Source organism: Pristis pectinata, chromosome 9 (genome assembly GCF_009764475.1).
Source record: "Pristis pectinata isolate sPriPec2 chromosome 9, sPriPec2.1.pri, whole genome shotgun sequence".
NCBI lineage: Eukaryota > Metazoa > Chordata > Chondrichthyes > Rhinopristiformes > Pristidae > Pristis > Pristis pectinata.
Window position 1 is genome coordinate 28,947,749 of NC_067413.1, and position 72,089 is coordinate 29,019,837.

The 72,089-nt window shown below is 41.3% G+C and overlaps 2 protein-coding genes across 5 annotated transcripts; one reads left to right on the top strand and one right to left on the bottom strand.

The window, feature by feature from the left end:
• Window positions 1-324: 324 nt before the first annotated feature.
• On the bottom strand, window positions 325-31,578 carry LOC127574205 (secreted frizzled-related protein 4-like). 2 transcript variants are annotated; one of them, XM_052023002.1, is made up of 7 exons: window positions 31,495-31,578; window positions 22,955-23,596; window positions 22,556-22,627; window positions 21,716-21,781; window positions 16,916-17,114; window positions 7,455-7,518; window positions 325-1,633 (listed from the first exon to the last, which is right to left on the bottom strand). In XM_052023002.1, exons 2-7 carry the CDS (start codon window positions 23,394-23,396, stop codon window positions 1,454-1,456), a joined length of 1,023 nt encoding a protein of 340 aa, XP_051878962.1. In that variant the 5' UTR covers window positions 23,397-23,596; window positions 31,495-31,578; the 3' UTR covers window positions 325-1,453. The 2 variants fall into 2 exon arrangements, with proteins under 2 accessions (XP_051878962.1, XP_051878961.1); XM_052023001.1 differs by having other exon boundaries at window positions 22,955-23,694.
• A 136-nt stretch (window positions 31,579-31,714) lies between these two features.
• LOC127574206 (mammalian ependymin-related protein 1-like) lies at window positions 31,715-46,934 on the top strand. Of its 3 annotated transcripts, none has more exons than XM_052023004.1 (4): window positions 31,715-32,043; window positions 36,220-36,428; window positions 36,563-36,638; window positions 44,978-45,112. In XM_052023004.1, the coding sequence occupies exons 1-3, from the start codon at window positions 31,772-31,774 to the stop codon at window positions 36,589-36,591; spliced, it is 510 nt and encodes a 169-aa protein (XP_051878964.1). In that variant the 5' UTR covers window positions 31,715-31,771; the 3' UTR covers window positions 36,592-36,638; window positions 44,978-45,112. The 3 variants fall into 3 exon arrangements, with proteins under 3 accessions (XP_051878964.1, XP_051878965.1, XP_051878963.1); XM_052023005.1 differs by having other exon boundaries at window positions 36,566-36,638; XM_052023003.1 differs by lacking the exon at window positions 36,563-36,638 and having other exon boundaries at window positions 31,718-32,043; window positions 44,978-46,934.
• The last annotated feature ends 25,155 nt before the right edge of the window (window positions 46,935-72,089 follow it).

Sequence of the window (72,089 nt, forward strand, 5' to 3'; positions counted from 1 at the left end):
CATTTCCATGCTTCATTTATTGATGGACCTTTTTATACATTTATTTTTTACTGTCACTGTGTCTCAAACAGAAATGCTGCTTCAGTCCTCCAAATATTAATGATTTTTTTCAACTTTATTTGGAAATACTAATTATAAGGAAATATTATATAAACTTGGTTGATAAATATTTTGTATAATCCATGTTAGTAGCTAAATATATATACATAAATGAAGAGCCTTCCTTAATTTCTTCTTAATTATTTGTTATGGAGCTCTTTTCTTGCATTTCCAAGGAAAAGTCTGTACTTAATAGAGAAAAAAATTAAAAGGAATAGATCTGCTATTAAGGTTTATTTCATATTTTTTATACAGAGGAATGTTGAGTTCTAGGAATTTAAAAGATGAAGGAATGCTGCCCTTATGTGGGGCAGAAAAACTCAATCTTCTAATACAAAAACGTCAGCCATCTATATATGAACATCATTACGATTCATGGTTCCATCACTGATTGCAAGAGGGAACCTGTTCCAGCATCTGTTTCAGCATTTCCACTGAGGAAATCATCACATTGACAGAAAAACTATCACAACCAATGCTTCTGCTTCTTTGGTACTTATAATTTTCACCTTAGACTTTTGAATTCAAAAAAAGTTTCATTTTAACTTGTATCTCATTAACTTTGCTTGAGATACCAATATAATTATTTTATACAATTTCCATGAATCTTGTGTAATTAGTGTTCATTAAAGTGCTATCTTGCAAAAATAAAAAATGGTCTAAATTTTCTAAAACTTTGAAAATCTAATTCCAATTTTAAAAAAAGATGGAATCTAAATTAATAATCTATCAAATCAGTTTGATGAATAGTCTCCAACCTGAAAGGTTAACTGTTTCTCTTTTCACAAATGCTGCCTGACCTGCTGAGTTTTTCCAGAATTTTCTGTTTTTATTTCAGATTTCCAGCATCTGCAGTTTTTTTTAATAATTTTCATTTACTGATAATCTACCAGTTCTTTATATTAAACTAACACATTGGAAGAATAATATTTTAAATAAGTAATGCAATATTTGTATGCTATAGGAAGAAATAATTCAGATACAGGGATAAACTTGCAAAGGGCACATTGTCAACAAACGGTACAGCAAACAGTCAGTCAGTAGCAGGGTGGCCAAGCTCATAAGAGCATGAGATGGATGGAAATGTTTCAAAGACATATTTCCCTGCTTTGGAACATGACAAATTAGAAATACGAGGGCTTTCATTGTTGAGCAAACCAATGACTATGGTTAGCAATGCCTGCATTATTAAGGACCAACTTTTGATGATGCTATATAGACATTCGGAAATGCAGCTTTGCAATTACTGCTGGGCTTATTTGGATTGAAGTGATCTGTAGCTTACTGCATGCTTCTGAAGCCAAAATATGATATTCAGAATGCAAGTTAGTTGTACTTGCATAAACTTTCCAATTCATAGTTTCTTGGCTTCCTTCTTGCTTTTATTTTTGTTTGTTTTTCCAGGGTTGCCAGGAACTTGGTTTAGGTTCTTTGAGAGCTTTGGACCACCACTCTGCTCACTGCGTCCCACATTTTGGTTCCTTTCTTGAATAACACGCATCCGCTTTTGTTGATTTAATCTTTGTTCCCAGTGCTAATGAACACAAAACAACACAACACAAATTTTAGAGAGATACCAACTGTTATTAAAATTTATAGCAACTTTTTTCAGTTTTTAATCATTATTGATAGCTGTCAGCCAACAACATGTGTCAGGTCATGCTATGCATTTTAAGAGTGCTATGATATAATCATAATGTAAACAACCACATTTGAGTATTCTAGCTCTGACATTTTTAACCAGGTAGGCTAAGCTCATGTTCCTTTACAGCATCAAAGGAAGTCATTCCTCCATGCCAGCTCACAGAACAATCCCATCAATTCCATTCCCCCACTTAATTCTCTGTAACTCTCGCTCTCTTGTCCCCATCAACTTGTCCCATCCACATTCTCCTACCACTGACCTGCACCAGGGACAATTTACAGTAACCAACTAACCTTGCAACCAGAACATCTTTGGAATCAGTTGGGGGGGGGGGGGGAAGCGGGGAGAAGTAGGGGGTGGAATCTGGAGCACCCAGGGAAAACACATGCAGTCACAGGAAGAATGTGCAAACTGGGTCAGGATCAAACCAAGAACTGTGAAGCTGCTGCACCATCTTCTGTGCCTCATTTAAAAATGCCTTACAAAACTTTGGCAATAAATCAGTGTTAATGTTTTGTCTTTCCTAACTACAATACTTTAAAGACCCTTCCTGTGTTAATATTGATGGCGTCCTCGTGGTTGTCTGAATCTCCTTTATTGAGTAATGAACGCTGACACTGGGAAATGGCAGATTCTTTGTTGGTGAAGAATCAGAGTCAAGAATGGTTCTGCACAGACTGGGAATGGAACTGGGAATTTTGTAATGAATGTGACTTTACTAAATAAACTAATTTAGTATCTTTAATTACTTGAAACCTTTAGATTTTAAAGGTGGTAAGAAAGGTAGCAAGGCAGAAGGGCTTAGGGAGGAAATTCTGGAGTTCAGGACTTTACCTATTTGGTAATGGCCACCAGTTGTGCAGTGATTAATTTCAGGGATGAGCAAGAGCTGGTAATGAGGGAACTAGATATACTGAAAGGTTATAAAACTACAGAAAAAGGGAGGGGCATGGCCATGAAGAGATTTGAAAACAAGGATGAAAACTTTAAATGAGGCATTGCTCATTTGGGAGTCAATAGGTGCTGGGTGAAGATGGCAATCTGATCTAGAACATGGGCAGCAAGTTTTAAGTGGTCCCAACTTGATGGAAAAAAGAATGAGGAAGGCCAGCCAATTAAGTGTTGAAATAGCCAAATGTAGAGGTAACAAAAGTGTGATTGAGCATTTCAGCAGCAGTTAAGCAGAGGCAGGGCACCATGGAGGGAGGTTCTGGAGAAAGAAATTGTGAAATATAAATTGGCATGGATATGACATTTAAAACCTAACTCAGGATCAAATATGACATCAAAGTTGTCACTGTTGTTTAATTTCAGGGAGTAGCAAGAAAATGGATTGGTGGTCAGACAAAAGAACAATGATTGGGTCAAAAGAATATGGCAAAGTAACAATTTTAGTTTATTTAATTACGCTCTTAATTTTCAATCCCACAGTAAAAGTGTGGAGATTCTGGCACTACAATGATTCTAAGAGCTAGGCTCCAATAAGCCATGGTGGTCATAGGCTGTTAGATCCTGAAATTATTTTATCTCCTTCTAAAGAACATATGAAACATTGCGAGGTATGGATTCACAATTTCCCAATGGTACTTCCTTGTCTGGAGAAACTGACTAGGAAATGAATCACAGAGATGTATACCACCAGTCTTCGTATACTTTAGCACGTCACTGTTTTAATGTACTCATTTGAACAGTGAATACTGCTTTGAATTTAATTCTGGCGACTCTGCCAGTAAAAGAACATATTATTAGTAATTCCCTCTCAAATATCTGCAGTTAATGATTTACTTGTTTTTAGATTTTCTTTCATCAAACAAGACACCATCAATGTGGTAAAATCATTACATCAGCATGATCAAAATGTTTCAGGAACAAGATCACCTGGCTGATTATTGTTGGAAAACCATAGCATCCAGAGAGGGCTTGGATATCCAACTATGTGCTTGCTCCCTAAGACAGATCCAAATGGTCATTGTACTGGTTGGCAAGCTGGGGAAAGGGTGCAAAAATTTGCCAATTTTTGATGAACACAAGAAATAGGGGTGTGAGTGTGCTCCCAATTATTGGCATTTGTATGTAAACTTATTCCAACACTATTGTGTTTCTGACCTGTTCAATCTTTCATTTCTGTTCTCCTGTTTTATACTGCAGCAGTATAGATTCTGGTATTTGGAAGTTGTTTTTTTTTTAAATTATGATTGGATTTTACAATTGGCTGCAGGATCAAATGTTTCTGGACTTTTCAGACATCAGTCCTGCATTAATTGCAGTGCAAATAAAGATTGCTGCTGTTGTTCATATGTTGAAAACCTTTTAGTGATCATTCTTTCCACATCAAAGTGGCCAAACAACTTTACACTGGTCCTTCAAATATTAGTCATCAAGCCAGTGTCAAGGAGTTAAGATAGGAAAAGGGGAAGCCCATTATATGTTGGGGGGGGGGGGAAGCAGTGATTCCCTCCTATATATTGGGCTTCCCCTTTTCCTATCTTCAATCCTAAAAAAAGGTCCCAACTCGAAAGATTGACTGCCTGCTTTTCTCCATGGATGCTGCCTGGCCTGCTAAGTTCCTCCAGCATCTTGTTGTTTTTTTCCATCTAGATTCCAGCATCTGCAGTCTTTTGTTTGTCTGGAGTGGTATGTTGCCTCCCAGTGCCAGGATAAGGGATGTCTCAGAGTGGCTGCAGGGCATTCTGAAGGGGGAAGTTAAAAAGTCAATGGTGGTGGTACATGACGGTACCAACGACATGGGTCGAAAAAGGGATGAGGTGCTGCAACATGGATTTAGCAAGTTAAGTAGCAGATTAAAAAGCAGGACTCTAAGATTCTACTCTCTGGATTACTTCCAATGCCATGTGTAGCTGAATATAGGATTAGAAAAGAATGGTCAGATGAATGTATTGCTAAAGGGATGGGGTAAGAGGAAGGCCATTTGGCTAGAGCTTAGAAATAAGAAAGGGGTGATCACTTTGCTGGGATCATACTATTGGCCTCTCAACAGTCAGCAGGAAATAGAGGAAAAGACAAATCATTAAGCTTAAGAGGGATAGACTTGCAGTAGTGGTGGATTTCAACTTCCCCAATATTAACTGGGATCTCCTTAGAATGAAAGGATTAGACAGGGTGGAATTTTTAAAGTGCCTCCAGGAGAACTTTCAGTGCCAATATGTAGATAGTCCTACTGGGGATGGGGCAGTGCCAAACCTAATCCTAGGGAATGGAGCCAGCCAAATGGATGAAGTGCCAGTGGGTGAGCACTTTGGGTATCGTGACCATAACTCAGTAAGTTTCAAAGTGATTATGGAAAAGCAAAAGGAGAGTCAGGAAATTAAGTGCCTGAAGTGGGGGAAGGCCAATTTCAAAATCATTAGACAGAACCTGGCCAGCATAACCATGGAACAGCAGGTAAATCTACATTCAGGAAGTGGAGTTTTTTAAAAGTAGAATAGTGAGAGTTCAGGCTCTAGGAAGCATTGAGGAACAAAGTGACCTAAGTTGAGGTTGAAGAATAAGGACAACAATCCTGATAGTGTGAAGTGATGCATTTTGAGGAGCCTAATAAAGGTAGGACATTTACCATGAATGGTTGAGCTCTAGGGAGTATTGAGGAACAAGGGGATGAACAAAGGGGTATGGACAGCATCCAGGGAACCCTGGATGTCAGATATTGAGGGTTTGATAAAGAAAAAGCAAGCATATGGTAGATATAAATCATTGAAAATAGGGGAGGCCCTTCAGAAGTATGCAGTGTGGTGGGGGAAGAGGGGAGTGCTTAAAAAAAATTAGGAGAGCCAAAGAGGACCACGAAATAGCACTGAAATGTAAGATTAAGGAAAAATCACAAGGCATATTTTAAATATATATTAAAAGCAAGATGGTAACCAGGGAAAGAGTGGAGCCCATTAGGAGGCAAAGGGGAAAACTGTATGGAGCCAGAGGACTGGGGAGAAGTCTTAAATGGATATTTTTAAATCTGTATTCATTAAAGAGAAAGACATTGTAATTGGAGATTTCAGTTGGGACAGTGAAATTCAAGAGAATGTTAAAATTAGAGAGGAGGAGGTATTAGCCGTCTTAGGAAACATAAAGGAGGGTAAATCCCAAGGGGTTGATAGGATATATGCCAGGCTGCTATGACAGTCTAGGGAGAGAACACTGGAGCCCTGATGGGTATATTTAAATCTTTGCTGGCAATAGGTAAGGTGACAGATGATTGGAAGACTGCAAATCTGGCACTTTTATTCAAGAGGGGCAGCAGGGATAACCCAGGTAATGAGTGGCTAGTGGTAGAGAAACACTACGAAAGTTCTGATGAAGAAGATTAATCAACACTTGGAAAAGCAGGCATTTATCAGGGATGGTCAGCATAGATTTGTTGGTGTGAGATTATGTAGGGCTAACTTAATTGAATTTTCAAAGAGGTAACTAAATATATTGATGGGGGCAGTGCAGTTTATGTAGTTTACATTGGTTTCAATAAAGTCTTTGACAAGGTCCCACAAGGAAGGTTATTCCAAAATGGCCCATTGGATACAAGCAAGTTGGCAAAATGAATTCAATAGTGGCTTGGTTACAGGAGAAAGAGGGTTATGGTGGAGAGTTGTTATCGTGTTTGGAAACCTGTGACCATTGGTGTACCAGAGGGATCAGTGCTGTTTGTTTTATACATTAATCACTTAGATGTGAATACAGGTATAGTTGCACAGGACATGAAAATTGGTGGTACCATTGATAGTGAGGAGGATAAACTTAGGCTACAGAATGATACTGATCAGCTGGTAAATTAGGCAGAGTGAAGATCAAAGGAGTTAATCCAGATAAGTGTGAGAAGCATTTTTGGGTTTGGTGAGGGGTCTAATAAGAGTAGGACATATACCATGAATGGTAGGACCCTAGGGAACATTGAGGAACAAAGGGACTTTGGTGTGCAACTCCAAAGATACCTGAAGTTGGCAAAACAAGTAGATAGAGTGGTGAAGAAGGCATACAGGGTGCTTGCCTGGGATGGAATGTTTCAGTTACGAGGGGGAAACTGGGTAAGCTGGGTTTGTTTTCCTTGGAGCAGAGGAGGCTGAGGAGGGATTTGGGTGGGGGGAGGTGGGAGGTATAAAGAACTATGAGGGGCATGGATGGGATAGATAGTAAGAAACTTTTCCCCATGTTACTTATTATCTGTTTTAGCCTTAAGGTGAGGAATAAGGGGTTTAGCAAGGATCTGAGGAAGACTTTATCCCACTCAAAGAGTGGTTGCAATCTGGAATGCACTGCCTGAGAAGGTGATGGAGATAGGTAATCTCACAACATTTAAAAAGCATCTGGATCACCAAAACATAGTAGGCTACAGACCACATGCTGTTAAATGGTACTTCATGGTTGGCATATACACAGAGGGCTGAAGGACTTTCTCTGTAAGCTATGACTCTATGACTGCAGAGATAACGTAGTCTGTATAGTTCATGTGGATGTTGAAATTCAGCATGGATATGATGGACCAAATGGATTGTTTCTGTGCTGTAAACACAATATATAATCAGATATGTAATGACAACTGAAAAAAAGTACATAGACATTATTCAGAGAAGTGATCTGTAACTTGTGTAGATTTTATACTATGCAGTGCTTTAAAACAGAGGATGTCACACACACGATTGTAACTAATATTGAAAAGCACTGAATTTCTACCTCTGGAGCTGTTGTGCTGCAAGTACCTTACCTTGAACCGTTTAACCCATTGATTTCTCCATTTTTCAACCAAACAGCCATTAAAGAGCATCAGTCTATGAAAAAAAATCAGATAGAAACCAGCAACTAGACTTTGCACAATATTCTGTGGAAAATAAATATTCCAGAATCTCTCAGAGATCTGATTTGTTTTATTCACAAAAGAAATAAATATGTAATGTGCAATAATCAATTTACCTTTCACCAAATGTTTGGATAGAATTGGCCTTTCACATAAAATTGACCATTTTTCAGTGCCCAAAGAAAGAAGAAAGAAGATTTGCAGAGTGGCTAAAACTTTTTCGGTAATGATTTCCTCTGTTCTTCAGATTTATTTATTGTGCCTCCTATCGGTTTCATTTACAAATCTCAGTGCCACTTCCTTTGGCCTTAATATGAAAATCATTGATGTTTTCAGTGAACAGGAATAACTACATAACAGAATCTTGAAGGATATCTTTACTAAGTTCCAGCACTTATGAGATATTGACATCAACTCTTAGTCCTTTTATTCCTCCTCTGTTTCTTCTCTTGCAACTAGTTTTGATCCAGTTTACTACCCTTCCCAATCCAATTCTATATCCACAAATCTTCTCCAGTGGTTGCCTGTGTGGAATCTTTTTGAACGCTCTATGAAAGTCCTTGTATGCCACATCTGGTTCCTTCCCATTCCACCACATTGCCATCTCTCCAAAGTGATTTTTACGCGTGGCCCTTTTTCGCCTCAACTTCCATCAATGTATAGGTACTGCGGAGTATCCTTCTCAAATTTGGCTGCTTGCACAAATTCAACTCCATCCTGTGTCTGCATGACAGCCTGCAAGCCATGATCTTAACCATTGAGATGATATCCCTCACTCCATCAAGGTTCCCACTGGAGTGGAGCTAGTCTACAGGACAAAGGGATAATGTTCAATCAAAGTCACTCCAACTTTGTTTATGAAGCTTCAGCACACAGACAAAACTTCCATGTGTTCCGGTTCAAAAACAAAATGACCCCTGAAGATAAAGGTTCACGATGTGGGCCTGGAAAACATGCATTAAGTTCTGTGTCTTGGAAGCTACTTCCCAGTTCTGATGAAATTCACCATCACCTTTGCTGAATCAGCCCAGCTTTAGGCCGATTGAAGAAAACAATGGATGAAGATCAAGACTCAAACTCAAGGCACAAAGCTCATGGTCCACCAGCAGCAGTGATCCCTGCCCTCTAGTGAGCTTCTGAGACTATCTCTACAAAATCCTCAAAATCCACTGGCAAGATAAGCAAACCAATGTCAGTATCCTCTCCCAGATCAACATCCCAGCATTGAGAACCTAATTACACTCTGGACATTGATGGTAGACCATGTTGTTTACATACTCAACACCAGACTCCTGAAACAGACACTATTCTGAGCTTAGTCATGGGAAGCTTAGTCATAGTCATGGGAAGGCTTTGAGCCTTTTCCTCTGTCCACCTAGTAATCCCTTCCCATGAAGACATGTTTTCATTCCCATTGTCTCATGGGTGTTCCTGGCCTAAATTAGAGAAAGGACATTGAAGATGGGATACTTAGGACAGTCCTCATTTCAGTCCTACTCTGGTCTCCACCCTACCTGGTATACTGATAACCGTATCAGCGTTGCCTCCTGCACTCATACAAAAATTTCATCACTTTTGTTGCCAGCTTCCAGTTTGCTATCACATTCAGCTGGTCCATCTCTGATTTTTCCCTTCCTTTTCACAACTTCTCCACTTCCATTTCAGGAGACAGGCAAGTGACCAGTACCCACTACACCCAAAGACTCCTGTGGACTACCTTGTGTAGTTCCACTTACCCTGCTTCTTACAAGGACTTCACTCCATTCTTTCAGTTTTGCCATCTTCAACACATCTGGTCCAAGGAAGCCACTCTTCACAACAGGTTTCAATATATCTCCACTTTTCCTTAACCGTGGCTTGCCCTACACCATATGTTTTGGGTGTGTCTCTAGATGGGAACAGGAACTGAAGTGTGGGCAGTTGTGATGCCAAGTGGGGACACCATGCGGACAGGTGTACACAAGGAACAGGGCTAAGATTGGCCATTCGGCACAACACGTCCATGCCAATCAGTAGGCATCCACCTGCACTAATCCTTCTCCCAGCACTTGGCCCATAATCTTTGATGCCCAAGTGATTAAGTGCTAATCTTGAGAATTCTTAAACGCTGTCAGTGACCCCGCTTCCACCACTCTTTCAGGCAATGCATTCCAGACACTCATAACACTCTGGATGAAAAAGGTCCTCCTCAGATCCCATCTGAATCTCTTCCCCTTACCTTAAATCTAGGTTCTTTTGTTTGTCTACCTCTGATATGGGGAAAAATTTCCTGCAGTCTATCTTTTCTATAACATTCATAATTTTATACATCTCAATCATGTCCCCTTTTAACCTCCTCCACCCTAGGGAGAACAGATCCAGCCTCTCCAACCTCTCCTTATAACTGAAGCACTCCATCCCAGGCAACATCCTGGTGAATCTCCTCTGCAACTTCTCCAGCAGTATCACATCCTTCTTCTAGTGTGTTGCCCAGAACTGCATTCAGTTCTCCAGCTGAGGCCAAACCAAAGTGTTATAAAGTTGGACCAAAACCTCCCTGCTTTTGTATTCATATCCTGACTAATGAAGGCCTGATGCAGGGTTTTGACCCAAAAAGTCAACAATTCCTTAACTACCCCCCTCCCGCCCACAGATACTGTTCAACCCACTGAGTTCCTCCAACAGATTGTTTGTTGCTAATGAAGGCCTCTGTACATATTCCTTCCTAACCACGTTACCAACTTGTGCCTCCACCTTCAAGGATCCCTGGATTTGTACTCCAAGATCCCTCTGTTCATCAATACTCCCAAGACGCCACCATTTGTGGTATATGTCCCAGCCTCATTAGTGCTCACATTTAATCTGGACAAAGCTTCATCTGCCATTTATCAGCCCATTTCACCAGCACACCAATATCGCTCAATAGCGCAAGAATACCTTCCACCCTATTCATGACTCCGTCAATCTTAGTGTCATTTGGAAAACTTACTGACCATGCCTACATCCACGTCCAAGTCATTCACATATATTACAAACAGCAAAGGTCCCAGCAACAACCTCTGTGGGACACCACTAGTAATAGGCATGTGATCGCTAAGACATCTCTTTGCCATCACCCTCTGTTTCCTTTTGCCAAGCCAACTTTGGATCCAGTTTGCCAAATTACCTTGGATTGAATGGCCCTAACCTTTTAGACCATTTTCCCATTGAGACCTTGTCGAAGGCCTTACTGAAGTCCATGTAAACCACATCTACTGCTTTGCCCTCATCGATACACTTTGTTACCTCTTCAAAAAATTCAATCAGATTGGTCAGATGGGTTTGCTCCTGACAAAGCCGTGCTGGCTGTTTCTGATTTGACCCTGTCATTCCAAGTGATCATTAATCCTTTCCTTCACATTTCTCAAATAACTTCCCCACTACTTATGTTAGGCTCACAGATCTATAACTGCCACACTTCTCCTTGCTGCCCTTCTTGTCCTCCAGTCAATAACTTCACTTGTGGTCAGTGAGGATTTAAAAGTCTTAGAGCCCCAGAAACCTCTTCCCTTGCCTCCCACTGTAGCCTAGGATAGATTCCATCCGACTCTGGGTATTCATCCACCTTTAAGCCCACTGAGGTATTGAGTACCTCCTCTTTATTTATTGAGACTTGTACTAGACTTTCAACTTCCCCTTCGCTAAATTCTCCAACTACAAAGTCCTGTTGTCAATTAAATACAACACATGATAAAACACACCAGAGAATGTCTTTGCCTAACAACTACATAATTAATCCCAATTGATTCAAACAACTCAAAAATTCATGACGTAGTTTCAAGCAAGACTCATTAGCTCTTTAGTTTCACAACTCCTAGTTATGCAACTCTTTTAATTGACTTCCACAATTTCCAAAAATCACTACCTGTATTAAGATATTACCCACTCTTGATGAACCTGGCCGGGGTTCGATCCTGGCGAGTTCTTCTCGGAGTCCCTGACTCATAGTCATAGAGTTGTACAGCACAGAAAAAGGCCCTTCAGCCCATATGTGCCCCTGCCGACCAAGATGTATATTCAAGCTAATCCCATTTCCCAGCACTTGGCCCATATCCCCCTAAACACTTGTCATCCATATTCTGTCCACATACTTCTTAAATGCATCTAATGTACCTGGCTCAACCACTTCCCCTGGCAGTTGGTTCCATATATCTACCACCCACTATGTAAAAAAGTTGCCCCTCAGGTTCTTATTAAACCTTTCACCTCCAACCATAAAACTATGTCCTCTCGTTTTCAATTCCCCAACCCTGGAAAAAAAGACTCAGGATCGTCTTCTTCAGCCATTGGTCTCCAGAGTCACTGCTGCTGGTCATCCTGTAAGGCAATTTTTTATACCTTTCTTCGCATACCTCCCATATTTTGCTTAGTTCCTTATTGCCTTTACACAGCCTTAATTCCAATTCTTATCGATACGAGCATGTGTTTTGTTAACTTCTTCAAATTGCAGCTGGTGCCATCCTACGATTATTTTAACCATTTGGTTCCCATATTACCAGAGTGTTTATTTGAGATTTGTAATCCATCAAGTATCTTTTTCTACAAGATGTCAGGTCCCAAACACCCCCAGATTGTAACCCCCAATCTTCCAGATTGCCCACAGTGAGATGTTTACAATGGGAAAGTCCACAGGGTTGTAAACCTGTCTCAGCTATGTTCTCTAATGATAGACCAGGTATTGATTACATGACCTTCCTTCTCTGTGCCCCCTTGTTCTGTGGTTCCTGCAATCTCTTCCTAGGCATCAGAGTATCCTCCCAAAACCTGATCGGATTTAGTTCTCATTGAAGGGTCAGCAGTGTAAAGGGTGAGCAGCTTCAAGTTCCATGGTATCAACATATTGAAGGATCTATCCTGGACCCAACACGTTGATGTAATCACAAAGAAGGCACGTTAGTGGCTTTACTTCATTAGGGGTTTGAGGAGGTTTGGTACCTCACCAAAGACACTTACAAATTTCTATAGATGTATGGTGGAGAGCATTCTGACTGGTTACATCACAGCCTAGTATGTAGGCTCCAACGCACAGGATCGCAAGAGGCTGCAGAGGGTTGTAGACTCAGCCAGCTCCATCACCGGCACCACCCTCCCCACCATCAAGGACGTCCTCAAGAGGCGATGCCTCAAGAAGGCCGTATCCATCACTAAGGACTCTCACCATCTGGGACATGCCCTCTTCTCGTTACTACCATTGGGAGGAGGTACAGGAGCCTGAAGATCCACATTCAATGATTCAGAAACAGCTTCTTCCCCTCTGCCATCAGATTACTGAGTGGTCCACGAACACTACCTCATTATTCCTTTTTTTTGCACTATTTATTTATTTTTGTCTTTGCTCTGTACTGCCGCCACAAAATGACAAATTTCACGTCATATAAGTCAGTGATAATAAATCTGATTCTGATACTTGACAGCCCTCTGGTTGTTACAGTCCATTTCCTTAATGAATACTGATGTAAAGTAATTATTTAAGACCATGTCTATGCCTTCTGGCTCCATACACAAATTGTCCCTAACGGGACCTACTCTTTCCCTGTTTATTCTTTTGCCCTTAATATACTTAATCTTGTCTGCCAATGATATTTCATTGCCTTCCTAATTTATTTTGTTTTAAAAACACCACCCTAAACTTTTTATACTCTTGATGAGCCTCACCCATCATTAGTCCCCAATACCTGCCGTGTTTCCTTTGTTCTCGTTATCCAACCCTCAATAACTTTCAACATGCAGGGTTCCTGCACATTGAAGGTTACTGCAAGGTATTTATTTCCCTTGGATTTTCCCCTTATGGGAATATGTTGGCTCTAACTCTTGCTATTTTTCCTTTGAAAGCTTCCCACTGTGCAGATGTATTCCCAAATGCTCCCCCACTGATACTCCCTCTACTTCACCAGATTCATTCCCAAAGGTCCAGTCGTGCTCCTTCCCTCTTTGTTCTATCCACACACAGTGTCAAAAAGCTCTCTTGAACACATCTTAAAAATTCCGCTCACTCTAAGCCCTTAACACTAAGACAATCCCAGTTAATATTTTGGAGATTAAGATCCTCTACTAATAGAACCCTATTTTTGTTGCATCTCTCTGATATTTGCCTAGGTATTTATCCTCTACCTCTTGTTGACCAATAGGAGGTCTGTAATATACTCCCTTTTTGTCCTCAGTCTTTATCTGTATGGCCTTGTCAGAGGAGCCTTCTAGGATATCTTCTTTCAATAATGAAGTAATGCAATCATTGACTAACAGTGCAATGCCATCTTCTCTTTCATGTCTCCCTTTATCTTACCTGAATATTTCATACCCCAGGATATTGACTAGCCAGTTCTACCCCTCCTTCAACTAAGTCTTAATGATGGCAACAATATTGTATTTCCCCACATATATTACAGCTTTGAGCTCATCTACCTTACTAGTTAGACCTCAGTCACATTTTAATATGTGCAACTTAAATTTGAATTCCCCTGATGTGCACATACCTGCTTGTTCTGCCTGTTGAGATTGGTAACTATTTCTCCTCTAGGTGACTGTCCCTCTCCTTCCAAACATTTACTGCGTCCCCTTCCCCTGCCAATTCAGTTTAAACTTCTCACTACAGAGATGGCAAATCTTCCCACAAAGATGGGGAGACATCAACTGTTAATTTCCCTCCATAGATGCTGCCTGATCCGCTGAGTTCCTCCAGCTCCTTTGTGTATTGCTCCAGATTTCCAGCATCTGCAGTCTCTTGTGTCCCCAAAAGTGTTGGTCCTGTTCTGGTTAAGGTACAACCCATCATCTGGTGGTCCAAGTCCATAGTTCCCTGAAAGTGGCAATGCAAGCAGATAGTGTGGTAAAGAAGGTGTATGGCATACTTGGCTTCATCAGTTGAAGCATTGAGTACAAGAGTCAGGAAGTCATATTCACCAGGCAGACTCTACATGCACTGCATAATTTGGCCAACAAATGGCCTCAGACATTGCCCGAGGTCCTGGAGCAATGGGAGGACAGGCAGTCAAGACACCAGGAGCACCAGGGTGTACAAAAACACCAGAGCACGAGGAGCAGTTGGAGAAACAGGAAGAATCAAGTACAAACATCCAATCAGTCCAGGCCCTCAGCAATAGGAGTCCCATGTCAGTCCTCTCTGAAGAGAATACTTTCTCTGGCACAACATTTGATCCTGCAAAGGTTCTCATAAGCCTCACAATACATACCCCTTTCTGACACTTACTCTCAAATCACTTACATAGTTTAAGAGTCAGTTGAGCTACTACAGAATCCCAAGTTGCCTTCAGTCCGTGTTATAGATCACTCCTTGCACTGCAGCCATAGCAACTATAAATAAATTCCAGAAAGTTACTTAGCTCAACATCCATGCAGACTGGTTATTCCCAAACAGCAACATAAGTTCTGTCTTAGTCATACATTGCAACAATGATTTTCTCAGGAAAAAAAGGATTTAGTAGCAATCCCATTGTCATAATTGCAAGAATACGAGTTTAATTCCCCATGGTATTACTTGCCTTCCGGAGGGTGAGGGCAAAGAGAAATGATGACTGTCACATTGCCTCCACAGACGCTGCCTGGCCCACTGAGTTCCTCCAGCAGCTTGTTTTTTCGCTCCTGAGGTTGTAAGGGGATCTGATAGAAGTGTTTAAGATTATGAAGGGTTTAGGCAGAGTAAATAGAGAAACAGTTCTAATTGGCAGAAAGGTCAAGAACCAGGGACACAGAGTGAAGATGTAAAAGAACCAAGAGTGACATGAGAAAGTATATTTGTTTTTATCCAGGAAATGACTGGCATCTGGATCTGGAATCCACTCCCAGTAGTAGTACTGGAGGCAAGTTCAATTGTAATGTTCAAATAGGCACAGAAATGGTACTTGAAAGGAAAAGATGCGCAGGGCTATGAGGAGAGGCTGGGTATTGGGACTGAATGGATTGCTCTTGCAATGAGCAGATACAAGCTCAATGGGCTCAATTGTCTTTTTCAGCACTGTAACCATTCTGATCTTATTCCAATTCTTTTTTTGTCCTTTAACTAACCCTCCAAAACAAACACAAAGGAAATCACATGAAACTCACAAAATATGCAAAATGTTAGTGTGGATCTTAAAGATTGAAGTTAGTCTGAGAGAGTCACACAGTCATAACATTGTACAGCACAGAAACGGGCCCTTTGCCAACTCATCCATGCTGACTGTCAAGCCTATCTACACTAATTCCATTTGCCTGCATTAGACCCATATCCCTCCCATATCATTCCTTTCCTATCTAAAGTACCTGTCCAAATGACTGTTAAACATTGTAGTTGTATCTGCCTTGACCACCTCATTCCACACTAGCCATCACCCTCTGTGGGAAAAACCTGTCCCTCAGATCTCATTTAAAATTTTCCCATCTTCAACCTATGCCCTTTAGTCTTAGGCTCCCCCATTTGACTCTGCCTATCTGCTTTAACTATGCCCCTCATAATTCTATAATTCACCATAAGATTACCCCTCAGCTTCCAATGTTCCAGTGAGAATGAACCAATCTCTCATAACTACAGCCCTCCATTCCAAGCAACATCTTGGTGAATCTCTTCTATACTTTCTCCATTGCTACTATATTCTTCCTGTAGTGCGATGACCAGAACAGTGCACCATACTCCAAGTGCGGCCGAACCAATGTTTTGTACAGCTGCAATATGACATGCCAGTTCTTATACTTGATGCCTTGGCCTATGAAAGCAAGAATGCCGAATGTCGGATACCTTTTTCACTACCCTATCCAACTGTGTCACCATTTACAGGGAGCTATGAACTTGCATCCCAAGGTCTCCCTGTACATCAATGATCCTGACGTCCCTGCCATTTATGGGATACGTCCTGTTAGTATTTGACGTCCCAAAATGTATTATATCCATTTGTAAGATGCAAAGCTATTAAAATGTAAAGCATTTTAAATATGAAGAACTCTTAGAGTGATCAGATCAATTATTTAACAGTGTTACTCACAAACACTGTGGATCACTCTTACAGTCTGTAAAATTTATTACATGAGATGAAAGCCAATGCTGCCTAAAATTTGAAAGTTCTATAATGGTTAAGAATAATGTAAATAATACAAAACACTCCAGTTCCTTTTTCTATTCCTGTAGCATGGTCATTTAACTTGGCCTTCCCATTTATGTTACACACATTGAATTGTAGTCTAAAAACGTCAGAGGAATTTTCAAACATAAACTGAAAATCTGACTCTGGCTTGTCGTTGAATCATGAAGTAATCTTTTGCAAACTACCTTATGTCTGTTACAAAGGTGCTGTTTGTCTGGTCTGGCTAGCAAACCTTCATTCCATGTATGTGAAGTCCAATCAAAGAACATTGCCACTTACCTTGAGCGCAGAACGTAGCACATGATAAGTGAGTCCTGGTTGGGTGGTAGCTGAGGACATGAGCATGAAGAATTGGTGAGGAGGGTTACGTAAGGTTGCAGGATAGGTGTCAATGATTTGAAAGTCTCTATCACCTCCACTACTGTAGTGATTGCATTACAGCCACTTCTGCTCACTTCTTTTACTTTGGCCCGAATAACTTAAGTGAAAATAAAAAGACACAATGAAGACTCAGAAATTACTTTCCAGAAAAAGAGTTCATGTCTCCAAACCACCTACAGGTTGTGTTTAGGAAATCATGACTCAATGCTTGTCAATTAATATTCAAGCAATTGTTTAACTATTACCCAGAGTCAACTTCATTCAACCTCAGTTATAAATCTTATTCTAAATTCATGTTAACTTTAATCTTTACAAAAACTTCAATAAATCAGCAATTATTCTGAAAATATTTTGATAATAAAGCTATCAAAATATAAAGCTCTAAAATTAGCTTTTCTTTTTCTAATATCACAATAAACTGCTTATATTGATCCTTTTTTCCACAGTTTTAAATGCATAGGTATGATGGATTAATGCACTGTTAAAATAATATTTTTTAGGTTTGAATTCAGCCCAAACTAATACAATAATAGTAATTTCTTCCTCTCCTTTTGTACCATCTAAGAATACTTTTTGAAAAAGTCCTTTAACTGTTAAATACTCCAGTTCAAATTTTACATTGTAGAGAGGATGTTTCCATTAGTAGGAGAGTCTAGGATCCGAGGGCACAGCCTCAGAATAAAGGGACATCCCTTAAAACTGAGATGAGGTGGAATTTCTTCAGCCAGAGGATGATGAATCTGTGGACTCTGTTGCCACAGATGGCTGCAGAGGCCAAGTAATTGGGTGTATTTAAGGCAGAGATTGATAGGTTCTTGATTGGTAAAGGGGTTAAGAGTTACAGAGAGAAGGCAGGAGAATGGGGTTGAAAAAAAAACAGCCATGATCGAATGGTGGAATGGGCCATATGGCCTAATTCTGCTCCTATATATCTTATGGTTTTTTATTATTATAACTAAATGGAAAATTCACATTTATAATTACATTTTTTCAAAGGTGAGAAATGATGTTCCAACAATGTATAGTTTTTGAAGTTATGATTAGAATAAAACATTAAACAAAGTAGAGGAAACGCTGCTTTGCACCATACCTATTTCTCATACTTATTTTCATAAATAATGGAGGCCATTGGACCCATCAAGTCTATGCCAGATATCAGAGCAATCCCATAAATCCTATTTCCCCACTTACTTTCCTGCAACCAACTCTCTCATATGCCCATTAACTCCACTCTGATCCTCCTACCACCCACTAACACCACGGGTAATTGAAGGTAGTCAATTAACCTAGCAATCGGCATGCCTTTGGGATGTGGGAGGAAATCAGGGCACCTGGGGAAACCCATGTGTTCACAAGGAGAACATACAGACTCCACCAGATGTTAGGATCATACTTGGTCACTGGAGCTGTGAGGCAGCAGTTATCAGCTGCTGCACCACTGGGCCATCCAAATATAATTGCAACTGGAAGCATCATGTGGGTATTTGAATACCGAAAGAGAAAAAAATGTCATTTTTATCTTGTAAACAAAACTCCACCCCCATCCCACATGCACAACCAAAACTGAGGAAATTATTGCATAGCAATTTTCAGATGCATCTTTGAGTGGTCATACCAATCCCAAAACAGACTAGTTCATTTTCAGTGCTTTGATGAGACCACTTTGCAGATGAGGTCTCAATGTCTGGGGATAGTGCATCATAACTTACAAAATTGATTTCTGGGATAAGGGGAGTTGGCTTTGAAGAAGAATTGAGGAAGCTTGCCTGCACTCACCAGACTCTAGAAGAATGAGGGTGATCTTATTGAGACATACAATATTCTAAGAGTGGTTAATGGGGAAGAGTGGAATGATGCAGATCATTGATAGTAAAAATGAAACCTACACAGAATTATATACGATAAATATAGAGACAGGGTGTATTAAGGGATTTAGTATCTTTAATAATGGATAAACTTCCATTCTTAAGAGAACTATCAGAATAGAAGAGACTTCTATCATGATTTTCCAATTCTATTTGGTGAAAAGCATAATGCTAGCAAACTAAAAGATTGCTAGTATGGTACCATTATTCAAAAAAAGGGTTAGACCATGTAAACATTGTTCTTGATTTTATTTGCCAATAAAAATATATTTTCTTTGAAGTATTCAGTAACTACAATGTCATCAGCTTAACATTGGTGCTGGACAAATTATTGGAAAAATAATTCTGAGCGACAATAAAAATCAGCATTTATTAGGCACAGGATAATCAGCATTGAAATGCAAAGGAAGGCTGTGACTGACTAATGATTGAATTTTTTGAGGAAATAAAAAGGAGGATCAACCAGGGGCTAGCATTTGATATTATCTATATGGACTTCAGCAAGCTATTTGACGAAGTACCATATAATGGACTCATTCGGAGAGAATAGACCTATGGGATCCTGGGGAAAATGACAATTTGGATTAAAAATTGGCCGAGTGGGAAAAAGCAAAGGGTAGTAGTCAATGGTTTTTGTTAATGCAAGGCTGAATATAATGGGGTTCCTTGCTTTTTGAGATGTTCATGTACGATTTGGTCTTAAATGTAGGAGCCACGATTAAATAGTTTGCAAAATTAGCAGAATGGATGATCATGGGTAAGGCAGTTCTGGGCAGCATGAACACAGAAATGGATTAGTTGGGAGAGCACAGAAGTGCAAAGTGGAAATCAATCTGGAAAAATGTGATATGATGCAGTAGGGAAGAGCAAGCAGGTCGAGAGGATCCACAATGAATGACACAATCTTAAAAAGTGAAAAATAATAGTGGGTTGCTAGATTGCATGTCCATGGATCCCCAAAGGTGACAGGACAGGTCGATAAGGTGCTCAGGAAGGCACATAGAATGTTCATTGCCAAGGCACACAACACAAAATCAGCAAGATCATGCCAGAAATGAATAATACTCTACCACACACAGTTCAGGTCATTATAAAGTGGGTGCAAAGATTTAAGCTAGTATTAGCTTGACGGAAGAATTTCAGTTACTAGGAGGAGTCACCTAGGTGGAGTTTTAACTGAGGTGTAAAATTATGAGATAATGAGATATTGCAAGCAGAAAGATCCATTTCCCTTGGCATCGAGGTCAATAATGAGGGGACATAGATTTAAGGTAATTGAGAGAAAGACTGGAGGGCAGTTGAAGAAAGAGTGTTGGGGGGTCTGAAACTCACTGCACAAAAGATTATGGAGGCAGAAACACTCTTCACATTTAAAAAAAAATATGGATGAGTGCTTCTGGAGCCATAACCTAGAAAGCTAAGGATTAGGGAACAGGATTAATCTAAATAAATTCTTTCTTGGTCAGCATGAATAGTATGGATCAAATGGCATTCTTTCTGTGCTATAGAATTATATTATTCCATGATTTTTAAATTTTATTTTGCAGATATGGGCGGAGAAATGGCAGACAGAGTTTAATCCAGCCAAATGTGAGGTGCTGCACTTTGGGAGATCAAATGTAGGGGGACAACACACTATTAATGGCAAGATCCTTAACAGTGTTGATGTACAAAGGGATTCTTGGGGTCTAAGTGCATAGCTCCCTGAAAGTGTCTGCACAAGTTGACAGGGTGGTAAAGGCAGCGTATGGCATGCTTGCCTTTATTAGTCAAGGCAATGAGTTCAAGAGTTGGGAAGTTACGTTGCAGCTTTATAAAATTCTAGTTAAGACACATCTAGAGCATTGCATTCAGTTCAGATCACCCCATTATGGAAAGGATGTGGAGGCTCTGGAGAGGGTGCAGAAGAGGTTTACCAGAATGCTGCCTGGATTAGAGGGCATGTGCTACAAGGAGCAGTTGGACAAACTTGGGTTGTTTTCCCTGGAGTGACAGAGGCCAAGGGGAGACCTGATAGAGGTTTGTAAGATTATGAGAGGCACAGATAGAGTAGACAGCCAGTATCTTTTTCCCAGGGTCAAAATGTCTAATACTAGAGGGCATACATTTAAGGTGAGAGGGGTTAAGTACAAAGGAGATGTGCAGGGCAGGTTTTTTTTTACATAGAGAGTGGTGGGTGCCTGGAATGCGCTGCCAGGGGTGGTGGTGTTTAAGAGGCTCTCAGATAGACACATGAATGTGCAGGAAATGGAGGGATATGGACATTGTGTGGACAAAAGAAATTAGTTAGAAATTTAATTACTTGTTTAATTAGTTCGGCACAACATAGTGGGCTGAAGGACCTGTTCCTGTGCTGTATTGTTCTATTTTCTATGTTCTATATTTAAATCTCGGATTTGGAGTTTGAGAGGCACACAGTTTATAGTAAAGTTCTTCAGTTTCCTGGGGTAAATTTCACTGGATTAAGGAAATAGATACTTACTGCTGAAGTTACAAATTCCAAGCAATACTCACTTTAAATTGATGAATGTATTATATTAATTTCAAAGTGCAACAGAAGAGTTTGGTGGACATACTTATGTGCTAATTGGGATAAGTTTATGAAGGTGCTCTCAGTTTCTAGTTTCTGAAATCACAAAATGAAATGTGCACCACTACAATCAAACAGACACTAGAGCATGATCGAACCCTGAACTGCTGCCAATTTTGAAAACAGTCACAGATTTTAAGATCTAGGAGCTGTGTTTGTTTTAAAGAAACTTCATTGGTAGGAATTCTGCAATGGTGGATTTAACAACAAAATACCACCTGATAATGACTAGTCATTACTTACCATAGTTATAATTCTTGCCCAAGTATGTTTTTAGTGTTGGTTTAATTTTTCTACATTTACACCGATCTGTCAAAACAGAAGATATTATTGTAGCATTTTTAAGTAAAGGGAACATTTTAATGCTGAAGATATATAATAATAAGGTGCTCGACTGTCAGAACCAACAAAGAAAAAGGGACAGCAGATAATGTATCCGTGTAGTTTAAAGAGGACAGAGGCAATAAATGGTTCCGTTGTATTTTACAGTGGCATAGTGAAATAGAGGGGCATGATGGTAATATAATAAGCCACGTGTAAACCAAAATATGTTCTTTCCAAATCCGTGATTTTAAAAAAAATATTACAGTATAAATGATTGATTTTTTTTGGAATTCCCATTTAAAAGAACCGCGTAGAGTGAAATAGCAGATGGATTCGCTCGTCTCATTTCTGAATCGAGTCACATAAAGTCCGTCGTTCACGGGTGCACACAAAGAGCTTCACTGGGGACGTATGCGAGATCAGTCCAAGCGGCGAACGTCAGTATGAATCCGTTGAAGTTTGCACGCATGCGCTCTGTTCATTATTGGTGCTGCTCGATTCTGCTACTAGTCATTGTATTTGCCTCCTTTTGTTATAACGGACATCCATTATCGATCAGCGGCCCAATTGTTACAACCGAAATAGTTTGCCACGAATTTCCCCGAAGGATCAAACAGGTGAAGTGCCCCCACCTTAAAGAAAACTTAAGGTTTTCTCTGGAATAAAGACTACAAGAAGCGGTACCACTATCTGGGACCCTCCACTATCATCAGTTTACACAGGCGGGCCGGATGAATGCTCTGAGCTCCTGGCACTCACTTGAATTCCAGCTCTTACAATCAGAAGCTTTCCGGACAACCATGTCTCCGGTGAATTCCATCCACTTTGTATCTGGAGGGTGGAAACAAAAACGCAAGGTTGAATTTATTCCACGAACCGCCGTCTCCACATACTGTATAATTAAATACAAGGTGCGAATAAACCCATGGCGCACCGCCGATATTTTTCATTGACGAATGTTGGTAAAAAGTTATCACATGATTCTTTCTGATGGAAATTATAACATTCTGTTCCTTTTTTACTTGACTATTATTTGAAATAAAATGTCCACGTTTTGGAAGTGAACCAAATATTAATATTTATTGATAGACTGTAGATATTCTGTTTTAAGTTTTTACGAAACTCTACACTAAAAATCAGGAACATTTAATATCTCACCTTCGGGTAAATCGGTGACAATCGCTTCGGGAGCGATGCAGACCCCTCGGTCGTACACGGGCAAGTCATTGCATCCCAGGCTCTCAGGCCAGCTGTGGTTGTATCTTTTCAAAATAGGCTCGCAACCATTTCTTGCACTCTGGCAAACAGATTTACATGGCTTGATGGGATCGTGAAGGAATTCAAAAGTGCAGATGGGTGCATACATTGCACAGAGAAAGAAGCGCAGCACTGGACTGCAGCTGGTGTCCACTAATTCCTCGTATTGCTCTATAGCCAGAATAGCATTCTCCTGAGTGCTGTGATGGAGATGGTTGGGCATTCTCGTGATATTCCAGGGCATTGCCTTGCACATCGGGATCCTAATGGGTTCGCAGAGTGTTCCCTGCACGAACACTCGTGCACCGAACCAAAGGCAGATTGCAGCAACCACTGGCAACATCTTACAAAGCTCCGACCAACTCGCCAGCTCGGACACGGTATATATACAGTTTTATGTAAAAATAAAAAAAACATTGGTTCAAGTAGGTGGGGGTGATAATTCCATTGCTTGCATTTAAGTGGAACGACCAATTGAAGGCTGACGATGAACTTGATAATGAGTGAAAGGAGGTCCTGCCGTCAACTCCGGACCCTCGGGAGCTATCAGGTTAACGCAAAACATGCCCGTGGAAATGGTGCCAATAGATCCGGCGTCCAGTGAGTTACAGAATGGCGTGTTCTTGCTAACGCGTCCTTTTCTACTTATAGGGAGACAATTTCCATCCGCTTTTAGTGCCCTTAATTTTACTGTCCTACCATGCAGATGTAAATGTTATAGCGCGGAAAAATTAAATGTAGTGCAACCGTGTGTGATGCAGCAATCAGGCTTCCATCACTGGTGGACACCATGTTATTCAAAGCTGTTTAGGATTCAGACGTCGAGAAAGTTGGATTGGGTAAAATCATTCTGAAAGTCTTCCAACCGGAGGCCTCAGTGTTGGTCAAACAGACCAGAGCTCAACATATTTTAAAACACATTAGTAAACGACGGAGCTTGGAAGGAAATCTGCAGTGAAGGATGATGACCTTATGGAGCTTTATCAAATAAAGAGCAATGATAGAATAGTGAGAGTCTTTTCCCTAGGGTGGGGGAGTCTAAAACTAAGGGGTTTAAGATGAAAGGGGAGAAATTGGAAGGAAATCGTATGGCAAGTTTTTCACACACAAAGTGGTGGTTATCTGGAACAAGCTGCCAGAGGAGCTGTAGAGGCAGATAAAATTACAATGTTCAAAAGACATTTGGGCAGGTACTTAGAAAGGAAAGGTGTAGAGGGATTTGGCCTAATGTAGGCAAATGCGATTAGCACAGATAGGTATCACTGTTGGTGTGGACAAGGTGGACTGAAAGGGTCTGTTTCTTTGATTCCATGATTCTACTATCTGAACAGCAAGAGATTAGAAAAGAGGGTGGCGTAGTGAGATCTTGTGCACCAGTTGATGAAAATAAGTATTCAGGTTCAGCAGGTAGTTAAGGTGGCAAATGATATATTAATCTTCACAGCAAGAGGATGAAGGATGTCTTAATAAGATTAAACAGGACCTTGGTGAGACCACACCTGGAATACTATAGGCATTCATGAAGAACGTTCTTGCTATGGAGGGAGTGCAACTAGGATTCACCAGAGTAATGCTGGGATAGCAGAACTAACACACAAAAAGAGTTTGGCATGATTTATAATTGGAATTAGTTTATTATTGTCACTTGCACTGAGGTACAGTGAAAAGCTTGTCTTCCATAGCACCCATACAGATCATTGCACAGTGCATTGAGGTAGTACAAGGTAAAATAACAGAATGCAGAATAAAGTGTAACAGCTACAGAGAAGGTGCAGTGCAGGTAGACAATAAGGTGCAAGGTCATGACAAAGTAGATTGCGAGGTCAAGAATCCATCTTATTGTACTAGGGAACCATTCAATAGTCTTATAACAGCAGGGTAGAAGCTGTCCTTGAGCCTGGTTGTACGTGCTTTCAGGCTTTTGTATCTTCTGCCTAATGGGAGAGGGAAGAAGAGAGAATGTCTTGGGTGGGTGGGGTCTTTGATTTTTCTGGCTGCTTTACCGAGGCAATGAGAAGTATAGACAGAGTTCATGGAGAGGTGGCTGGTTTCCTTGATGCGCTGAGCTGTGTCCACAAGGTTTGCTCAAGGTTAGAAGAATGAGAAGAGACCTCAGTGAAACTTTTAAAATCCTAACAAGACTGGACAGACTAGATGCAGGAAAGATGTTCCTGATAGTGGAGAAGAATGGAACCAAGGATCAGTCTAAGCATATGGAGCAGGCCATCTAAGTTTGAGATAAGGCGATATTTCTGCACCAAGGAGTGGTCAACCTCTGGAATTCTCTACCACAGAAGATAGTTGAGGTTTGTCACAGGTATGTTTTCCAATTAAGTTAACACCAAATACACAGATATGAAAATGTCCAGAATATTGGTCTGAGATGGGTTTTATAGGAACATTTAAAAGTAGGAGATTGGAATAGCTAAAGAGGGGCTTAGATATAGGGAGGAAATTTCAGTGGTTAGTATATAGACAATGGAAAGAACGGCTAAAATGTATGAACATATAGAAAAAGGAGCCATTTGGCTCCTTCTGTCAGCTCTGTCGTATGATCAAAAAGGGGATAGAATATAGGAGGAAGCCATTCAAACCATCACATCTGCACTGGCCCTCTAACAGAACAACTTTCTAGTTCCACTCACCAGTCCTTTCTCTGTGGCCTTGCACATTTTTCTCCATCATATACATATTCATTTTTCTCTAAAAGGCCACAATAGACCTTCCACCCCCACAGCTTAAGGCAGTGCATTAAAGGTTGTGTATAAAGGTTGTCCTCATAGAATCATAGTCAGAGTCATTTGGCCTAGAAACAGGCTTCTCAACTCACCATGTTTGTGCCAGCCATTAAGTATCTATCTACATTCATAGAATCATACAACATGGAAACCAGCTGTTTAGCCTAATGTGTCCACACCAATCAGTGAGCACCCCTCATATTAAACCCATCAACCAGCACTTGGTCCATAGTCTTCTATGCCTAAGCGATTCAAGTGCCCATCTAGACACTTCTTAAATGCTGTCAGTGACCCATCTTCAACCACTTTCTCATGCAGTACATTCCAGGTATTCACCATTCTCTGGTTAAGTCCCTCTCATATCCCCTCTAAATCTCTTAGCCCTTACCCTATACTTGTCCTCTTGTTTAATCTACCTCTGATATGGGGAAATGTTTCCTGCAGTCTATCTTATCTATACCCCTCATAATTTTATAAACCTCAATAATGTCACCTCTTAGCTCCTCTGCTCCAGGGCAAACAGACCTAGCTTCTCCAGTCTCCCCTCATAGCTGAACAGGCAATATCCTGGTGAATCTCCACTGCACCCTCTATTGCTATCACATCCTTCCTATACCTTGGTGATCAGAACTACATGCAGTTCTCTAGCTGAGGTATGACCAAAGTTTTATAAAGTTGTAGCTTAACCTCCCTACTTCTGGATTTAGTGCCCTGAATAATGAAAGCCAGTATCCCATATGCCTTCCTAACCACCTTATCAACCTGCATTGCCACCTTCAAAGATGTATGAACTTGTACTCCAAGGTCCCTCTGTTCCTCAATATCCTTGATCCATCGAGCAAAGGGAACAGCATCTTATTATCCACTCTGTCCAGACCCCCCATCATTTTAGATACGTCTATCAAATCTCACTTTAGCCTATCTTCTCCAAAGGAAGCTGTCCCAGCTTCTCTAATCTATCCATAGAACCATAGAACACTACAGCACAGAAAACAGGCCATTCGGCCCTTCTAGTCTGTGCCGAAACGGTATTCCGCTAGTCCCATTTACCTGCACCCAGTCCATAACCCTACAGACCTCTCCCGTCCATTATCCATCCAATTTATTCTTAAATCTCAAGAGTGAGCCCGCATTTACTACATCAGATGGCAGCCCGTTCCATACTCCCACCACTCTTTGAGTGAAGAAGTTCCCCCTAATGTTCCCCCTAAACTTTTCCCCTTTCACCCTAAACCCATATCGTCTCGTACTTATCTCTCCTAATCTAGGTGGAAAGAGCCTACTCGCATTAACTCTGTCTATACCCCTCATAATTTTGTAAACCTCTGTCAAATCTCCCCTCATTCTTCTGCACTCCAAGGAATAAAGTCCTAACCTGTTTAATCTTTCCCTGTAACTCAACTCCTGAAGACCCGGCAACACTATAGTAAATCTCCTCTGTACTCTTTCAATCTTACAAATATCCTTCCTATAGTTAGGTGACCAGAACTGCACACAATACTCCAAATTTGGCCTCACCAATGTCTCATATAACCTCACCATAACATCCCAACTCCTATACTCAAAATTTAGAGTTAAGAATGCCAGGATGCCAAAAGCCTTCTTTACAACCCTATCTACCTGCGACACCACTTTCAGGAAATTATGTATCTGAACTCCCAGATCCCTTTGTTCCTCTGCACTCCTCAGTGCCCTACCATTTACTGTGTATGTCCTACCTTGATTTGTCCTTCCAAAACGCAACACCTCACACTTATCTGCATTAAATTCCATCTGCCATTTTCTGGCCCATTCTTCCAGTTGGTTCCGATCCCTCTGCAAGCTTTGAAAGCCTTCCTCGCTGTCTACTACGCCTCCAATCTTAGTATCATCAGCAAACTTGCTGATCCAATTTACCACATTTTCATCTAGATCATTGATATAGACAACAAACAACAATGGCCCCAGCACAGATCCACTAGTCACAGGCCTCTAGTCTAAGAAACAATCATCCACTACCACTCTGTCTTCTCCCACACAGCCAATTTCAAATCCAGTTTACAACCTCTCCATGGATACCTACTGTCTGAATCTTCTGAACTAACCTCCCATGTGGGACCTTGTCAAAGGCCTTACTAAAGTCCATGTAGACAACATCCACAGCCTTTCCTTCATCTACTTTCTTGGTAACCTCCTCAAAAAGCTCTACAAGATTCATTAAACACGATCTACCACGCACAAAGCCATGCTGACTATCCTTAATCAGCCCTTGGCTATCCAAATATTTATATATTCGATCTCTCAGAGCACCTTCCAATAATTTACCCACTACTGATGTCAGGCTCACTGGCCTGTAATTACCTGGTTTACTTTTAGATCCCTTTTTAAACATGAGCTACCCTCCAGTCCTCCGGCACCACACCCGTGACTATGGACATTTTAAGTATATCTGCCAGGGACCCTGCAATTTCTACACTCGTCTCTCTCAATGTCCGAGGAAATATCTTATCAGGCCCGGGGGATTTATCTACCTTTATTCCCATGCACCATTCTCAAAATCTTTTCTGGACCTTCTCAGGAAAGGTTTCAGAGGGATATAGGCCAAATATGGGCAAATGGGACTAGCTTAGATGGGAATCTTGGTCAGCATGGATGAGTTGAGCCAAAGGGCCTGTTTCTGTGCTCTACGACTCTATGACCCTCTCCTATGCCTTCACATCCTCCCAACAATGTGACACGCAGAAATGAACACATTACTCCAGATAATGCTGGACCAAAGTTTTATAAAGGTTCAGTATAATTTCTCTGCTTTTATATTATATCTTTGCTTTTATATTATATGCTCTTATCTGCTTTTATATTATATGGCTCTACTGAAAGCCCAGAAATGTGTGCCTTATTAATGCTTTCTCAACCTGCCCTGCCACTTTCAATGATTTGTGCACAAATATTCCAAGTCCCATTGCTCCTGCACCTCCTTTATAACCGTATTCTCTATCCTATTATTTTGTGTGCAATTCTGGTAGCCATACTATAGGAAGCATGTGATTAAGCTAAAGAGAGTGCAGAAAAAAATCATAAGGATGTTGCCAGGACTGGAGTACTTGAGTTATAAGGAGTGGCTGGATAAGCTGGGACTGTTTTCACTTGAGTGAAGACGACTCAGGGGTGACATTATAGACATTTCTAAAATCATGAGGGGCATAGATAAGGTTTATGCTCACAATCTTTTTCCCAGGTTAGGGGAGTCTAAATCTGGAGGGCATAGGTTTAAGGTGAGAGGGAAAAGATTTAAAGGTGACATGAGGGGCAAGTATTTCACACATGGCATGGTGGGTATATAGAGCAAAGTGCCAGAGGAAGTGTTAGAGGTGTGCACAATTACAAAGTTTAAAAGATATTTGGATAGGTCCATGGATAGGAAAGGCTTAGAGGGAAATAGGCCAAATATAGGCAAATGGAACTAGCTCAGGAAAGCACCTTGACTAGCATGTATGAGTTGGGCTGAAGAGCATGTTTCTGTGCTGTATAGCTCGATGGCTCTATGTTGCCTCTCCTCATTCTTAATACTAAAAGCGTCACCTTATCATTTCTCCACATTAAACTTCATTTACCATGCCGCTGTCCATTTCAATGGTCTGTTTATATCCTGCTGCAATCTATCATTCTTCTTTTCACAGTTCACAGTACTGCATCATCCACAAATGGGGCTTGCATCCTCAGGACTAAGTCATTAATAGAGATTAAAAAAAACAAGGGCGCTAACACCAATCCCTGGGGAAAGACACGATTCACCTACCTCCAATCCTAACAACAACTATTCACTACGTCATCCAAGGAACTCTGGATTTGTTCGTTTTACCTTTGCTTCTCATGGGAATGTGCTTCAACCATTCCCAAACCATCTCTTCCTTCAAGACATTGTTTTGTTGCAGTTATGCCTCTCATCCTATTGAAATTAGTCTTCCTCCAATTAATTATTTTTATTTTGGATCACCTCTTTTCCTTTTCTATAGCTAACCAAAATAACATAATGCTATGATTACTACCTCCTAAATGTTCTCCTACTAAAACTTGGTGCACTTGACCTCTTTCCTTGTTGGACCAGAAACATACTGCTCTGGAAAATTCTCCTGGACACATTAATTATCCTCAATACGTTTTAGAAACTCTTCACCCTCTGCCCTTAAACACTTATTATTACCAGTTTACACTGGAATGAATAAAGTCACCCGTTAAAACTTGCTTTTCCATTTCTCTAATTTTCCTGCCCCATTCCTCCTCACTTGCTGTTGACTTACAGAACAGATCCAGCAGTATAATGCTCTCTTTACCGTTTCTTAATCTATTTTCACTTCCATTTTCACTGACTCTAGTAAAATCCTTGTGCTGACCTAATTTAATGTGAACTGTTTTTAACAATTTGTTTTGGTTTTGTTAACTTTAGTTTGAGTTTATAATTTTCCCTTACTCTACTTGCTGCAAGGATATTAGTCCCTTTCTGTTGAGGTGCAATCCATTCTGATGTAGCAATCCCATCTCCCTCAGAAGTGGTTCTAAGTCCTCAGGAATTTTAAGTCTTACACCATATCTTCAGCATTCATTTGCCTCTTCTTCCCATGGCTCTGGTAGTAATCCAAAGATTACTTACTATGAATTCCTGTTTTTTAACTTCTTCCCTAGCTTCCTAAACTCTGCCTGCAAGACCTCATCCCTCCTCGTGCAGTTGTTTAGTAATATCATTACCTACTGACCAATTTCCATATCCTTTGATTCCCTTGGTGCCCAAAGGCCTCGTGATTTTAGCCTTGAACGTACTCAATGGTGCAACATCTATAATCTTAATATCATAGATTCACATACCATGGAAACAGGCCCTTTGGCCATCGGTTATCTATCCATAGAGATACAAGAGACTGCAGATGTTGAAATCTGGAGCAACAAACAATCTGCAGGGTTCTGACCCAAAATGTCAATAATTCCTTCTTCCACCCCCCCCCCCCCCCCCCAATGCTGCTCGATCTGCTGGGCATCTTTCTATACTTGGCAAGAGTTTTCTACACCATTGTGTTTCAGATGCTCATCTGAATACTTCTTAAGTTGGTAAATTATTGTTAAATGTTGCCACAGTGCTGCTTCCCTCAGACAGATTCAACCAATACTTGGGAGTAAAACATTCTTCCTCAAATCTCCTACCTCTTACCTTAAACCTGTGCTCTCTGGCTATAGACAAGTCAGCTAAGGTGACAATTTCTCATTATCTACCCTGTCTATGCCCCTTATAATTGTGGCATCCTCAATCCTCAGCTTCTCCACTTAAGGGAAAACAAATCAGCCTATCCTCATACTTGAGATGCTCCATCCCAGGCAACATGTGCTGATCTCCTCTGCACCTCCAGTGCAATCACTAGGGTAAGGGATTCTGAGGATTCTCCTTTCAATCTTAAGTGGCCAGCCTTGCGCCTGAAAAGGTTACCTATCAAGGGAAACCGCCTCTCAGAATCTTATTTGTTTAAATGACACTGCGTTTCATTTTCATGGTTTGAAAGTAGTCTAAAGTATACACAAGGGGAATGTCAGAAAATCCATCATCTCCTTCAACTGCTTTTTGGGGTTATAAAGTTTATGGTTTCTCCCCCAAAAAATTCTCCAGACAGGTCATTCATTACTAGAGAGGCCAGTAGTCGGGACAAGTGGATGAACTTGCTGTTTGCCATTCCTCACCTCTAGCAACTGTAGGGTGTCACCGTATCTGCAACAAGCTCCCCTCCTCCATCCGGCCCCAAGGGCCCGGGACATCAGTGCCAGCAGGGTCCCCTCCTCCCAACCTCACTCATGTGACTGCCAACAGGCTCCCTCCCCAACCCCAACCCCAACGACTGCACTCACGTGACTTCCAGCGAGCTCCCCTCCTCCCCCGACCCCACTCACGTGACCGTCACTTGGCTCCCCCTCCCGCCCTTTGGCCCCACGCGGGTCACGTGTAATGCTTTGACTAGCGATGGGTAACGGGCGGCTGTGCGCGGGTCTGGGATGGCTGCTGCTTTGCTGCTGGCTAACGTCTGTCTCCTGCCTTCCCCGACCTGACCGGGTGCCCGAGCCCGCGATATCGGTGCAGCCCAAGCCGTGCGAGGCCCCTCAGCAGTGGGAAGGCAGGGCTGTCGTGTACGATCACAACACGGGCAGGAACAGTCGGGTGCTGATCTCGTATGATGGGCAAAACCAGCGCGTCCGGATCCTGGATGAGAAGAAGGGCCACATCCCCTGCAAAAAGTAGGTATTACCCCCGGCGTGACGGCCACTCCCCCCGCCTCCTTTCCAGGGCCTTGTGTTCCCCGAGGGCTTGGGGTTAGGACATACCTTTATGGCCCTGTTTATCCGCAGTGGGTGGATGGGGGAACAATAACATGATTTTCGCCCATGCAATAACACTTAAAGAGGCCGTTTCTTTGGTAAATATACTGCTAGCACAAAGACTGCGGGAGGCTGCCAGCGGTGTGGGCTGACAGTGCACCCATGAGGCTTCAGAAATGATGTGTCAGGATCTACATCCCACCATTGCCCACTAGTGTCCTGAGACGAGACAGGTTGCTGCCATACATTGGGTACATGCTTTCCAGTGGAGCCAAAGGTCGAGTTATATCGTCTGACTGCGGTAACCGGCCTTTCCAATCAGCTGTGGAGTAAACATTTCTCAGTAAAGCATTCAGATTTTAACTTAGACTGCCCACTGTTTAGTACTGTAAGTAGTTAATAATGCCACCCCTGAAAGAGCCAAATTTCTAAACTTGTCAATTTTAACACCTTTGTTACTAACTTCCACCCTGCTCTGAAATTCACTTTGACCATTTCTGACACTTCTTTCCCTTTCTAGGTCTCTCCATCTCCATGTTAGGAGACAAATTATCCACTGACATTTACTATAAACCCACTGACTCCTTCAGCTAATAGACTACACTCTGCAGTGTGCCCAAGAAAGCTTCCTTTATCAATATGTAGAAGGATCTTCTAGAGAGGATGTGACACTGGACTGCCTTCTGGGGGATGAGGTTGGGCAAATGGCAGAAGTATCCGTCAGTAAGTTCTTTGGGTCCAATGACCATAATTCTATTAGTTTTAAAATAGTTATGGAGAAGGATATGACTGGTTCACAGGTTAGGGTCCTGAACTAGGGCAGAGTAAATTTTGGAGCCATTAGGTGGAATCTTGCAGAAGTTGATTGGGTGAGATTGTTAGCAGGGAAAGGAGTGTTTGCCAAGTGGGAAGCCTTTAAAAATGTGGTGTCAAGAGTACAGGGCCTGTATGTTCCTGTTAGGGTGAAGGGCAAGGCTGACAGGTTTTGGGAACCCTCTTTGATGAAAGATATTGAAGCTCTGGTTAAGAAAAAGAGGGAGGCATACACTGCACATAAACAATTGGGAGCTAGTGAATCTTTTGATGACTGCAAGAAGTGTAGGAGTGCACTTAAGAGAGGAGTTAGGAGGGCAAAAAGAGGATATGAGAGGGGTCTGGCAGGCAAGGTGACACAAAATCCCAAGAGATTCTATAGGTATATTAAGAGTAAAAGCGTGGCTAGGGAGAGAATAGGTCCCCTTAAAGATCAGTATGGCTGTCTGTGTGTGGAACCAAAGGAAATGGGTGAGATTTTTAATGAATGTTTCTCATCAGTTTTTACTATGGAGAAAACAATGGAGGCTAAGGAAGTGAGTGATGACGTCTTGGACCACATATGAATTAGCAGGGTGGAGATATTGGAGGGTTTAAAGTGCATTAAATTGGATAAATCCTCAGGGCCTGACCTGGTGCATTCTCAGACCTTGTGGGAAGCTAGAGAAGCAATTGCAGAGGCCCTTGCAGAGATTTTTTGCTTCATCTCTCTCCCCAGGTGAGGTTCCAGAGGACTGGAGAGTGGTTAATGTGGTACCATTATTTAAAAAGGGTTGCAAAAACAAGCCAGGAAACTACAGACCGGTGAGTCTGACATTGGTGGTGGGTAAATTGCTGGAGGGGATTCTGAGGGACAGGACCTACCAACATTTGGAGAGATGGGGTCTGATTTGGGACAGTCAGCATGGCTTTGTGCATGGAAAGTAGTGTCTGACAAACCTTTTGGGGTTCCTCAAGGAGATAACCAAGAGGGTAGATGAGGGTAGTGTAGTGGATGTTGTCTATATGGACTTTAGCAAGGCCTTTGACAAGGTCCCTCATGGCAGGCTAGTCCGAAGGTTAAATCATGTGGGATCCAGGGGGAGATAGCTGATTAGATTCATAATTGGCTCAGTGCTAGGAAGCAGACGGTGATGGTCGAGGGTTGTTTCTCAGACTGGAGACCTGTGTCTAATGGTGTGCCACGGGTTGGTGCTGAGACCTTTGTTGTTTGTAATTTATATAAACGATTTGGATGTAAGTATACAAGGCATGGGTAGCTAGTTTGCAGATGATACTAAAATAACAGGTTGTAGACAGTGTAGAGAGTTATGAAAAATTACATGGGGATCTTGATCAGCTAGGTATGTAGGCTGAGGATTGGCAAATGTCTTTTGATCCAGATAAATGTGAGGTATTGTGATTTTGGGCGATTAAACTAGGGTAGGACTTGTACAGTGACAGGTAGGGCCCTGGGGTGTGCAATGGAACAGAGGGATCTTGGTGTGCAAGTGCATAGTCCACTGAAAGTGGTGTTACAGGTAGGTAGGGTGGTGAAAAAGGCATTTGGCACACTGGCATTCATTGGTCAGGGCACTGAATATCAGAGTTGGGAAGTTATGTTGCAGTTATACAAGATGTTGGTGAGGCATCACTTGGAATATGGTGTACAGTTTTGCTCACTATTATAGGAAAGATGTTATTAAACTAGAAAGAGTATAGTAAAGATTTACCAGGATGTTGCCTGGACTTGGGGGCCTGAGTTACAAGGAGATGTTACACAGACTTGTACTTTATTCCCTGGAGTATAGGAGATTGAGGGTAGACCTGATGGAGGTATGTAAAACCATGAGGGGCATAGACAGGGTGAAAGCACATAGTCTTTTTCCTGAGGTGGAGGTGTGAACAACAAGAGGGCATAGGTTTAAGATCCGAGGCGAGAGATTTAAAAGGGACATCAGGGACAGCTTTTTCACGCAAAGGGTGGTGTGTATTTGGAATGAACTGACAAAAATAGTGGTTGAGGCAGGCACATTAGCAACATTTAAAAACCATGTAGATAAGTACATGGATAGGAGAGATTTAGAGGGAATGGGCCAAACGTGGGCAGATGGGACAAAGTCGCTGGGCAACGCAGTCGACATGGATGAGTTGGGCCGAAGGGTCTGTTTCCGTGCTGTATGACTCTGACTACACCTCTTCCCACCCCGTCTTGTAATGATGACTTTTTCTCAGCTTCTCTCTCTGTTGCATCTGCTTTCAAGACGAAGCCTTCTGTTTCAGAACATTTGAAGTGTTCCCCTTTTTCAAGAAACTTGTCTTCCCTTCAGCTATGGTTGATGGAGCCCTCTCTCGCATTTCCTCAGTTTCCCAGATGACTTCTGCTCTCGTGCTCTTGCCCCTCCAACACCCCCCCCTCCCCCCCAAAACCGGTAAAAGAACATGGGTAGAGTTCCTTTGGTCATTGTCTTTCACCCTACTAGCCTGCGCATCCTGCACATCATCCTTTATCATCTCTGCCAACTAAAAGAAGGAAAACGAGGCAGTGTGGCATTGCTGGTAACAAATAAAGTCAATTGATTAGTTCTGAAAATGAATATGTGGAATAGGCCTGCATGGAGCAAAGAAATAAAAGCTGTGAAGATTATTGGTTGAAGTTGTCTACATGCCTTGGTACACCAAACTGTCATGGTAATATAGGGGACACCAAACAAGAAATGAAGGGTGAATGCAGCATGGGTTAGTTGTTGGTAACTTTAATCTACCTGCAGTTGGGACAGACCAAATGAGCAATAATACTCTGGAGGAAGGATGCCTGCAGTGTGTGGGATGACATATTGTTTCAGTGTGTTGAGCAGCCAACCGGAAAAAAATTATCCTCGACCAGGTATTATGCAATGAGAAAAGGTTAGTTAAACTTGTAGGGCAAGGTCCGTTAGGAAGTAGTTATCATAATATTCTTCATTAAGATGAAAGGTGCAGGAATTCATATTGAAACTAAGGTTCCAAATCTAAACAAAATAAAGTATGAAACCATGAGAAATGAGTTAGCTGTGATAGATTAGGGAGTTTCATCAAAAGGTATGATCATGGATAGGCTGTGGCTAACTTTTAAGAAACAAATGCAGAAACAACAACAGTTGACAACGTTGAAGAGTTTGAGGTAAGTCATTAAAATATCTCCATCATTTTCTGTTTTTCTTTCAGATTTCCAGTATCTAGTTTTTTTGCTTTTATAAATGCAAGTTGACTTACTTGGAAAGGTTTTTTGATATGCTCTCTGACTTTTTTTGTTCCTTCTAGATTTTATGAATACATTTATTTGTTTAAATATCCAGTCCTTTTCAAGATTGAGCAAGTGACAAAGCAGTGCTCCAAACTGCCTCTTCTTCAGCCATGGGACCCTTATGATATTCCTGATAACTCCACCTATGAAGATCGTTACAACATTGGTGGGCCAGGAGACCAGATTGAGGTTCAAGAATGGTCAGATAGAAAACCTGCTCGTAAATGTAAGTAGTGTACTATCTGCCAGGATGCAATAAATGGTGATATTTAAAACTGATTAAGGGACTATAAAAATATTAAAGATATTAAGATTAGAATTTTTCAGTGAACCTCAAAGCATTTTTTTCTTATCTTCCAGCAGATGCGGGTGGTTCAACACAAAGTTAATGTCTGATGCAATCCCCGTTAGCAGTCTCATTGCAATTTAAAATATTGTAAGAATATCAAGACCACAAATGTTTGCCATTGAATTAAATTATCTTCTGAGAGTAATCACAAATAAACAAATGCTAATAAGTACATCATTACATGTAAAGAGGGGTAAAAGAATTAAAATCTAAAAGTTTCCATTTCATTAGGGTATCGATGTCTTAATTTGTATAAATAGGCTGAATATTTCCATTGAATATGCTATTGACATCTGCAATAATATCCCAATTAGCCTTATAAAATTTAGAACTTCTGATATTTTGAATAGCTCAAAGTAAAACCTTGTTTTTACATTGCATATATTCAAGCTACCAGATCACTTAATTTACTGAGTATAGCAGTAATTTCAAATTTGGATTACTATTTGGTGTGCATTAAACAATGTTTCTAATAATTGATGGCAATTGTTATTTGAATTAGAGTCATAGAGCAATACAGCATGGATACATGCCCTTCAGCCCAACAAATCCATGCTGACCATGTTGTCCACCTAGCTAGTCCCAATTTCCTGCATTTGGCCCATATCCATCCAGGCCCCTCCCCTCCATGTACCCATCCAAGTGCTTCTTAGATGCTACTATTTTACCTACCTCAACCACTTCCTCTGGCAGCTCACCATCTGGCATATACTCACCACCCTCTTCATGAAAAAGTTGCCCCTCAGGTCCCTTTGAAATCTTTCCTCTCTCACCCTAAATCTATGCCCCCTAGCTTTGGACCCCCCTACCTTGGGGAAAAGACTGTTACCATCCACCTTATCTATGCCTCTCATAATTTTAAACACTTATATAAGGTCACCTCTCATTCTCCTACGTTCCAAGGAATAAAGACCTAGCCTGGGCAACCTCTCCCTATAACTCGGGCCCTCTAGTCCTGGCAACATCCTCGTAAATCTTTTCTGCACTCTTTCCAGTTTAACCACGTCTTTCCCATAACAAGCTGACCAAAACTGTACACAGTACTCCAAGTGTGGCCTCACCAATAATGTCCCAACTCTATGCTCAGTGTCCAGACTGATGGAGGCCAGCGTGCTAAATGCCTTTTTTACCACCCTGTCCACCTGTGACGCTGCTTTCAACAAACAATGCATCTGTACTCCTAGGTCCTTCTGTTCCATTACATTCCCTAGTGCCCTACCGTTCATAGTATAAGTCCTACTCTGGTTTGACTCTCCAAAATGCATTAAAAGCCATTTGCCACTCCTCAGCCCACTTCCCTAACTGATCAAGATCCCCCTGTAATCTACATTAACCTTCTTCACTATCAGCAAAACCTAATTTCGTGTCATCTGCAAACTTGCTGATCAAGCCTCGTGCATTCACATCAAAATCATTTATATAAATGATGAATAACAAGGGTCCCAACACCAACCCCTGCAGCACACCACTAGTCACCGGTCTCCATTCTTAGAAATAACCTTCAACCACTGCCCTCTGCCTCCTACCTCTGAGCCAATTTTGAATCCACCTAACTAGCTCTCCCAGGATTCCATGGGACCCTACCTTCCAGATCAGCAAGCCATGCAGGACCTTGTCAAAGGCTTTGCTAATATCCAAATAGACAACATCAACTGCCTTACCCTCATCTACCCTCTTGGTTACCTCTTCAAAGAACTCTGAAAGATTCATCAAACACAACTTCCCACACACAAAGCCATGGTAACTCCTCCTAATCAGACTTGGTCTATCCAAATGCTGGTAGATCCTGTCCCTCAGGATTCCCTCCAGTAACTTCCCCACCACTGATGTCAGGCTGACCGTGGCTAACGATGTAGCAAGAATCTCTGCAAGGTCATCTGCATTTCCTCCTTTTGTCTCCCACAAAGTCCAAGGATGTACTTGGTCAGGTCCTCAGGATTTATCCACCTTAATGTGCTGTAAGGCTGCAGATACCTCCTCCCTGGAAATATGAATGTGCTCCAAAACATCTCCACTTGTTTCCCTTATCTCTTGAGCAACCATGATTGTCTCCTTAGTAAACACTGAGGAGAAATATTCATTAAAAATCCCACCCATCTCATGTGGCTCCAGACATGGGTAGCCCTGCTGATCTCTAAGGGGATCTACTCTTTCCCTAGCCACCCTTTTACTCTTAATGTTGCTATAGAACCTCTTGGGATTTTCCTTAACCTTACCTGCTAGATCCAGCTCATACCCTCTCTTTGCCCTTCTGATTTCCTCTTAAGTATATTCTTAATCTTTTTATAGCCATCAAGGGATTCACTCATCCCCAACCTCCTAAATCCAATGTATGCTTCCTCCTTTTTCTTGACTGGAGCCTAATATCTCTCATCAGCCAGGGTTCCCTAAATTTGCCAGGTTTACCCTTCAGTCTAGCAGGAACATGCTGCCCCTGGACTCTTGATATCTCACTCTTAAAAGCTTCACATTTCCCATTCATTCCTTTCTCTCCAAAAAGGCTCAGCCAATTGACTTCTGCTCGATCCTGCCTAATTCCCCCATAATTAGCCCTGCTCTAGTTTAGGACCTTAACCTTTGGAATTGGATGCCTTTTGTAATGCTGTTTTGATCTGATCCATAGCATCATATGGCAATAATTGTCAGCCTATTGCAAAAGATACAGAGGGGCTGACAAACTAGCACTTAGCACATGGGAATACATTCAAAGCATAACATGCTCTCCCGAACAATAAATTGTTGTGCAGGTGCAGATTAAGGTAGTAACTTTAAGATAACACATCTTTGATATGCCAAATTGGCCTAATGATGGATATAAATGCAGATCTTTTTTCTCTGATCATTGATCTTCTCTTGTCTAAAAATCTGTATAATCTCAAAGGTTAATGTTTTAAAAAAAAACATATTTACTTGTTATCATCCAGTACAACTCATGTTGCTAAAAAGTCAAATAGTTTCGTAAATTATTTTTACGGTAATTGCTGCACACCATGTGCATGGGCTAAAACATCCAGAATGTAGATGGAAAGACTTGTCTTCTGTTCTTTCACTTTTTCTGAAGTGCATTTTCTATTTTTGAATCTATTTTCTGTCTTCTGGATCCTATGAAATTTCCTGAAAATGAGAGTGTAGTAGAAGATCATTTAAATCAACATGTAAACAGATGGATTTCCATTTAGCTGTTGGCAAGAGACTAGATATGTCAAGGTCTGTCCAAAGTAAATTTTGATTTCAAACTTTGTACTTAGCTGCAAGAGCATCCTGTTTGTTCTGTAAATATGAATGTGGTTCACTTAGTTTGAATATTATACATATAGTATATACATGTATTCTACTTTCTGTCTGATTTTAGAATTTCAATCAGACATTTTTCTGTGAAAATATTGGGATTAGAATTGTGCAGCTGTGGAAGCAAAGTTTGTACAGGATTTGTAGTGTTGGGAATTGAGGTTCCTTAAGGAGGATTTCCAAATTTTAGATTGAATGTTGAAATTTAGAAATGATCTTATTTGGAACAGTATTTTTAATCTGTCATTTAAAAAGTGCTCACTTAATGTATGGTAAGTTGCATTTTATGACTGGTCTTGGCACTGTACTTCTTAGAAATTGAATAGTTGCCAAACAAGACTGGGGTTATACTGGCAGGAGGTCTGCTAATGGAGGAGTGTTTAAGGTGCTTGCCTTAAATCCCTTCAGCCATGCTTCCAAACTTTCCCATTGCTTAATTAGGTTAGATTTTTCTCAGTTGCAGGGAATTTGGTAACTGTTTCATTTTGGGTAATTACTTAAGAGAATGCTATAGACAATGTGGTATAAGGATATGAAGTGTGGGATGGGGATTGGATAGGAATTTTTAGCAATCTTGTAAGCAAACAAACATTGATGTTTATATCTCGTTGACATTTCTGTGCCCTGTAAGTTTATAGATGTAAGAACATTTTAACATTATTCTAAATAAATCCCAACCCACCATAGACTGTCACTGTTCCAGCCAAGAAGAAAATCTCTTCATCATCTCCAGGGACTATAATCTAAATTTATCCAGACTTTCACAAAAAAAATGCAAAATAATCATTTGCATCCAAATTCAGTATTATTCTGATGCAGTAATCAAACCATGTTACTTTCTATCACCTGTTCTTGATGTATCTCCTCCACATAAGTTCTGCAACCATCCGGCTTATCCCCACATTGTGATTTTCTGATAGGTGACGATAGAAAATTTACAACATCCAAGAAAACATTGACCACACTAGTTGAGAAAGTCCTACCTAGCTAAATCCCACTTGCAGCACTAGGTCTGTAGCCCTGCAGATTACAGGTCTTCAAATACACAGCCAAAGTGAAAGTTTTTGTCTCAACTATCCTTTGAAATGATGAGTTGCAGACCTCTACTATGCTCAGGGTGAAAATTATTTTTCCTCACTTTCTTAAATCCTTCTGCCAATAACCTTAAATTTATTCCCCCCCTCCCCTATTCCAGATTTTTGACCCCTCAGCTATTTGATCTAGGTCATTTATAATTTTGCATACTTCAATTAAGAATCTTCTCAACAGCCCCTTTCCAAAGAAAACAACCCTAGCTTATCCAATCCTCAGAATCTTTGTTAATAACAATATTTTCCACTCCTGACAACCTCCTCATAAATCTCATCTGCACCCACACCATTGCAACCATATGTTTCCTGTAAGATTACTTCTACCTCCTCAAAAAGATTAATCAAGTTAGTTGGATATAACATTCCCCTAACAAATCAAGGCTGATTGTCCTGGATTAATCTGTATCTTTCTAAATGAACATTTATGCTGTCTCTTAAACAGGTTCCAATAATTTGCCCACCAAAGTTAAACTAACTGGCCTGTAATAAAAAAAGCAAAATCTGCAAATCTGGAGTGGAAACAAAGTGCTGGGCATACTGAGCAGATCAGGCAGCATCTGTGGACAGAGAAACTGAGTTCAGGTTTCAAATCAAGTAACCCTTCATCGGAAGGCGACAATAGCTTGGTTTATGCTTTCTGCCACTTTTACAAGTGGTACACTGTTAAGAGTCCTCCAGTCATCTGGCAGGTCCACACTCCACCATAGCCGGAGAGGACTGAAAAATGATGGTCAGAACCTTCGTAATTTCCTTCCTTGCTTTTTATAGCCTTGGATATATTTCATTGAGACCTCATAATTTATCCACTTTCAAAGATGCTAAATCTCTTAATACTCCCTCTTTTTGTTATGTTTATCCCATCTAATATTTGATAAACCCCCTCCTTTAACTTACAGCATGAATATCCCCTCTTATGAAGATGGTTGCAAAATATTCATTAAGAACCTTACCCATATATGCCTCCACACATGCTTGCCTTGTGGTCCCTAATTGACCATAATCTTTCCTTAGTTATCCTTTTGCTCTCTACCTCCTATGAACTTAGAAAACATCTTTGGATTTTTCTTAATATTAGTTGCCAGTATTTGATCATGACCTGTTTTCCTAATTTCCTCCTCAATTTCACTCCCACGTTCTCTGCACTCCTAGGCTTTCTATGTATTAATCTCTTGTGTCTTGTATAAAGTTGCTTTTTTTTCCCTTGTCCTCTATGCACCTTGTCATCCAGGGCACTCTAGATTTATGATGTCCTGCTCTGTATTTTTGTGGGAATGTTAAATTTATTTGTTAAATTAAACCATGAATGTACTTTGTATTGAGCTGGTACACTATTTCCTTTCCTTGGCATCAGCTGGTATAAAGGCTGGTTGCTAAATATTCCTTCTTAGTTTATATGTAGCTGGGATGACTAAAATCAGGAGGTTACAACATCAGCTAGTGTCAAACTGTATATAGTTTAAATTAATAAATTAATGTGCGTCTAGAGAACTCTGTTATGTCCCTCTTGCACAAATTTGACTGTTGAGGCAGAAATTTCTGGGTTCAAGCCTCACTTCAGTGTTTCTAACTGTTAATTTCTTGAACTTCTGTTTCCCTTGCCTGCTTACAACTTGAACAAAACCTCACCAAATCTGCTTCTGAACCCAAGTCCATTACTTCTGCTTTTCTTTGTTCTCTTATCTTTGCTGTTAAACATTTTTCCTGGCAGACAGCATGGCACCTTTCATTGCTTTTCTTCTGGATGCATTGTTCCTCTAAATTTGTCATTCAACCCTTCACTCTTCCTCATCCTTCCTATTCTCCAGTCACTGTCTCAGGCTTGAATCAGTTTTGAATAAATCCACAGCTTCCCTCTATGATGTTTGCAATTTGCTGAAATTCTACTGAGGTTCTCATGAGCAGCATGCTAACTTCCTGGTCTCTTCCATTGCTGGCCTTCAGACATAGCATACCCACTGAGGGCAAATCTTGCCTCTCTATTTATTGACCTGTTTATTCATCCTACTGTTTCCCATGACAGACATGCTAAATCAGTCTTTTGTATCAGTCTTCACCGTGGAGGACACTGCAGATATCCCTAAGGTAACAGATTTGGCTAAGTTCATATAACAGTCAGGAACTTTTAACAATCCCAATCACAAAGAATAAAATATTAGAGAAACTCACTGGGTTAAAGGCAGAAAAATCGCTGGGACCTGATGGCTTGTGCCCAACGGCTTTAAAAGAAGTTGAAGTTTATTGCCACAGGCATACATACACAGAAATCCATATTTTTCCCAGTTCTGATAGGGGTCCAGAACCTGAAACATTTGTTTCTGTTTCCGCAGATGCTATCTGAACTCCAAGTCATAAAGTTATAAAGCACACAAATGAACCTATCTAAGCTAGTCCACTTTCCCTGTATTTGGCCCATATCCCTCTAAACCTTTCTTATCCATGAACCTGTCCAAATGTATTTTAAACATTGTAATTGTACCTGCCTCTACCACTCCCTCTGGCAGCTCGTTCCATATGCCCACCACCCTCTGTGTCAAAAACCTACCCTTCGGGTCCCCTTTAAGTCTTTCCCCTCTCAACTTACACCTATGCCCTCTAGTTTTAGACTCCCCTACTCTAGGGGAAAAAGATTATGACAATCCACCTTATCTATGTCCCTCATGATTTTATCTACCTCTGAGGTCATCCCTCAGCCTCCTTTGCTCCAGGGAAAATGGTCCTAGCCTATCCAGTCTCTCCTCATAACTCAAGCCCTCCATTCCTGGCAACATCCTTGTCAATCTTTTCTGCACCCTCTCTAGCTTGATCACAACCTTCCTATAGTATGGTGACCAGAATTGCACGCAATATTCCAGATATGGTCTTACCATCATCCCATATAGCTGTAGCGTCACGTCCTAACTCTTGTATTTGTGCCCCTTCTGATGAAGGCAGGTGTATCATGCGCTGCCTTCACCACCTTGTCTACTTGTGCCACCACTTTTGGGAAATCATGTACTTGTAGTCCGAGGTGTCTCTGTTCTACAACGTTCCCCAAGGTCCTGCTATTTACTGTGCAAGTCCTGCCCTGGTTTAACTTCCCAAAATGTTCCATCTGCAGTTCCTTTGCCCACTTTCCCAGTTGACCTAGATCCTGTTTTTAACCTTAGCCTTATTCACTATCCATTACTGTGTCAATTTTGGTGTAATCAGCAGACTTACTAATTATGCTACGTACATTCCCATCCAAATCATTGATTTATATGACAATCAGAGGACCCAGCAACGATCCCAGCGGCACACCACTGGTTTTCAGCTTCCAGTCTGGAAAACAGCCTCTCAGTACCATCCTCTACCTACTTGTACCAAGCCAATTTTATATCCACTGGCTATCTCACCCTGGATCCCATGTGATCTAACCTTCCAAATCAGTCTACCATGTGGGACCTTGTCAAAAGCCCTACTAAAATCCATGTGGACAACGTCTACAGTTCTGCCCTCATTCGTCCTCGGTCACCCCTTCAAAAAAAAACTCTGTTAAATTTGTGGGACATGATTTCCTATGCACAAAGCCTTATTGGCTATCCCTAATCAGTCCTTGCCTTTCCAAATGCAGACCTGCTGAATGTTTCCAATTTTTCCACATCTTACTTTCACTTGTGAGTAATGCACTTGTCTCTGTGACCTTATTCACGTGGATTACCATAGCTTTATCAGTTACTTGGGTCTTAAGTGACAGTATTGTACCTTCCCCAATTTCTTACCTGGTGCCATATGCGTGTTCCCATGCTTTGTTCTCCTACTTCTCTGGCATCTCCTTTTAGCACTTCATTTTCAATCCATTCCACCAACTAAGCAGGACACATACTGTATGCATTACCTAAAACGTGCAAGGACTATCAAACTGCAATTACAGGAACATTTAACTTTTATCCAGTATTTTGATCATATCATATTTTCTTTTGGCTAATTATTTCCTGTTTTAACTTTGATGTGCAAAAAGATTGAATATATTCTCAAAATAATGTCGGGATACTTGTATCTTTTTGTATTTCTGCTTGTTTGCCACAGTTGAAACCTGGGTTGGAGTTTACACAGTAAAGGATTGCTACCCGGTGCAAGAAACTTACACCAAGAGCTACAACGTAACAAGTTCCACACGCTTTTTTGATCTGCAGTTAGGGATTAGTGACCCATCTGTGTTCACCCCACCCAGCACCTGCCAGGCAGCCAGCCCAGAAGAGATGAACGATGACTGCTGAGTTTAGGTATTGGCTTGCAGAACACAACCATCATTTATCAAGTGTTCCTGTCACTAACAATCTTTTTTGAGTGGCGGTGTATAAGGGAACTGTTGGTTCATTTCTCTGTCAAATAATCTGCTGATTGATATGTTGTTTCCAAGAAAAAGTGGGTATTCTCTCAGTGTCTGTGTATACATGCATTGGGGAAAAAAAAGCATTAATTACCTAGAATACATTAACAAAATGCTTCAGAATTGTACAAGTTATTTCATCCTGTTGTGGTTGACTCTTTACATCTACTTAAAAGTGTGGGCAATAATGTAACCCAAATGAAGCACTGCACAACAGAGTACAGTACTGCAGTAACTTTCAAATGATACATTAAAGCACTTTGGTGCATTACAAACAATACTCTAATGTATTTAGAGAAGTTGAGGTATCAAAGTGTTTTTTGAAAGCTGTAGTTGTGTTCAGGAAAGGTAAATATTGCACAGCATTCAAACAACAATATCCACTTTTGACTGAAGGATCAAAAATTAAATAAAGCTTCTTTGGTCCTTGCTTGCAGGAGAATATGCATTATTCTTTCAAATTTTACTTTTGAAATTTGTGTGCTATGAGTGGCTGTAAATTAGAGAAGAGCGTAAAATTGAGCATTCTGAATGGGAGTTCATTTTTGTGTCTCTTAGCAGTACTGTGTTATTCAAATATCTGCTTTGTTTCCATAAATACTGTCCATCCCCCTACCATACAAAAACAGTAATGAGTTTATTGCTTTAAACCATCTGTTACTTTGAAGTGGAGCTATAATGAACCATGTTGATTCTAACTGTACATTTTAACAGGATATATCTTATCCAATGGAGACACAAGAGACTGCAGATGCTGGAATCTGAAACACCAAACTATCTGCTAAAGGAACTCAGTGAGTTGAGCAGACATTTCAATTTCCCTTCCCATTCCCACACTGATCTATCTGTTCTTGACTGTCTCTACTGCTGAGGTGAGGAACAACACCTCCGTATTCCACTTGGGTAGTCTACAGCCCAAAGGTATGAAGCTGAAACTTTCCAATTTCAGGTAACCCTCACCTCCCAGTGTTGCTCTCACACTCTCTTGCTCTCTTCTTCCAATCCTCCTATTTTTATCCCCTTTCCATACCCCACTCCTCTCCCAGTTCCATCAACCCAATATCCACACATTTCACCAACCTCCGCCCCCCCAAATCTGAATCTGGTTCTGGTTCTATCTGCCTCTCACCTCATCCATTGCACCCATTGTTTCCCATTATCACCTTCCTTGCTTATCAGATTCCAGCACCAGTAACATTTGTGTTCCTGATTATCACCCTCCCAGCTGCCTCCACTTTCACTCTCCCCTCCATATGCCTCTTCCTCTCTTTTTCTCAACCTCCATCAACATCCCCCGTCTGTGTCTTTCAACTCCACCACTTCTCATCTGGCTCCATCTGCCCGTCATCTTTCACCCCCTCGGTCCACCTCTGGTCTCTATACACCACTCCCCCTCTCCTCTTTATACTGGCTATCTCCCCTCACCACTCTTAGTCCTGATGCAGAGTTTCAATATGAAATATTGGCAATTCCTTTCCCTTCACAGATGCTGCTTGACCTAATGAGTTCCTCCAGCAGATTATTTGCTACATCTTATTCAGTAATTTGTGAGTTGTGTTATGCAAGTGGTGTTTTCCCCATGTTTAATATGAGGTGCTGGTGATTTCATGTAATGATTAATAACCTATAAAATAAAACTTTCTCTGAACACCATGAATGCAGGTATTTTTTTTCTCGTGTTTAGGGTATTGGTAAATACCTAGCTAGTTTTTTTAATAATTTAAGGATTAATATTGAGCATATTTGATCTCTCAGCAGACAGTTTTCATTATCTATTTGGCATGAATGGATAAAGGAAGTTCTCTAAACATGCATGTTTCTTCATCCAGTAAGTTATTTTTTTCAAAAAAAAACAAACCCATGAATGATACACTATGTGTACAGCAAGGAGAAGTGACTTGAACTAATCTTAGATTGCACTTTCCTCAGACTGAGGGCACTGTGAACAGAAAGTTCTTATTCAACAATATGTTTCATTAAATTGCTTGGGTTTAATAACTGACTTTACTTGTTGAACCCTACAGGAAGGTATGTAGAAATAATAACATAATGCTTGAAATACTTGAGAGACCAGGCAGACTCTTTTATAATGAGAAACATGGTCACCAACCTTTCATCAGTATGGAGGAAAGGTAGAAATCAAACCTTGTAAGTTGCATAGAAGGGTGTGGGGTGGAAGGGCAATATCCTGATAGGGTTGAGACCAAGAGAGACTGATACCACTATGTGTCATACAACAGAGGGAGGAGATCTAAATGGAGGAGGTGTAAATTGAAAGAAAGAAATGATAGCGAAGAAGAAAAGGGGAAAAAATGCAGTTCTAGAACTAGACAACACTGAAAAAGATGTATACAATGTTTATAAGGAATTAGAACGAGTATAAGAACCCATTACCAGACCAAGTAAAGCACATGGTAAAGCTACTTGGGTAGATTTATTTATGGGAGAGTCATATACAAAACCAAGAAAAGATATCAAGATAGCCAAGGGAACACCATAGCCAAAGCTTCATAGCAGAAACAAATAGAACTTGCTTTATAATTTAGAAAGAGATTCTTAAGGTGCATCATGGAGGCATAATACAGGTAGTGGATGATGTCTGAACCTAATTTGGAGCATCAAATGGATGCATTTGGAGGTTTAGTGAAAAACTTTGGCACTGAGAGGCTAGGGAGGTAAAGGCTGGCTGCCAGTGGTGAAATGAAGGGAAAGAGGAATATACATGAAGGCAGATAATAAAGAAAGTTTTGTCAGAGACGAGATGGGAGGGCAGAGAGCTTGTGAGGCTGGAAAAGAAGACCATGTCAGAATTTGAACACAAGGTTGAGTAATTTGAAAGATTAGAAATGCAGAATACAACCTATCCAGATGGAAACTGAGTTGTTGTTCCTTGACCTTCCATTGGGCCTCCTTGTAACAGTGCAGGAGTCCACAGACAGCAAGGTCCGAGTGAATTTGCTACCAAATTAGTTCAAACCCTTTCCAAAAGCATCAGCAAACTTCCCTGCAAGGATGTTGGATCCATTGCCATTCAGGTGCAACCCATCCATATTGTTCTGGAAGCACGCTACCACCTTCCCCAGAAACAGTCCCAGTGATTCAGGAGTCTAAATCCCTCCCTCCTACACCATCCCTTTAGCCACACATCTGACCTATCTTCCTATTATACTCACTAGGCATGAGGTACAGGAAGTAATCCAGAGATTACAACCTTGGAGATCTTGCCTTTTAATCTGTAACCTAGCTTCCTAAATTTATTTTGCAGGACTTCATCTCTCTTTTTCCCGTGATGTTAGAACCAATGACTATTTACTCTCCCAGTGTAGAATGGCCTGCAACCATTTGTAACTTCCTAGGCTCTAGTTCCAGGAAGGCAGCACTCCATCCTGGATTCACAACCATGGCTGCTCTGGCTGGAGTCGTAGGAGATAAATTCACTCCTACCAGTTGAAATGCCAATAGGGCAAGATGCATCTGAGGTGTTACTGAGTACCTGCTTGGCTCATTTCTTCTGTTTGGAAGTCACCCATTCCTTCTCTGACTGCTTTTCCTTAAGCTGTAGGATAACCATATCTAAAAAAAAACAGGCTTTCCATGTAACCTTTAGTCTCTAGTCAGCTCTCAAACTCCAGAACCTGCAAGTCGTACAATATGGCTAGCAATATGTGAGAATTCCAAGGGACCGAGCTCATCTGCTGTACTGTTCCCATGCTTTACATGAACTATAAAAAGTGAAAGTAGTCACCAACCAACTACCTGACTGGCACCAATGTTATGCTGTCTCACCAAAGGCTAGTGCTGAGAAGATGCCATAGACCCACCTTATTAACAACTCCCAGTCACAAAACCCCACACTCTAAGACTGCTGCTCTCTGAGTTTAGATGATACCACCTATAACAAACCATTCAAATGATTGTGAAATTAATTTGAAATAAGGTAATCTATGGCCTCATACTTATATTTTAGGTAAAATAATATATTTGTCAAATTCTAAAACCTAGTTCTTAAAATGACCAGAAAATGATGATGCTGTTAGAAACCATAATCAAAGGGTAATTGAACATTTTGTTTTTATAATAAAGTAAAGACAAGATGCTTTCCGTGTAACATAACAAATGAAAAATGTATGAATGACTTGAAATCATTGGGCTTTTGTTTAAATTATTGGGTTGTTTAAAAGTATCACGGACAACTAAGAGCTATATAATTTTTGAATGGAAGGTTAACTTTAATACTTCCACACAAATAAATAATTCAAATGGCGAGAGAGTTGAATTTATATTAGATTGTGTATTTATTGGATCAGTTTAATTCTTATTATTCAGAATCCAAGCTACTTTATACATTGGCAGCATAAAATGTTCTACTTTGTGGTTCTTGTTTGGGCAGTAGCTCCTATTGCATTTGTTTCTTCACATCAGCTCATACTCTATATCCTGTGGAAACAAGGCAACACCTCAGCATGAAAAAGAATGAGCTCACACCATCTGCAGAGCTTTCTCCAAGGGACTAGGCAGAGTGTTTAACCAAAGAGAACTCCTGCTGTGATTGTACAAGTTCAAATAAAAAGTCTTCTATTACCAAAGTCATTAAACAGGGTGTTTATAAGAATCACAACAGTTACACTCTCTGATTTTAGTGTGGAATTCATTACAAAGAAGTGCTAAAATAGAAATTAATCTCATCTACCGGTAGAGAGTGTCATGTGTTCTTTTGCCAATAGTTAAACAAATTGTTCAAATCCAGATGTATTTAAAAGAGCAAAATAGTCATGTAGAGCCCATAATTAGAAATAAGGAGCCAGAAAGAACCTGACACTCAAAATCGGCGTCTGTAAGAAGGTTACTAATTTAATGTCTTGCTGAAGGTGTTCTGTGGCAGGAATTGTACCAGCTCACTCTCGCAGAGAATGGTGAATCTCTTGATTCTCTGCCCCAGAGACTTGTGGAGGCCAGCTCATTAGAAGCATTTAAAGTGAAGAAAGATGAATTTGTGAAAGATTGGGGGATTGAAGCCTTTGGGGATCTGGTACAGGGAAGGAGTTGAGGCCTAGAGTAGATCAGGCATGATCATGTTGAGGAGGCCACTCCTGTATTCAATGATGCCAAATCCCTGGACTGCCCCAATAGAAAGGTATAAATCCCTACAGCAATTGGTCAGTTTGGCTAGAAGGCTCAGAAAATCTATGGGGGGGGGGCTGCTGGGGGGAGTGGGTTGTGAGGGGGAAGGGGTTAGAGGTAGCACCAAATTGGTATTGCATTTATAAGAATTAACTAGCACGGTACAAGTAGAACTAATATGCATCTGTTTGAAACCATAGATCAAAGGCCCACAAATGAATTCTCAGACTTCTCTGAGGATTATGAAATTTTGGATTCCCTATCCCAGAGAGCTGAGGCATTGGAATTAGAGCAACTGGGGACATGGAATAGTGGGTTAGAGTGGCAAGAGACCAGCCAATTTACCAACCTAAACGCTGCAAGTGGCACAAAGATTAGCAACTCCCTAACCACCATCCATAACCCACCCCCCCAATAGAAGATTTAATGACTTTACAAGATCACTAAAGGTGTAGCCTAACATCAACATGTTTTTCAAATAGTAGATCTAAAATTTATCATTGAAGTACAAGCTGAAATTTTCAGTTTTTATCTTTAGTTCGGTTCAGGGTTAGTTTTTATTAGTGTTTGGCAAAATTAGTCAATTTCAGATATTAAAAACTTTCATGGCTGATCCACATTAAGCCTTCTCATTTTCATGTTTTCTCCCAACATCCCTTGATCAAATATTTGGCAGAATTTGGCCATGAATACGTTTAATGACTCTTGTGTCTGGGTAAAGGGAGTTCCAAAGGTATATAATTCAGAAGAAATTCCTCCTTATCTCCATCTTAAATCCCTTGTTCTGAAACTATAGCACATAGTTCTAGATAACCACACATGCTCTCAGCATTCAACCTATCAAGCGCTCTCTGAATCTGATGTTGTAAATCTTGTAATGCATCACAATCATTTTAAAAATCTCCAGCGAATATCACAAATAAAGTACTAATGAGGCTAGGACATACACCAAGAATGGCAGGGTCCTGGGGATTATTGAGGAATAGAGGGACCTTAATGTACAAGTCCAAAGATTCTTGAAGGTGGCAGTACAGGTAGATATCTTGGTTAAGCAGACATATAGGATACTAGCCTTCATTAGTTGTGGCATTAAATACAAGAGCAGGAAAGTTATGCTCCAACCTAATAAAAAAAATTGGTCAGACTTAAACTGGAGTACTATGTGCATTTCTGGTCACCATACTATAGGAAAAATGTGATGGAGAGGCTACAGAAGAGATTCACCAGGATGTTGCCTGGGATGGAGCATTTCAGTTGGAGTGGAGGACATTAAGAGGGAACATGATTGAGATATATTAAATTATGAGGGGTATAGATATGGTAGACTGCAGGAAACTTTTCTCCATATCGGAGGTAGCTTAAACTAGAGGACGTAGATTTAAGGGGTAAGAGATTTAAATGGGATCAGAGTTGGACTTTTTCACCCAGAGAAGACCTCGAATGTACTGCCTGAGATAGTGGTGGAAATGGTGTCGCTGACAGCATTTGAGATTTATCCAAATGAGCACTTGAATTGCCTAGGCAAAGAAGGCTATGGGCCAAATGCTAAGAGATGGGATTAATATGGATGGCTGCCTGTTGGCCAGTGTGAACCTGACTGTATGACACTAAAAAGCAGCCTGACTGATTGGCACCCTTCATATAAGATGTGTTGTAGTTATTTGCCCACACTACTCCAACAGAAACTCACAAGCTCTACCACCAAGAAGAACACTACTATCTGCAATTTTTCCAGACAGTTACACACTGTCCCTATTTGGAAGTATATTACTATCCTTCATCTTCATTGGGGTCTAAGTCCTGGAATTCCCTTCCAAAAGCACTTAAGGACTACCTCCTTTAGAAGGATTGCAACAAAGTTCAAGAAAGTGGGTCACCACCACATTCTCATAGGACATTTGGGGATGAGAAATAAATGCTGACCTTTCCAGTGATGTCCAGATCCTGAAAAATGAATAAAAATAACTTACTATTTCTGTTACTGGTATCTGAACTGCCACAGGAGTTAAGACTGGATTTTTAAATTTTATGTGCATGAATGCTCTGAAATCTGACAGACAGTTTCACCTATATCCCTAGAAGTAATAACTCCAAACTATTTACAAACTAATTCAAGTTTTCCCTTTGTTATTTCTTCTGCAAGATCTTAGTTCCTTTCATGAAATTGAGCACTTCTTTTGATTTTTGCCTATTTCCACCTCTAGACATAAAAAGCATCAAGGAGTAAGGGGAGAAAGTGGGAATTTAGATAAAGGATCAGCCATGACCTATTAAATTATGGAGCAGGCTTAAAGGGCTAAATGGCCTACTACTGCTCCTATTTTCTACATTTATAATTTATTTGGAGAAAGTGTAAGTTGAGGGTGATAACTCAGAACAGGGAGCAAAAAAAGCAAGAAAGAACCCAAATCAACAAACTATGCAGTATAGAACACAACAGTGACTGGAAATCTGAAAGGAGAATGTTCGAAAAAGTCATCAACCTGTAAATTTAACTCTGTTTTTCCCTCTCCAACAAATGCTACCTGACCTGCTGTGCTTTTCCACCATTCTCCTTTATTTCAGATTTCCAGCAATTATTATGCTCTGTAGCTCACAAAATTGTTTCTTTTTATTTTCTTCCTTTTCACTGTTCTCAGTCATCTCCCTCTTTAGATTTTCTTCCAACAGATTAACTGCCGTTAACAAGCTTTTGCTGCCCTCTCTCATTTGACACCAAACCATGCCATTCATTTTCCCTTAATCTCTACCGCTCATGCTCTCCATTCTTCCACTTTTAAAATATGTCTCCTTCCCAAATTTTCCAAGTTCTGATGAAAGGCCACCAAGCTTAAATGTCAATTTTAGTTCCTTCTCCACACACGCTGCCTGACCCACTGAGTGCTTCCTGCATTCTGTTTTTATTTATCTCAAAATTACTGAATCAGACTGGCAAGCCTCTGCTCACTCAGGAAACCATTGGGTATGATTCCTGAGGCTAATCCTCGAGAGCAATTAATACATTTCCTGGAAACTCACTCAGCTATTACTGTAGGGGAGGGAGGCTATTTTAAACAGGATGTGGTAGCACTGACAAGGCCAGTATTTCATGTCCATACCTAATTGTCCTTCACAAAATTGTTGTGTACTGCCTTCTTCAACTGCTCAGTTAATTTGGGGAAAGTGCCCTATTGTAGCCCGGTGAGGTCAGGATAGCCAGGATTTTGACCTGGGACAATGAAGTTAAGAGAAATATATTTCCATAAAAATGTTATATAGCTCTTAAAAGAACTCAAAGGTGGTGACATTTCCATGTGCCTGTTGCCTTTGTCTTTCTAAGCAGTAGGAATTGTGATCTTGGGCGATAACATTGAAGAAGCCTTGATGAGTAGCATTGCATTTTGCAACTGGTGCACACCACAGCTATGATACACCAACAGTGGGGTATTTAAGGTGGTGGTTGCATGCTCTTCATTCTGGATTGTGTTGAGCTCCTTACGTGATATTGGCACTGCACTCGTCTCAGCAAATGAGCAGTATTCCAGCAGTGTTGATTTGTGCCTTGTAAACAGCAGATAAACTTTGGCAAATTAGGAGTCAAATTATTGATGATAGAATCTCCAGCCCCAACCAGCCTCTGTGCCTGAGTAATGATTTCTCCAGGATGTTGATGATGACTTTATAATAGGAATGCCATTGTATGTCAAAAGGAAGTGCTTAGATTCTCTATTATTAAAGACTGTCATTAATTGGCACTTTTGTGGCATGAATGTTGCCGATTAATAAGCTCAAACTTGATTGTTTTCCAAGTTTTGCTGTATCAGAAGAGTTATGAATGGAACTTAACACTGAAGTCAGCTGCAAAATTTGATGCTTAGGGAGAGAAGGTCACTAATGAATCAACTAATATGATTTAGCCTTGGCTACTGCTCTGAGGAGTTTCGGCAGGAATATCCTGGGTTGGTATGTGTGGCTTTAACAAGCAAAACTTGTCTTTTTCCTTTGTGTTTATTATGACTTTCTGGTAGAGAAGTTTGTCCCTGATTCTCATTGACTTCAATTATGCTCCTTGATATCAAGGCAGCCATTCCCAGCTCATCTTGAATTCTTTTATCTATATTTGCCCAAAACTGTGGTCACTCAGACAGGTGTTCCTAGCAGTATCCAAGGAGGGCATCTGTAAACAAGTTATTGGTGAATAAAAAAACTTGATACATTTCAATGGTAAGTGACTAGTGAGGAAAGACAGTAACAAAAAGGGAAAAAGGAGCAAAATGCAGGAAGTGAGAGGCTAGGCTGAACTGGTGATGTGGAGAGGGGTGTTGAGAAAAGTAATAAGACTGGGATTGAGAAGAAGAATTGAGAGAAGGAGAAAGAGCAATGGGAGCAGCTTCCCGCTCTCCTAGTCTGTAGAAAAAATGACTATTTCTCCTGCTAACTTTTAAGCGTCTTTTTTTTAAATCCTATTTTTCAGGGCAGGTATAGTCAGAGCATTAAATTGATCAATTCCATTGATATTATTTACTGCTGTTCTTTGGCTAGTAGCTACTTAAAAGCAATGGGGAACAAAGTTACTGAACCCTTGGTAGATCCTGATGTTGGGAATCTCTGAAGAGCAGGCTGGTTTCCTCACCCATATGAATGGGAATTGTTTGAATTGTCTTTCTACAAGGGCCCACTGTTTAATAAAGGGTGAAAACTTCCTTTGAACAACACAGAGTGGCTTTTGGCTGACTTGCTCCCTTTTATAAAAGGACAACTTGAGTATTATTCATTTGGTAAAAATAAAACAGAATATATAAGATCCAGAGAAATCCACTCATTCAACTGAGCATGGGACAGAGGAGGTCCATTTACTGTGGTTAATCTTCAAACTGTATTAATCCACAGCCAAAATGACATTAAAATGAAGAGTGCTGGTATTATGGAAGAAACAAAATCACTCCATTTCATATAGCCCGTAAAACAATTTGCATTTCTAAACACATCTGTAAGAAAGAAATTATCACATAGTAATCCAACAAAGGATGCACAATGAACCAACACAGACTGCAAAGTAGAGTACTCAGAAAACTGAATGCTTGAACAGTCCTATTTTGGGAAAAGATATTGATTAGAGCAATGAGAACTAAACTGATGATATTTTAGTTACCTGTTAGTAAGTTAATTGGTGTGATTTACTCTGAATGTGTAACATGTTGTCCTGGTTACCACTTCACAGAAAATGCAAACTTTGACTGGCACTGCAGAAGTACTAAGCTTAATTATTTCATATTCAAAGCATGGGGTTTTGATATTTTTACTGGAACATATTACCTGACCACTGTCTAATGGGTTGTGATGCCTGATCAACAACACACAATTCCACATTGATAAAGATATTGCAGCTAGTGCCTAGTGCACCTGCACCACCCGTCACCAGAGTCTAGGTTTGTAAGAATTTTAAAATAGCTTTTGCATTTAGTAATGCACTTTGACAACTTGTCAATTGAATTTGTAAATGCTGGTGAAACTTAGAGCCTGAATGTCATTTCTTCAGGATTTAATGAAGATATGGGTGGAATGACGGAACTGTTACAGCTCACAAGGAGGTAATTCAGTCCATTGAGCCTGTGCCAGCTCCTTGTCGAATAATCCCATCATTCTCATTCTCCCGGTTTTCTCCCATTACCCCACAAATTATTTTCCTTCCGGTGTCTATCCAGGTTCCTTTAGCAAAGCCTGGTCAACTCCATTTCCAGAGCCCCTACAGACATTAAATTCTAAATCATAAATACTTCCTCCATAAAAAGTGTTTCCTCACATCCCCCTCTATCCTTTGAATAAAATTTTAAATCTGGCTGCTGGTCCTTGAACCATCCGTTAATGGAAGAGCTTTCCTCTATTTATCCTTAAACTGGCCATGATTGTGAGCAGCTCTGATTGTTCTTCCCTCAACCTTAATTCTTCCATCAAAGTATTCGCAGGTTATAATAAAATAGTGATAAATGGAGTCACTAATCCTCAGGAATGATGACTACAGAGTATGGAACCAAATTAAAGAAAAATTATCATAAAAGCTGATGAAAACCTAAGCATTAGCAGGTAGAGATAAATATAAAAACATAATAAACGTGTTACTGATCCCTCCACTTTATTCTTCTGTTCTAGTTGTCTCACAGTTTACAACACTCAAGTTGTCAGGCTGCACAAATTCATGACTGAAAAACTCTTTGGGTGAAATGTCAGTTGACCCACATTAAACACTAGTTATAACTTGCTGACTGTTAATTGCATTGATGTCAAACCAACACCTTTGCCATTAACTCTAAGAGTAATGAAAAGCACCCATAGTTATTTGACTGTTACCAGGCATATTAAATAAAATACTGTGGATATAGTATTCTCTGTATAAATATTTATACAAACATGCTAGGGATGTTATCAAGTTGGCATTGCATCTGTCAGGATCTGATAACTGTTGCAACAACTTCAAATTTTGTTTCTTTGAATTACAGCTATATAATTTCTTGGAAACATAACAGACTGCAGATTCTAGATTATGGAGCCACAAACAGTCTGCTGGAGGAACTCAGTGGGTCGAGAAGGGAGATGGCCAGTATAAAGAGGAGATGGGGACTAGTGAGACCGAGGCCAGTGGGTGATTGACAGACTGAAGAGGGGTGAAAAATGATGGACAGTTCAAGCTGGGTAAGGGTGTGAGGGGTGGAGTTGGAAGACAGAGGCAAGTGGATGATAGATGGAGGCAGACAAAATAAAAGAGAGAAAGAGGCAGGTGGAGCATGGTGGGGGAGGGGAGGGTGAAGATGGAGACAGCTTCTGGAGGGTGATAAGTGGGAACTCAAAGGCTACCAGTGCTGGAATCTGATACGTAAGGGAACAATTAAGGGAGAGGTGAATGGCAGGTGGAAAGAGAACAAGATAAGGTGGAGTGGGGGGGGGGGGGGAGCATCTGGATGAACTGTGTGTATGGGAGGGAGAGGGGGTCAAAGATGGTTGAAATCATTGATGGGGGTCTGGAGGGGAGAGTAGGAAAGGGGCCAGAAGAGGAAGGACTGGAGGAAGATTGGAAGGGGAAAGAGGGGAGAGGAAGGGGGGGAAACACAGCAGAGGAGAGGGTTACCTAAAACTGGAAAACTCAATTTTCATGCCTTCGAGTTGTAGGCTACCCAGCCATAATACGAGGTGTTGTTCCTCTAGTCTGCATTGGGCCTCACCCTGGTAGTGGGGAAGGCTGAGGATGGAAAGATCAGTGTGGGAATGGGAAAGGGAATTGAAATGGCATGCAACCGGAAGCTCAGGATGGTCATTGCGGACAGAGCGGTGGGGCTCTACTAAACAATTGCCCAGTCTGTGCTTCGTCTCGCCACATTGGGAGCACCGAATGCAGTAGATGAGGTTGGAGGAGATGCATGTGAATCTTTGACCCTGCCCCCACTGCCTCCTCTTTACTGGGGATGTCCAGTCTTTATACACCTCCATCTCCCAGCAGAAAGATCTTAAAGCCCTCCAGTTCTTTCTACAACAAAGATCCAGCCAGTTCCCCTCCACCAACACTGTCATCCACCCGGCTGAACTTGTTCTCACCTTGAACAACTTCTCTTTTGACTCCTCTCACTTTCTTCAAAGCAACGGTGTAGCCATGAGCACTCTCAGGGGCCTCAGCTACACCTGTCTTTTTGTTGGCTCTCTGTTGCTTAACAGAAGAAATTCCTCCTCATCTCCATTTCAAATGGGTTACCACTTATTCCAAAACTATGCCTCTTAGTTCATGATTCTTCCATGAAGGGAAACATCTCCTTAGTATTAACTGTGTCAAGCCCCTAGGATCTTAAATGTGTTCATAAGATCACCTAATTCTTCCAAACTGCGGCAAATATAGGCCTAACCTGTTAATCATCTGAGACAACCCTTTTATCCTAGGAATCTATCTGCCTCCTATGCAAATATATCCCTCCCTAAATAAGGAGACCAAAACTATATCAACAAACAATCTGCTGAAAGAATTCAGCAGGTCAAGCAGCATCTGTGGGGCAAAAGGAATTGTTGATATTTTGGGTCAAAACCCTGCATCAGAACTAGCGTCTGCAGTCTCTTGTGTGACCAATGCTATATGCAGTTAATGCAATGCGGTCTCACCAATACCCTGTCAGAATCAGAATCAGGTTTATTATCACTGACACACGTGAAATTTTTTGTTTTGCGGTAGCAGTATAGTGCAAGACATAAAAGTTACAAAAATAAATAAATAGGCAAAAGAGGAATAATGAGGTAGTATTCATGGGTTCATGGACTGTTCAGAAATATGATGATGGAGGGAAAGAAGCTGTTCCTGAAGCATTGAGTGTGGGTCTTCAGGTTCCTCTATCTCATCCCCGATGGTAGTAACAAGAAGAGGGCATGTCCCAAATGATGAGGGTCCTCAATGATGGATGCCATCTTCTTGAAGATGTCCTCGATGGTGGGGAGGGTTATGCCCGTGATGGAGCTGGCTGAGTCTACAACCTTCTGCAGCCTCTTTCTATCCTGCACATTGGAACCTCAATACCAGGCAGTGATGCAACCAATCAGAATGCTCTCCACAGTACATCTGTAGAAATTTGCAAGAGCCTTTGATAACATGTATACCCTGTACTGTTGTAGCAAGATTCTCCTACTTTTATATTCCATCCTGTTTGCAACGAAGATCCATTACTTGCTGAATCTGCATGTTAATTGTGTTTTACGTAACAGGTCGCCCAGATCCCTCTGTACAGCATTCACTCAAAGTTATTCATCTAAATGATTAATAAGGACTGCAAATCATGGAGGCTCTGGCAGTGATTCCTGTAGCACACTACTACTTGCAGTTTGCCAACATGAAAATGATTCAAATGGTGGAATCTGGAGCAAAATAAAAGCAAACTGCTAGAGGAACTCAGTGGGTTGAACAGCATCTGTGGAGGCAAAGGAATGGTCAATGTTTCAGTTCAAAACCTGCATCAGGACTTGATAGTGTAGAGGGAAGATAGCCAGTATAAAGAGATGAGAGAGAGGGGTGAGACAGGGGCTGGTAGGTGACAGGTGGAACCAGGAGAGGTGAGGATTGATGAGCGTATGGAGCCGGGAGGGGAAGAAGGTGTTTTCAGACAGAGGCTGATATGTGATAGGTAGAAAAAGATAAGGAAAACAAATTGGACAGTTGGAGCCAGGTTTGGGGAGGGGAAGTGGTGGGGAGAAGGCAAGTTGAGACAGAGGCTAATCAGAGTCGTAGTGAATGTTATTACTTGCTTAATTATTTGGAATCCAGGTGATGATTTTAGATAATGTGCAAAATGCACTAATGGGAGTGGAAAATTACATGCATGTGAAATGTAAAGAGACTGGAATAATTAAAGACAAATCTTTGTGTCATCGGCAAACTTGATGATCATACCTCCTACATCAAATATTCAAATCATTCACATTTATTACAAACAGCAAAGATCCCAGTACCAATCCTTGCAGAGCACCATTAGTCACATGCATTTAATCACAAAAGCAACCCTCTACCATCACCTTCTGCCAAGCCAATTTTGGGTCAAATTTGCCAACTTATCCTGGATCCATGGGCCCCAACCTTTTGAACTAGTCTCCTATGTAGTACCTTGTCACACGCCTTACTGAAGTCCATGTAAATCACATCTACTTCACTGACCTTATCAATACACTTTGTTGCCTCTTCAAAAAATTCAGTCAGATTGGTCAGACAGGATTTGCCCTTGAAAGAGCTGTGCTGGCTACCTCTGATTAGTCCCTGTATTTCCAAGTGATTATTAATCTTGTTCCTCAGAATTTTTTCCATTAACCTCCCTACTACTGATGTTAGGCTCACAGATGTATAAATACTATGCTTTTCCCTGCTGCCTTTCTTGAAAAGGAGGACCATTTGCCGTCCTCCAGTTATCTGGTACCTCACCTGTGGCCAGCGAAGATTTAAAAATCTCAGCCAAAGCCCCAGCAATCTCTTCCCCAGACTCCTACAGCAGCCTGGGATAAATCCCAACTGGTCCTTGATATCCAAGACATCGAGTACAGCCTCTTTATTTATAGAGATTTGCACTAGACTTTCATCTACCCATTCACTGAATTCTCCAACCACAATGTCCATTTCCTTTGTGAATGTCGATGAGAAATTTTTGTTTAGGACCTGATCTATACCTTCTGGCTCCACATAGCGATTGCCCCATTATCCCGAATGGCCCTATTCTGCCCTTATAAAATGCCTTCAAATTTATCTTAATCCTGTCCACAAGTGTTACTTTATAACCTCTCTTTACTTTCTTAATTTTCTTTTTAAGCACCTCCCTACACTTTATATACTCTTGATGTATACTCTGAGTACCTTGAAATGGAGCACTAGTTATAAATTCTCCCATGCTGTCATCATTACTGTGGCAGCCTGTAACTGTTCTCGTCACCTCAGCACAGAGGCCCACAATAGGGGTGGCTGAATGTGTGGGTCTCAGGCTATCAACCAATCACTCTGCTACCACCAAAGCCTTATATGAGCACTTGAGAAGTCTCTTGCAACCTTAACATGAATGACTCTCATTAGCAGACAATGGTAGGAGAATTTTTCAGTGCTCATTTGGATCTTAGTATATAATTGCCCTGAGACATGGTATTGTATAACCAGGGCCCACTACCAGTGGTCCAGCAGGCAGTTTCACATCATGTGCTTCTCTTGAATTGACAAGTCAACCACATTCACAGGTCAACCCTCTCAGATGCAGGTAGTCTGTCCGTGGCACTGAGACGAGATCTGCTTCTTCACAGGTTATTGGTAATTCGAGGATGAGACCCAATCATATTGTCTGGAGCCACTCTACGCACCCTGGCTTTCCGCTCAGACCATCCAGAGATGTTGAGCATAAAATGACAATTTAGTGATAAGTTCTGATGTTTGGTCTAGCTACAGATTCCTTAGAGCAGCTGAATAGTTTTTGCTGCTCAGTCTGTAATCATGTTTGGATGTGTAGGTTGGGAGATCTTAACTCTGAGAGAACGATAAGGTTGTGGGAAATGGATATTAGCAAAGAGTAAATTAGCCATGGGGGAACTAAATGGAATTGTTCTTCCAGAGCAATAGGCCAACTGTTCTCTGTTAAATTCTACAAATCTATAACTTTCCCTTAAAAAATTCATTTTGCGGCTTGGTAGGGAATTGATGTATATTTTAGCCGCAGAGCAAGAAACACACAAATTAGTAAATCAGTTACCAATCCAGTACTGTCTTAGTGAGTGAACACACTTTTCATTTGGGTCTTCTACAGACAAACATCAGCAACCTTCATCCAGTGCATATTACCTGGATGAAGCAATTACCTGGCGTGATTGAAAAATATAAAGGTGCATGAGTTATTGCAATGGTGCTTGGAGAAAATTAATTTTTCCTTTCTGGAATGAAGCTGGCTATTGGAGACTGTGGTGATGAGTATATCAATCACAGCTACAGCTGCAAACAGACAGCAGAAGATTTATAACCAGTGAGGTATTTTGTGGCACTCACTCAATCCACAGTTTTATTTGAAAAGAATAATAACTTGACGTCAAGAACACAACGATTCCTTCATAGAAATCTGTTGGTGCTGGAGGACCAGATTCCCAGTTAACAGAAATTGAAAGATTGTTGCAAGAGGAAAATAAGGATTTGTAAGAAAATAAGAAAATAAGGACAGATGTAATATTAACAGCTGGAATAAGCATGTCTGGACAAATTATATACAGCAAAACGCATCCAGGTCTTGGAGGCTCCCTGGACAGATTCATTCTGTGCTTAAGAGCTGCAATGGGTTTAACCATAATTCTGTGTCCTGTAAATTTATTCCAGTAACATGACTAGAAGCAGGTTAATTTTTTCAGTATCTACCACACCTTCAACATTTGAGCAAACTGTTAAGTAATGAAAATATGAAGACCTAGAAAGTCTGGTGGGAGTGCTATTAGAGTGGCACAATGGTGGATGTGGAGGCATTTGGGAAAGATGGGGGATTAATCAGGGCTATTGAACTAGAGGTTGGGACCATTTCAGTTGGAGAAGGCTTAGGAATAGGGTCCAATTAAGCCAGGAAAGTGAGAGCAAATGGGGGCTGTCAGAGTGGGAGACAAGTGGCATCAATTGATCTGCGGTGGTGTGGAAATCATGGGGTGCTGAGGTCTCCCAGGGCTATCTTCTGCCACCACTTGTCCTGTGCGTAGGATGGTACATCCCTGGGTTTTGTGCTGGATGAGTCTGGAATACATCTTTGTTAGGCTATCACTTGATCTGTCTGTATGACAGCTCTCCCTGTATAGATACCAGCCCTCAAATGATCATGAGAACCTTGCAAGGCCAACGAACCTGGATGCAACTCTGCCATGTGTCAATACAGTTCATTGATTGATGGTAAGCGGTTCATCCCATTTTATTTACATTCTGTTTAAATGTAACTACTTTGGTACAAGTGAATGGCCATCCTGGAGCTGTCAACTACATTGTTGTGGGTTTGGAGTCACATATCGAGAGACTGGGTAAGAACAGCAGGTTTATTTCCCCGAGAGAGCACTAGTAAACCAGATCACAACAACCTGTCTCCGACAGTCTTATTTATTTAAATATAATTATTTACTTTGTTGAATTTAAAAGCTGGGATTTGACTGTCTGTCTTTGGATTGTTAGTCCAGTAATTATTACAAGTACTCCACCATGCTCCTTTGGAGAATCAGTCCAGGAAGTCATTCAACCCCTTGATGCTGTTTTGAACCTAGAACTGTAGGGAAAGAAATCTGATTGTGCCAGAAAATATGTACTGGTGTCAGAAGGCACAGGTAACCTGTGCATGTTTCACTCTTTGTAGAACTCGTGCCCCTACCTCTTTATCATAATTTCAGCATAATAGTCAGTGTAAGCACCATCAAATCCCAGTTCCCTGCAGTTACACATTCACTCACTGTACACCCCCACTACTTACCAAATAATCTCCATCAATTGGCACTAACTAAATTGCCCAACCACACCCTCAGAATCTTACCAAAACTCCAAGAGGTACACCAACATAACACAGTTTACACATGCTCCCAAGTATTCAACTATGGCAAGTATACCACTCAAACACATTGCAAGGCAATAATACACTTTCTCTCTTTTGCTGAAGAAGATGTGCATAACTGTTACCCAGCAGCAATAAACTGGCCTGGAGGGGAGAATATTGGCAGGACTTAGTGTGACCACCACTGAGGCTGTGGTCAGTGCAGAGAACATTGAAGCTGTCACCAAACCATATTAAATCCACCTTCTATCACAACACTCACACCTTATCCCAGCTTGTGGAGCCACCATCACACTTGTTCTGAAGGTGTTCCCAAAGTACTTGAAATGTCAGGAAGAAAGTGCTTGGATTTTGACCCAGTGGGTAATGGAAGGATGAAAAGGCTGAATAAGTTTAACTATATTTTGCTCCTAATAAACGGAGCAACCAGATGGAAGGGGGAAGGAACTATTTAAAAAGAGCTGAGCTCAAGTGGAGCGGCCATTGTGTAAGTGGCTGTGTTGAGGTTGAAGTGCTGAGGCTTTTTTGAGAGAGGCTTTAGTAAGGAGGCTGAACGTTGGCAAGGTAACACAAGGTAAGATCTTTTACTTTCCTCCATAGTCTTAGTGGTTTAGAAATGGAAGTTAGGACAGCCATGCTCCTCCTGCAGAATGTGGGAGATCGGGGAAACTTCTAGTGTCCCTGGTAACCATACCTGCATGAGCTGTGTCCAGCTGCAGCTCCTGACTGACCACATTGAGTGGCTAGAGCTGCAGTTGGACTCACTGAGAAGCATCTGTGAGCATCATAGACAAGAGCTTTAGTGAGGTGGTCAGGAGGAAGGTACGGGTAGCAGGTAGTTGGGTGACCACCAGGAAATGTAGAGGGGATGGACAGAGAGTGCAGGATTCCCATGTGATCATTCCCCTCAGTAACAAGAACATCGTTTTGGATACTGTTGAGGGGAAGGCCTTTTGGAAGAGAGCAGCAGCAGCCTGGTCTGTGGCCCTGAGCAGGAAAGAATGGAGAAAAGGAGAACTGTACTGATATGAGGCTTGATAGTCAGGGGGATAGAGAGGAGATTCTATGAGCAGCCGGAGGTCATTGTACACATTGGTACAAATGACAGAGGTAGAAAAAGTACAGAGTCCTACAGAGTGAATATAGGGAATTAGGCAGAAGGTTAAAAAGCAGGTCCTCTAGGGCAGTACTCTCTGGATTACTCCTGGTGCCATGTACTAGTGAAGGTGGGAATCGGAGGATAGGGCAGGTGAATGCGTGGCTGAGGAGCTGGTGCAGTTGGAAGGGATTTGTTTCTTGGACCACTGGGATCTCGTCTGGGGCAGAGTTGACCTGTACAAGTGGGATGGGTTGCACCTGAACTGGAGGGGGACCAGTATCCTGGCGGGGAGATTGCTAGAGCTACTCCTGAGGATCTAAACTAGTTTAGAAGAGAGGCAGGACCCAAAATAGTAGTGTATTAGATGAGAAAATTGAAGCAAATGTGGAGGTTCAAGCAAGCAAGTCCAGTTGTAAGGCCAGGCAGGGGCAGGACAGGGACTGAGGAAGGGCTTATAGGCTAAACTGCATTTATTTTAGTGCAAGAAGCCTGACAGGTAAGGCGGATGAACTCAGGGCATGGATAGGCACATGGGATTGTGATATTGTAACTATTACAGAAACATGATTGAGGGATAGGCAGGACTGGCAGCTTAATGTTCTGGAGTGCAGGTGCTACAGCTGTGATAGAGGAGGAGGTATGAGAGGAGGGGGATTTGCACTATTGATTAGGGAGAACATCACGGCAGTACTTGGGATATTCCAAGGGGAACATTGAATGAGGCTATCTGGGTGGAACTCAGTAATAAGAAAGGTGTGATCACTTTGATGGGTTTATATTACAGACCCCCCAGTAGTCTACGGGAATTAGAGAAGCAAATATGTAAGGTAATCGTAGATAGTTGTAGGAATAATGGGGTTGTAATAGTCGGTGGCTTTAATATTGTCTGGAACTGCCTTAGTGCTGAAGGGTTACATCTGGAAGAATTGGTTAAGTGTGAACAGGAAAGTCATCTGAAGCCAAATGTGGACAGCCCTCTAGAGAAGGAGCTGCATTCGACTTACTCTTAGGAAATGAGGCTGGGCAAGTGGCTGTCAGTGGGGGAAGACTTTGGTACCAGTGACCGAAGTTTTATTAGTTTTAAAGTAGTTATGGAAAAAGATAGGACTGGTCCACAAGTTAAAGTCCTAAATTGGGGCAAGGCTAATTTTGATGGCATTAGACAGGAACTTGCAAAGATTGATTGGGAGAGGCTGTTAGCAGGTAAAAGTACATCTGGCAAGTGGAAGGCTTTTAAAAGCAAGTTCAGGACCAGCATGCTCCTGTTCGAGTGGCAGGATTAAGGAAACCTAGCTGAAGGGGAATATTGAGATTCCAGTCAGGAAAAAGAAGAAAGCATGTCAGATATAGGCAGTTGGGATCAAACGAGTCTGTTGAAGAGTGAAAGGGATGTAGGAGGACATTTAAGAAAGAAATTAGGAAGGTTAAAAAGGGACATGAGATATCCCTGGGAGAGAAGGTTACAGAGAATCCTAAAAGATTCTATAAGTAAAGGATAATTAGGGAGAGAGTAGGTTCCATTAAGGATCAGTCTAGCAGTCTATGTGTGGAGCCACATGAGGTCTTAAATGAACACCGCTCATCTGTATTTACTGTGGGGAATGACATGGAAGCTGGTGAGTTTAAGGAAGAGAACAGTGATGTTGTGAAACATATCGACATTACGAAGAGATGTTAGTGGTCTGGAAGGTTAGGTGAACTAGCTAATTGGATGGAAAATTGGTTTGCTGGTAAGAGGCAGAGTGCATTAGTGGAAGGCTGTCTTTTGGATTGAAGGTCTGTAACCGGTGGTGTGCCGCAAGGAGCAGTGCTGGATCCCCAGTTGTTTGTCATGTATATTAACGAGTTGAATGAGAGTTGGTGTGCTTTGTAAATTTGCAGATGACACCAAAATTGTGGCACTGTGGACAGTGAAAAAGGTTGCCTAAGGTTACAGCAGGTTCTAGATCAACTGAAAAAGTGGGAAAAGGAATGGCAGATGGAATTTACCTCAGACAAGTGCGAAGTGATTCATCTTGGGAAGTTAAACCAGGGCAGACATATACAGTGATTGGCAGGGCCCTGGGGAGAATTGTAGAACAGAGGGACCTTGGGGTGCAAGTACATAATTCCCTGAAAGTGCCAACACAGGTAGACAGGGTGGTAAGGAAGGAGTATGGCACACTTACCTTCATCAGCCATGGTGATAAGTACAAGAGTTGGGAGGTGACGTAACAGTCGTGCAAAACATTTTTGAAACCACACTTGGAGTATTCTGTGCAGTTCCGGTTGCCATACTACAGGAAGGATGTGATTAAGCTAGAGAGGGTGCAGAAAAGATTGACAAGGATGTTGCCTGGACTGGAGGGCTTGGGTTGTAAGAAGAGAATAGATAGGCTGAAACTGTTTTCCCTGGAACAAAGGTGGCTTAGGGGTGACCTTATAGAGGTTTATAAAATCATGAAGGGCATAAATAAGGTGAATGGTCACAGTCTTTTTCTCAGGGTAGGGGAGTCTAAAACTAGAGGGCATAGGTTTAAGTTGAGAGGGGAAAGATTTAAAGGAGATCCGAGGGGTAGATTTTTTACACGGAAGCTGGTGCGTAAATGAAATGATCTGGGGACTACCTGTAGTACAGAAACCTAGTCTGAGATAAAAGATCAGCCAAAATCTTAATGAATGTCAGAGCAGGTGTGAGGTATTTAAAGGTCTACTCCTGCTTCTATTTATTATGTTCTACAAGGTGCTTGTGTGTGAGGTAGAGAGGAAATGTAATGTAATGAAAGGTGTTAGCAGAGTGTGATAGAAGGCAAGAGCTGTAGGTAGAATGAATAAATCTTAAATTCTGAGGACTCATATTGCAAATTCTCATGTGTGGTGCAGCAAGTAGTGCAGCTACATAGTAGGTTCAGAGACCCAGGTTTGCTTCTGGTCTCTGGTCCTGCCTGTGTGGAGTCTGCTTATCCTCCCTGTCACCTTGTGAGTTTGCCTTGGGTGAGACAAGCTTCCTCCCACATCCCAACGATATGCAGGTTGATAGGTTAATTGGTCACTGTAAATTAACCCTAGTGTCATTGGGGGTGTTCATTGGCATGTGTGAGAAAATAGGTTACATGGAAATAACCAGAGGAATAGGATTGATGAGATTGGATTGAGAGTTGGCATAGACAGTGTGGCTGAATGGCTTCCTTCTCTGTCTTAATAGAAGATGAAGTATATGAAATCTTGGAAAGTTATCACAATTTTTTCAACATTGGTCAGAAGTGCAGGGAATGTAGCTCCCAGCAAACACTTCCCTGAGGATCTCCTGCCAGTTCCAGCTGAAAGCAATCCTGGCCCAATTGCACACAATGCCCTTCTCCCTTGTGACCACTCTCTCAACGTCCCTCTCACTGAACCTAGTCACTTCTCTCTTCTCTCAGGAGTCACTGGTGCAGCCATCTACCTGAAAAATCACAGACTCCAGTAGCTGAAAAAAAGACGGCTGTGGCGCACTCATGTGTCTTTAATAAGTACAGACTGAAGGTCTCAGCTGCATGACCACCAACCGGCAACTGCTTTAATGCTGATACAAAGGTGCAGACAAATTAATACTAGCCTATGGTGTCTAGTTTTCAAGAAAACAAAAACAAAAGATAATTCATTGTGAATTATGTTTCAGATTTTGTGGTGGTATTTCTAAATGTGAAATAAGGATCTGGAAGAAGGCTACGTGAAAGGGTAGCTTTAGCTCCCTATTCCCATCAGTCCCAACCCCCCTCCCCATTTCCTTTCTTCCCCTACCTCTTGTACTCAGCAATAATTTGTTTCAGCTTTTTGGCCAGAGAACACAAAAAAGTCATTATCATTTTTAAGAATTTCCAATTCAAGCTACTGAAAAGAATTAACTTTCTGTTCATTTATTATGATGTTCATATCATCACTTTCAAGCTTGTAGGTTAGTCCTGCCAACTAACAAGCAAGTTGTCTGAACTTAGCGCAGTGAGCTTGCATATATGTTTACCGAAGAGTTAGGGGCCATCAAGCATACATTGACTTGCTATCAAAGTTCAACTAAAATCAGTTTACAATGTATGAAGAGTCAATAAGTCTATAATTCATTGAGGATCCTTTAAAAATCTCAGGTATCGAGGTGGTTCTTCCTGCTACTGAATGCCTTGATCCTCATATGTGTTTAATACACAGAACTATCTGGATGAAAAGCCTAACTGGGCAGGCTAGCATCCAATCAACAAGTACAAAATGATCGATTCCTCAATCTGTTTTCGATAAATCCTCTTGGTGTTTGTGAACAACATGCGCAGTATCAGACTTCTGAATGTGTCAAGCATCACAAATTCTGTTAAAAAGTGCATTCAGTGACTGCACACAAAATTTGAAATAAAAGGCACCAGAAAACCTCTCAAGCGGTCCAGTTATATCGCCCAAGAATCTAAAGTCCATGTGGCCCCCTGGTGGTGAATAACACAAAGGCAGCTGGTGTACAAGTACATTGAAAGAATCATCCAAGTTATTTTCTCTTAGATGCTTATCATAGTCCCTTGTAAATGAGCAAAAATGGCAGATACTGGAAATATGAAATGTGAAAATCACTTTTGAAAGCATTAGAGACATGGAGTCATGGAGTCCTAGAATCATAGAGTTGTACAGCACGGAAACTGACCCTTCGGCCACACTGACCATAATGCCTATCTACACTTGAATCCCATTTGCCTGCATTAGTCCCATATCCCTCTACTCCTTTGCTAAGTACCTGCCCAAATGCTCTTCAAATGTTGTAATTGTACCTGCCTCCACCACATTCTCCGGCAGCTCATTCAATATAACCACCACCTTCTGTGTGAAAAACTTGCTCCACAGATCTCCTTTAAATTTCTCCCCTCTCACCCTGAACTTAGTTTTAGACTCCTATACCCTGGGAAAAAGATAGTGACCATCTATCCTATCTATGCCCCTCATGAGTTTATAAAGCTCTGTAAGGTCACTCCTCAGCCTCCTTCGCTCTGGTGAGAAGAGTCCCAGCCTATCCAATATCTCCTTATAACTCAAGCCCTCCATTCCAGGCAACATCCTGGTGAATCTCCTTTGTAAATGACACCAATGACTCCAAAATTGGTTGTATAGTAGGCAGTGAAGGTTTGTCCAATGTTACAATAGGATCCAGATCAATTGCGAAAGTGGGCAAAGGAGTGGCGACATAATTTAAATCAGACTAGTGCAAAGTAATACAGTTTGTTAAGTTAAACCAGGCCAAGACGTACAAAGTGAATGGCAGGGCCCTGGGAATAGTTGCTGAACAGAGACTAGGGGCAGACTACATTGTTGAACTAAGGGTATAAGTACTTAGTTCAGGGTAAAATAGGTAGACAGGGTGGTGAAGAAGGTGTTTGCTCTGCTTACCCTCATCGGCCACAGAGTGAGTACTGTCATGTTGCAGCTGTCTGAGGCTGCACTTGGAGTGTTGTGTGCACTTCTGGTCACCCAGCTATAGGAAGGATGTGATTATACTAGAAATGGTGCAGAAAAGATTCACGAGGATGTTGCTTGGACCAGAGGATTTGAATTATAAGGAGAGAATGGATAGGCTGGGACTAAATTCCCTGGAGCAAAGGAGGCTGAGGGGGTGACCTTATAGAGGTTTATAAAATAATAAAGCTAAGTGTTTTTTTTACTGATCAGCAATAGTGGGGCAAGACTGCACAGGCGCGTGACATCAGAGGGTAGCGCGCAAACAGTTTAAAAAGACCGCCATATCCAGTGGGCAGTGTTGGAGCAGGCAGCAGAGTGAGAGGTAGCAGAGTGATAGGGCTTTGGCTCAACGGGCTTAGGCAGAAATGGGGCGAGGCAGGATCCACTTATCTATTAGTCTCCTCAACATCAAGAGGCGGAGGCCATCTGCAACAACACTGGTGAGTAACTGGTAAGTAAGGGTAAAGTTTAACTGTTATTATTATAACTTTTAAGTAGAAAACAACTAGGTAGGGAAAAAATAGTTCAGGTGGAGGGCAAGGCAATGTGCTGTAGCTGCTTGATGTGGGAGCTAGTAGACCCTTCTGTGGTGCACGGTGACCACATCTGCAGTAAGTGCTTGAGGCTGGAGGAACTTCGGCTCAGAATTGATGTGCTGGAGTTGCAGCTTCAAACACTGCAAAGCATCAGGGAGGGAGAGAGATATGTAGATGCTGTGCATCGGGAGGCAATCACCCCCCCCCACCCCACCCCACCCCTTAGAGCAGGTACTTCCAGGGTCCAGGAGGCAGATTGAAAGGTGACTGTCAGGGGAGAGAATGTGAAAGGGAACAGGCAGACAGTGCAGAGGACCCTGGAGGCTGTTCCCCTCAGTAACAGGTATTCCACTTTGGATGCTGTTGAGGGGGATGACCTACAGGGATCAAGCAACAGAAGCCAGGTCTCTGGCACTGAGACTGGTCCTGCTGCTTAGAAGGGAAGGGAGGAGAAGAGGAGAGCAATAGTGATAGGAGACTCAAAAGTCAGGGGAACAGACAGGAGGTTCTGTGGATGTGAGCGTGAATCCCGGATGGTATGTTGCCTCCCAGGTGCCAGGGTCCAGGATGTCTCTGACTAGGTCCACAGCATTCTTGAGCGGGAGGGAATGCAGCCAGAAGTCATGGTACATGTTGGTACCAACGACATAGGTAGGAAGGGGGATGAGGTTCTGAAAAGTGAGTTTAGGGAGCTGGGCAGAAGGCTGAAGAACAGGACTTCAAGGGTAACAATCTCAGGATTGCTGCCAGGGCCAAGTGATAGTGAAGGTAAGAATAGGAGGAGATGGCAGTTGAATGTGTGGCTGAGGAGTTGGTGCAGGTGGCAAGGTTTTAGATTTTTGGATCATTGGGATCTCTTCTGGGGAAGGTGGGAGCTGTACAGAGTGGGTGGGTTACACCTGAACTCAAGGGGGGCCAATATCCTTGCAGGCAGGTTTGCTAGTGTGGTTCGGGAGGGCTTAAACTAGTTTGCAAGGGCGATGGGAACCAGAGGGATAGGTCAGTGGAAGAAGTGCCTGGAGTAAAGTCAGATCTAACATATAGAGAGGCTATGAGGAAGGAGAGGCAGAGTATAAGGTATAAAAGTAGAAAAGTGGATGGGCTAAAGTGCATTTACTTAAATGCAAGAAGTATCAGGAATAAGGGTGATGAAATGAGAGCTTGGATAAATACATGGAACTATGATATTGTGGCTCTTGCAGAGACTTGGCTGTCACCAGGGCAGGAATGGATATTGAATATTCCTGGATTTCAGTGTTTTAAAAGGGACACGGAGGGGGGAGAAGAGGAGGAGCGGTGGCGTTACTGGTCAGAGATACTATTACAGCTGCAGAAAGAGTGGATAATGTAGAAGGATCGTCTCTAGAGTTAGTATGGGTGGAAGTTAGGAACAAGAAAGGAGCAGTTACTCTACTGGGAGTATTCTATAGGCCCCCTGGTAGCAGCAAGGATACTGAGGAGCAGATTGGGAGGCAGATTTTGGAAAGGTGCAAGAATAACAGGGTTGTTATCATGGGAGACTTCAACTTCCCAAATATTGATTGGCACCTGCTTAGTACCAAAGGTTTAGACAGGG

Bases quoted from the DNA above. Each gene is read 5' to 3' on its own strand.
- LOC127574205 (XM_052023002.1), bottom strand. From the start codon at position 23,396: ATGTTGCCAGTGGTTGCTGCAATCTGCCTTTGGTTCGGTGCACGAGTG. The intron at 17,115-21,715 runs GTAAGTAATGAC...TTTTCACTTAAG, and splicing joins GGGCAAGAATTATAACTATG to TTATTCGGGCCAAAGTAAAA. The intron at 7,519-16,915 runs GTAAGTGGCAAT...TTTTTTTCATAG, and splicing joins TGCTACGTTCTGCGCTCAAG to ACTGATGCTCTTTAATGGCT.
- LOC127574206 (XM_052023003.1), top strand. From the start codon at position 31,772: ATGGGTAACGGGCGGCTGTGCGCGGGTCTGGGATGGCTGCTGCTTTGC. The intron at 32,044-36,219 runs GTAGGTATTACC...TGTTCCTTCTAG, and splicing joins GGCCACATCCCCTGCAAAAA to ATTTTATGAATACATTTATT. The intron at 36,429-44,977 runs GTAAGTAGTGTA...TGTTTGCCACAG, and splicing joins TAGAAAACCTGCTCGTAAAT to TTGAAACCTGGGTTGGAGTT.